Source organism: Gymnogyps californianus, chromosome 2 (genome assembly GCF_018139145.2).
Source record: "Gymnogyps californianus isolate 813 chromosome 2, ASM1813914v2, whole genome shotgun sequence".
Lineage (NCBI taxonomy): Eukaryota > Metazoa > Chordata > Aves > Accipitriformes > Cathartidae > Gymnogyps > Gymnogyps californianus.
In genome coordinates, this window is record NC_059472.1 from 119,396,848 (window position 1) to 119,459,388 (window position 62,541).

A 62,541-nucleotide genomic window follows, 5' to 3' on the forward strand; every position below is an offset into this window, starting at 1 on the left:
GGGAGGATGGCTCCTGCAAACTGAACAAAGCATCATGTTGTGTGTACTCAAGAGGTTAACATGAAGGGCAGATTGCATTGATATTTCCTTGTGTAGTTCTTTCTGTGAGCAACTCAGAATATCTTAAGAATATTGTTGAACTCCCAATTTACTTACATCTCAGTTGTCAAGTCTTACTTTTCCAAGGTTCTGTGAAATGCCCCAAAGCTGTGAGGAAGTACTATGACACCTGAGCAGCTGATGATGCAACTTTCATATGCCATCAACAGAAACTGTGTTTTGCTTTTATGTATCTTCCTACCTCTTCTAAAACACAGTGCCCCTTTAGAACACCTGCATGGGTATGAGGATGTAGGGGAAGAGGAGGACAGCCTTTGCAGCCTTACTTCTGTGATATGATGGGGAGCACATACAGTTTTCACAGGCATGAGCAGGGTACAGTCTTCATAGTGCCCCAATAAATCTGTTCCTGCTTCTGGGTGGGTCACCAGCAGGACTGGTCTTCAGATCAACAGCATAGGTCTATTCCTCTTCAGCAAAGGATGTAGACAGCATTATCAGGCTTACCTGCTAAAAAACCACCTCATCCCCAAAGAACAGCAAATCAAAAACATTTGGCTTGATCATTTTCCAAAATAAAGAACAGTTTCTCATCACCAAAAGCCCCAAAGATTTCATTCAGATTATCTGAAACATTTGATTGGGCTATAACTCAGTTTTATCAATGTACAGGTTAGCTGTCTAGTCTGAACTTGTTGTCTAGGCTCGCTCTATTGCTAGAGAGAGCCTCCTCCATCTGGTGATTTATTCTAGCCTAAGGTGGAGTAACTTAAGACAGAGGCCATTACCCTCTGCAAATACCTACCTCTATCCTTTGACTATAGAGGGAGCCCTTAGACTAGCTAGCCGACTACCAGCTAAGGGTGTGAGAGATGATTCCTACAGTCTACAACATTCGGTTTGAAGGAGTCTGGAATGAATTACCTACTAACAGACCTTGCAAAGTCCTCCTGTGTGCTCCTCCTTGTGCTCAACCGAAGTTGCCACATGCCCATCCCTGTAAGCTTGAGGACAGTCAGCAAAATGTCTGCTGAGGGCTACTGTGGATGAGGATGCTCAAGAGGAGTCTACTGCGCAGGACTCAGTAATACGTTTATTGAACTCCTTTTTCAACACAAAACATCTCCTTCATCCAATTTCACCATAAAAAGGCAGGCTGAAGCACACCAGAGGAATGGGAAAACAACTCCATCAGTATGCACCTTGCCTCCTCGTGCTGTCCTGCTTTGCCTGAAATTCTTAAACATGCTTTGACACAGGGACTGAAGTCAGCATTTCTCCTTCCATATGGGAGGCCTAGAATATGAGATGAACTGCAAGGCTATCACTTAATCTTTGCTATGGTCTTAGTGGCATACAGCTGAGTCCCAGTCATTTCTATTTAGGTAATCTGCTTGGTAATTTTACCAGTATTTTTGCCAACAGTGAACTGCCTCCAGCTCTCCCTTTCCCTCCACAGAAGAAGAGACTTCCTCAAGAAATTAGGAAAACTATGTCAGTGCCCTGAGTGTATCCCCACGTCTTGACTTCAGTATCCACATAACATTCTAAATTTAAGGCAACAGTATTATTTTCAGAAAAAGCTAGTTCTCTCTTACATTCAGCGGTTGATGGAGTAATATAAGCACATCATGGCTTGGTTCCCTTGCTTCAATTCTGTCAGTGGTAGTGTTGTGACAGCTTGTAGAAAGCCCCAGCTGAAGTAAGACAGTTTTGTTGCAGAAAATTTTCATTCTTTTTTGATTCTTCTCTTTGGTACAACCAAGTAGTACTTCCCTGTTTATAGAATTTCAATCGATTAGCATGGTGAAGTTTATGTACCCTTTTCTTCCCTTCTTGCTCTTTCTAATTTTATAGATGGAGAACCTAAATAGCTCTCTAATTTTATAAGGCAAGCAATCTTCACCTGGCAATGTCTCTGACTTTGGGAGGCTTTTCTCCCACTGCTTCCTCTGCTTCCATCTCCTAGGCAGTTCTTTGGATTAGTTAATGTTTATAAAGCTCACTAAACCCTTACAGGAAAGGTGCTAAGAGTAAAGCCATAGAAAGTAAGTCTGAGAAAGCTCTCCAGGGATCATCTAGTCCTTTCCCAATCATTTCTCACAGGCCATGCTTTCTAGACCGATGAACACTTCATTCCTTTCCCCTGGATTTCCTCAGAGTCCCAACATCCCTGAAAAAGGGATTTTCAGGTGGCTCTGTCCTTTCTAACAGGCCCTATCCTCTATAATATAATAATAATTTCGCTACAATTCAAAATGTAGTCCCAGGTCCCTAAAATTAAGTGTCCAATATGAGATATTCCTTCTCTTTTGAATCTTTCTTTTTTCCTGTATTTTAATCTCAATCAAACTTTCTGAAGTAGCTTCCAATTATTTGCATTACCATTTCGGAAAGAAACTGTCCCTGATTTTCAAAGGTCAGAGCAATTGGAGCTCAGGCAGCCCAAAAACACTGTCCACTTGTCTTCAATCCAAGCACCCAGACTGGAGACATAAAGAATTAAAATTCTTTCAAAACAATGTGTGCAAAACTGTGCTTTCTTTCTCAAATTAGAAGCGAGTCGTGAGTCATGAGTCACTCATTCCCCATCACAAGGATCCACCAAACCCATTACGCCAAACTCAAGACCATTGCTTACCTCACAGATTATGAAACTAGCATGCAGGTCTTCCAAGGATGACTTCTTCTGTGATCTTTCCTAGGACTGGTCTGTGTAAGAGAGAAAATGAAAATAAGAATTTATCCATTCCTGAGAGACTTCAAATTTTAGCAGCTCTATCAATATAGGGATGCTTGCAGGTTTGTATACATTATTTTCTCCCACATTTGCTTAGAAAGTACTGTCTGCATAGGCTGCTTGCTACGCAACTAGGTCATTGTCCTCCCTTGCGTGGGAGCGATTCAATCCCAAAGTGCCGCATTTGCTAAGTTTCCAAAACTTTTGCCATCACTTACAGGTTGGCTCTGCTAGTTTCAGCCGTAACTGCTTTTTGCTTGGGCAAACTGATAGAGCAAGCAAAAAGAAGGAGCTTGGTGACTCTAGAAAGTCCCTGAAAAAGGCAGAAGGAAGCCCCAGTGTCACAAGACAGGGAGAGAAGAGAGCAAGGATTACTTCTGGTACACCCAGACAAATTACACCCACCCGTAGTCCCTGAGCAATGGACTCCAAAGGAGTCCCACTCTCGAGAGCCAAGACAAGACCCTTCTCCAGGCAACTGCCCCTCTTTCTCATAGGGCAGCAAAACCAAAGTGCCTTAGGCAGGATTTTTGATCCTGCAAGCCAAGCATTTCTTTACTAGGCATAGTAGTTCACAAAAGATTAAACTTGCAAACAAAACTGCTGAACTAGCAGCCTGTAAATTGAGTAGGAAGAGATGTCCTGAGTGGTAAAAACCATGACTTCTCAAATTCAGATAGCAACTCAGAGGGAGATGGTATGGGGAGAAAATGTGGGTTGTGTCTCCCTCTTATCCACTGTGTCCCTGTAGGGAAGGCCCTTTCTGCTCAGGCTTGAAGGTTTTCAGTGGTTTGCGGTCTATATTTACAGCAAAATCTACACAGCCTCTTCCCCATCAACAGGAAGTATTTATGTTCTTTCAGCCATCACAGAGACCCCTCTTCCTAATGCCTTGCTTAGGTGCTCCTTCTGAAACAGCTCTGAGAGTCTCTTTTATACTCTCTGGAACACATTTGGTCAGGTTATGTATCACTGGTTTTATTGAAACTCCACATAGATTTTCTAGGAAATGACAAATTCCAGCTATAATTGTAGCACAAGCCACAGATTTTCAGGAATACTGCAGGAAACCACCCAGCAGTCTTAAGAGAAAATGATCAACAGCTGCTGCCAAAAAACTGTAATTTTGAAAAATGTAGCCTTGCTATAACTTGCTATAAAATTGTAAAAAGACTCCTCAGGGAGCAGATAAGTGGCCACATTATTAATCAGTCCTGGTTTATAATGATCACTTACATAGGCATCAATTATCGCTCCAACATCTGGAGGCTGTTGCAGCTGCAGTGCCTCTGGCATTGGTGAAGTGAATGTTTTAAAAAAATGAGTGCATGACACCAGCCTGTACACTCAACTATACCTCCTGCCTTTGAAGCAAAAATATATTTTAACCACTTTCTGTTATTTTAATATCTTTCTATTGCTTTCAATCCTGCAATGTCACCACATCAAAAAGGGAATGAGCTGCAGGTTCCAGTTGCCTCATACAACAGCCTCTTAGAGGTGCAAGATCATTACAAATGGCTTTGCAAGAATTACAATAGATGTTCAAGGAGGGGGTCTACACCACACAGTGCAGTGTGGTGTAGGCTGCACGAGCTGGTCACATAGCTGGAAGGAATGTAGCTCTACTAGCACAGTGCTCTGCCTGACCTAATTAGCTCTGAAACGTCTGGACCTTGACTTGTCTCTCTTCACAATGCTCACCTAAGGCAACTGTGATGCTGTCTAACATGACACTGCTTTGCATAGTATAAACATATCCTAATTTTGCTTACAGATTCTTTTTCACTAGTGATCATGAAAGGGAGAACCATGTAGAAATTATGTGGAAGTCAGTCAGTGACAATGAATATGAAGAATACCTTGGTGGGGTTTTTTCAACAGTCATTTTGGAGACCTGAATTTAATTTTAAAAGCACATATTCTGTATGCCAGGTATTTCACACCACTTTCTGTTGAGCTGCAGAAGTGTCTAGAGCAGCTAGAAATACTTATTGTCCTGAGAACAGGATTTTATTGAATTTAACCACCCAGTCTTAACCCTGTAGAGATGCAGTAGTTCAGATACTGACTGCTCCAGTTCCAGCTGGAGCAGAACAAGTAGACGCCCATAAAGTCTTCATCCCTTAGTTCTGAACTCAGCTTGGAAACTTAGTGTTCTCAGAAAAGAAGAACCATACCCTTGATTCTTGTAATAATGTTTTGCAATAGATCACACAGGAAGTGCTGTTTCCTATTTTCAGATATAGGGCTTAACTATGTGTTTGTTCACAAAGAAGAAGACACGGTCAGACAAAACAAGCTTGATGATAAATCAGTGAGTAGCTAATTTTTTTCCTTTTTTTACATGTAAATGTGTACATATAGATATAGATTCACTCAGTGGGGAAGTGTATGTGCCTAATGACAGTGGCAGTAGAGCTACCATTCAAGCAGAGACACTATCTTTAAGAACAACTGGGTCTTGTAACTAGCTTACAACTCAGGATAAGGCTAAATGTGAGAATAGAGAATTGAACTGGACAAATGGTGTAGAAAATTATAATCTTTCTTGTACTAGAAACTTACTGGGTCTTGGTTTCGAAGCTGTTCCAGGAGGTCAGTAGCTTGAAAATGTATTCTGCTAAGGATATAAACTGATCAGACATGAAATCCTGCATGCTTAATGTAACCTCTCCAAATCTAAACCACAGCTTGCTTTATCAGATACAGATGGCAGATTTTCTTCATCACTATCCTATCGTATGGTTTCTTTGCATTATTCAAGCATTTAATATGTTACAGGTGTTGTTTCACTATCATTTTATGAAGGGATATATTATTTGGGATTGGTTCCTCTTTTTAATGTGATGTCTCTGAGCCACCACATTAGAAAGCCTGCACTCCATATCTCAACTAGAGATATCAGTTTTATGGCCAGTCATGATCTGGCTTGCAATTTTTGTTAATGAGGTTTTACATGAATAAAATTCATCAGTACTACACTGGAATTGTACTATTCTCACACACAAGCAGAGGTGAGCTCCTCTGCTTGGATAAATGAGACTTGCCACTTGGATATTAGCAAAAAAGCTACAATAGCTTAAGAATATAATTTTTTTTTGGTAGTATATCAAATATGCAGCTATAGCAACATTTGCTTTCATCAGAGAATTACACTGTCATTTGCCAGGAACAGTTGACAGTGCCAGAGCAGTGGGCTTGAACTTCTCTGTGTGGAGACCCTTATAGCAATAACATGACAGGGACATGATCCTATGACATATGTTGGCAATCTCCACTCCAGACTATTATCCTCCTTTTTTATACTTGAGTTCATCCCCAGAATGGTTGTGACTACAACTGTTGTTTGAATTACTTGGAATTCAATGTTTTATCTGAAGCAGTTTAAGCAGAGACACTGAAAAAAAAAAATGAACAGAGATACTAGCACAGGACTTAGCCTACACAAGAGAAGAGCCCTCTTATACATATAGTCATGATTTGGAGGAAGACATTTAATAGCTGTCTCAAGTTTCTCTTTCTCAGAGTGCTTATTTTCAGTGCTTATGCTGCTCTTTTACTGTACATTTGTTTAGGTAAGAACACCTCCTACTTCTTTTGTCTTGCGACCACACAGACTGACTCTATTTAACTGCAGAAAAGCTCAGAGTTTTTGCACGACTGTCTGTCTGGTTTTGGTGGGGAATGGAAACAACTGGATCCTGAGGGTTCACGGAGAATTAAGCTTGTTTTTTCCAGCCCAGAACATATTTTCCCTTGAAAGTTCTGCAGGGGTGAAAAAACTCATCAGTTAAGAGGCAAGCAATTCTGAGGAGATGTTTCTAATGCTCAGCTGTTATAAAAGAGGAAGAGGTTTCCAAAGAGAGGTTTAATTTTGGAAGGGACTGTCTTTCCCCAGTCATATCCTGGAAAGAAATCCTGTGGTCACTACCACATGAAAAGATGTGTTTGAGGGAAACTATCAGCTCAGAGTCTTACATAGCGCATTTAGTTTACACTTCCATCTTTTCCTTCAGCTTTCTTGGTAACTCAAGAAAAGTATGTACTTTTATGCTTGCTCCCCAAGATGTCTTTGGTGTCTGTGCACAGTCTTCTCTGTAGTTTTGCCTGTCCACAGACTCCTTCTAGGAAGTCAAAGGCAAAGTTAAAGAGATAGAGCTGTTAGCAGGAAACATTGGGCACCTCTCGTGCAACACCTGCTATCAGGATATGGGATATTATTTTTTCTTCATTTAAGTTTCAGTTTTACTCTGTCCTACATTGTTCTTCTCTCTCTTCATAAAGTGCCCCAGATGCTGCTGACACATACTTTTAAGCTGACTACAAGTCACTATGCAATTTCTTTTTCTGTATGACAAATACTGCCATTTGTGAATGTCGAGGTTTAACCCTTGCTGGCAACTAAGCACCACGCAGCTGCTCGCTCACTCCCCCCACCCAGTGGGATGGGGAGGAGAATCGGGAAAAAAAACCCTTGTGGGCTGAGATAAAGACAGTTTAATAGGACAGAAAGGAAGGAAAATAATGATAATTACAATAATAATAATATGACAATAATACTACTAAAAGAATTAGAATATACAAAACAAGTGATGCACAATGCAATTGCTCACCACTCGCTGACCGATGCCCAGTTAGTTCCCGAGCAGCGATCTGCCCCTTGCGGCCAACTCCCTCCAGTTTATATACTGGGAATGACGTCATATGGTATGGAATATTCCTTTGGCCAGTTTGGATCAGCTGTCCTGGCTGTGTCCCCTCCCAACTTCTTGTGCCCCTCCAGCCTTCTTGCTAGCTGGGCACGAGAAGCTGCAAAATCCTTGACTTAGTATAAACGCTACTTAGCAACAACTAAAAACACCCGTGTGTTATCAACATTATTCTCATACTAAATCCAGAACACAGCACTATACCAGCTACTAGGAAGAAAATTAACTCTATCCCAGCCAAAACCAGAACAGTGAAAAAGAGGAGAGTGAGGGCAGGGGGAGTAGCGCTGTATTACCCGTTCATACATTTCAAAATAGAAACCTTGTCTTAGATCGTAAAAAGGGAAAGGGAACTTTGGACATCATTCAGTTTTGAGATAAGCGGCTCCATTAATGCACAGATGCTCTTCTAACTTGTAGTTATCAAATGTTCTGATTTCAGTGAGGAAATTTTGTCCAAATCCCCTTTAGGGCACAGCAGACTCATTGAGCTGTGACAACTGTCATCCATGAGTAAGTCGGTGTAGCAACTCAGGAGCCTCTTTGCTTGAATTACTCTAACATGGAAATGTCTGATAGTCATACCAGCACCTAGACACTTCTATAGCTAAAGGTGACACACTATAGATAACAGCTAATACTAAAGAGCTAGCAAGGCTTCTCTCAAAGCAGCCGAAATACAGAAATCTGAAAAGACATGATTGAGAGCTACATCCTCATTACAAGAATCTCTGATGTTGCCGTAAGCGCAGCTTTGTTAAAACTTAAAGAAATGAAATTACATTTATTTTGGGTGACATTACAATTATTAAGAAAATAAAATTTTCTCCCATCCAAGCTGTAACCCCATTTTTTCTGCAAGAACCCCTTCCCAGGGTGCAGGTATTTGGCCCAGGGCTTGGTCACACTTCACTGTACCCAACTTCTTGCAGACTCAGAACATAACCAGTCCTCTGAGGGGAAACGAGAGTAGCTTCTTATTGGACTGCTCATATATTTAGACGCTTTTGCCTGATAAGCACACAGGATAAATTAGAAGGGAAGGAGGGCACCAAAGAGAAAGTTCTCCTTCTACATTTCTACCTTAGGTTTGACTCAGTTGCCTGCTTTTGCAGAAATGGTCCAGAATTTCTGTTAGCAACCAAAACTACCCTGTGCATGCAGAAACTGTGGGTGTGTGGGCAGGACAGTGGGCACTGATGGCTGCATGTGGTCCATAAAGTAAACGAGAAACCCCTGCAAATGAAAATCATTAAGACTTCCTGAATATTCATTTGTAATTTTGGAAGGAAAATAAGAGGGACATAAGCCAAATAATCACAAGTCCCCAAATCAGAATCTCTCAGAAGAGCCCGTCTATACTTACAGCACAAGAGCAGAGATAAACCTGGAGATTTCTTTGCTAACACACCCATTTCTGAAGGCTCATGCCTAGATAATTTTAGAGCCAAAACCAGACTTCTTGTCAAGGGCTACAGCTTCTGCAGAAGATGTTCCTTTCTGCATGAAGATGAAAATTGGAAAAATGGTTAAAGATAAATGAAAAAAAAAAAAATCAAATGCAAGCAGTAGTTTCCAATAGAATTTGTTAGCCAGATCAGTTTTGTAGAGCTCTTTGTGATTAACATTGCTTGTGTGCAAAGGATAAGGAATTTTTTAGAGAGCATTTCAGAAAATATTTTTAATATTTTGTGCTTGTTGTGAAGAGGAGGATCTGACTTCTATCCCATGCAAATGCTCAGAGATTTCCCATCAGGTCATAGCCAGTAAACAAAATAACCACAGTACATGCTGTCTTTCTAGGCAGCATCAGCATGAATTGTACAGGGCAGGAGCTCAATTTTGGTAATGGGAAGGCGTACTAGGTCTGGCTAGGTTGGACTCAATTTTCTTCACAGCACCCCTTATGCTGCTGTCTTTTAGATTTGTGACCACAGCTGGGACGGGTGACCCAAACTGACTGAAAGGATATTCTGTGCCATATAACGTCATGCTCAGCAATAAAACTGGGGGGGGGGAGTTTTTCCAAAGTAGGCGTTGCTCAGAGACTGGCTGGCTATCCATCTGCTTGGTGGGAGGTGGCAAGCGTTTGTCCTTGTATCATCTCGTGTTTTTTTCTGTTTCCTTCAACTGTCTTTGTCTCAACCCACAAGTTTTTCTTGCTTTTGCCCTTCTGATTCTCTCCTCCATCCCACTGTGGGGGGAGTGAGTGAGTGACTAGACGGGGGCTTAGCTGCCAGCTGGGGTCAACCCATCACAGGAGATAAGACTTAGGTAACAAAGGAGAAAAATCTGTAGGGAATCAGTTACCTTTAGTTCTGTTACTCCCACAATTATTTTCTGTTGTTTTTAAATCTCAAAATAAGTTCCAAACTAGATTAAAAAAAAAATTACTTTCTTTGTATACAAATACAAAGATTCAACAAGGGTAAGTGCGCCAGGGGAGGTTTAGATTAGATATTAGGAAAAAATTCTTCACCGAAAGGGTTATCAAGCACTGGAACAGGCTGCCCAGGGAAGTGGTTGAGTCACCATCCCTGGAGGTATTTAAAAGACCTGTAGCCATGGCGCATAGGGACATGGTTTAGTGGTGGACTTGGTAGTGTCAGGATTATGGTTGGACTCAATGATCTTAAGGGTCTTTTCCAACCTAAATGATTCTATGATTCTACAATTCTACGATTCTATATATATATGAGTGTATATATATGTACATATATGTATGTATACTTGTGCATATATACACACATAAAATTGTTTTAACACTGTGTAACCAATAAAATGTGTTGAAGAAGATTATTTGTATTATATATATATATCCACTGAGATAAAAAAATCAGGTCCTCTGGATCCTGAATGGTCTGTAATTACGTATCAGCAAATACTCCTTTCCTCAAACAGCTGAGTAGGCTGACACAAGCGTAAGACACTTCAGAAATTTCACATGCTACAGCTCAGAATGGCCCACCATGTAGTTAAATTGAGTTTCTACTAAAAAGCAGAGCAGGGGCCTGTGCCTCTGTGTCACTCCAGCCACGGGCTGAGTTTCTTCAGTTACATTTAGTCTTGCAGAACTCAAGTGCAGAGAATGAAGTGGTGGTTTTGAGAATGTGGTCTCTGCAAAAGACATCTGCAATCACACAGGGTAGACCTCGCCATTGAAAAAAGTGCACGGCGGGGCTGTAAGCAGGAAAGAAGCAAACATTGCTGCACTATGTGAGTGGTCAGGGATCACAGAGCAAGCTGGGGCAGACGCACTACTGCTGCGTTGGCAGCAGTCTGTTGCCTTTGTCAAGAGAACATCAAACTGCCTTTGCCAAGGCATCAAATTGCCAGCAAAATGCAGATTTCAAAACCATCAACCTGCTATGAACAGCCACCAACCTGCCATGAAGTGCCTGACAAAAGCAGTCATGATGACCCAGGAAGAAAGAGCAGCCCTTTTACCAGACAGCAAATAGCTCTACTTGAGTGGCTACCAAACGCATCGATTTCACGTCCCCACTAAGTGACCAGGAAGCACATTTGGTCCCTCTAACACCCATCTTCACAAAATCCTCTTCCCGGCTTCTCACGGGACACGCAGCAATTCTTCCATTTTCTCCACGGGTCTGTGAGAAGACAGTTCTCCTCAACTTTTCAGAGCCAAATTACACACAGCTATGCTTCTGCATCTGGCTCACGGTCCCACCAGGGACTTGGGAAAGGGGGAGGGTTTGGCGACAGGAAGGGCTGACATCAAAGTCACAAGCCTTTATCTGCTCCCACTATAACAGAACTTGCCTGAGGGCTTTCACAGCTCTCCTGCACACTTGCCTCCCAGGCCGTGACTCCTTCTTGCAAGGGAAGCCCAGGCCCTCCAACAGTCCCCAAACCAAAACTGAAGGGACAGAGAGTTTGGGCAACCCTTGCACTTCCTCAATTACTATGTCACCTCGCTGGAGACACTGACTGACAAAGCACGAAGGACGATACCAAACAACCGCTACGCATGAAGAACTGTTAGTGCACACTCATAGCCATGGCCATACCTGCCTTTCACCTTTGTGCCCCCTCCAAGACACTTAGCCAATTTAAACTTTGGAGCTCCTCAATCATGGCTGCTAAACAGCTACTGAAACAAGGAATCAAAACTTCTTGCATCCCTGAGCACTGGGAAGGTCTTTCAATTGACAGGAGGATCTGTCAACAACAGATACTGGTGTTACGGGCCACACTGAGAGCAACTGTCATCTTTTCTGCCATTTGCTAAGGTCTTTGCCCATCTTTTCTTTCTACAGGACTGCGCACCGTTTTCGTTCCAGAGCTACCTAAGACCAGCACACTTCCATGGCCTACGCCTGACCCAGACTCTGTAAAGGACACAACGTTTGCCATTTTAACCCAGACCAACACTGCCGACTCGCTGCTCCGCAACACGCAGGACAACAGGTCCACCAGGTAGGTATGTTTAGTACTGTGCAAAGGTCATTTCTACACCTCCAGTGACCTGGTTCCCACAGGCATTAAGGCTCCCAGGAAGTCACGAACCACCTGAACAAGCGGCAGTCAGTTATGTTTCACCCAAGTCACAGCGCCTTTGCAGGCACCGGTTTACACCTTGCCAGTGCCTGGTCCTCCTTGGGTGAGGGCTACAGTACGGGCTGGCATGATGAGAAGGTAGCCAGGTCCCAAGGAGAAGCACGGCTATGCTCTGCGTGCCAGCTGCTGTGCTTTCCTGTTGGGGCCTTGCTGGCTCACTCCACCCCATTGGAAAGCCACTGCTGAGCACAACAGCCCTGAACTATCCACTGCTTGGATTAAATTCATCATTCCTCTGCTTCTGGTTGGGTCAGGCAGCTGACAGGCTCTCCTGAGGAGGAAAAATGCACCAGACAGCGTACACATAGCACATGACACGCAGCACACTTCCAACATGTAGCAATGTGACTTCATAGGTATATAGATGGGTTTCCTGGGAGCTCTGCAATTTCATTCTCTTCCACACCTTGACGTAGTAATGCTTATGCGCTCAACAGCAAAAAGCATTCCAGATGACGACATCGGTGTTTCATTCCCCTCACTGCCAGGCTTGGAGTTTCTTCTAGTTTAACATCCTTTGCTTCCTTTCCAGACCGACACACCATGGAAAACCATACCATAGACTCAGCCGACTGGCCACTGACAACAGAATTCGACTACAGCGATTCAGCCCCATGCATGGGAACTGAGGAAAAGCACTTTGCAGCAAAACTTTTGCCACCGCTTTATTCTTTGGTGGTGATATTTGGCCTCATAGGCAACATGCTTGTTGTCCTTATTCTGGTTAAATACAAGAGATTGAAGAGTATGACTGACATCTACCTGCTCAATTTGGCAATTTCAGATTTGCTGTTTGTATTTTCTCTCCCTTTTTGGGCTTATTATGCTGTTCACGACTGGATTTTTGGGGAGGCACTGTGTAGAATTCTCTCAGGTGTCTACCTCCTTGGCTTCTACAGTGGCATCTTTTTCATAATCCTGTTGACCCTAGACAGGTATCTGGCCATAGTGCATGCAGTGTTTGCTTTGAAAGCTAGGACAGTTACCTACGGCATCCTCACCAGCACTGTCACTTGGGCTGTTGCTATGCTTGCTTCTGTTCCTGGGATAGTATTTCACAAAACTCAAAAGGAAAATTCACGTTATACTTGCAGTGCTCATTATTCAAGCGATGCCGCAATAAATTGGAAGTACTTCTATACTTTAAAGATGAACATTCTGGGACTTATTGTTCCAATGCTTATTATGATTTTCAGTTACTCACAAATTCTAAAAACATTATTGAGATGTAAGAATGAGAAAAAACAGAAGGCAGTCAGACTTATTTTTGTGATCATGATTTTTTACTTCATCTTCTGGACACCGTTCCATATTTCTTCTTTTTTGCATACATTTCAAAGTTCACTTTTCGTCCCAAATTGTGAAATCAAAGGTCAACTGGAGAAAGCAATCCAAGTGACAGAAACAATATCAATGATCCACTGTTGTATCAATCCTGTGATCTATGCATTTGTTGGAGAAAAATTTAGGAAATATCTTTATGCCTTTTTCCGAAAGCATGTTGCAGCCCACCTCTGCAAGAAATGTCCAACTCTTTATCATGAAAAATTAGAAAGAATTAGTTCCACATTCACACCATCCACTGCAGAGCATGACATCTCTACTGGACTGTAAAAATACATCAAAACATTAGTTAGTAAATGTTGCATCACTCGCTTTGCCTTAAGGACTGCCTGACATTTTTTAAGATCTTTATGTCAACCACTACTGAAAACTATATGACCCTCAATTCTTGTGGTTAACTGTTCCCTGGGGTTACAGCATTTTCCATTCTTAAACTAAGAGAATCGGTGAGTTCTCCAGGAAACATTAACACCATAGCTGATCACATCAAGATTTGAATGGGGCCCAGAATAGTATGATTCTGTTTCTTCACTCAAACTCTATCCAATGAACAAATGCTAGTGAGATTTACCTGCGGGGAATACAATATTGAAGAGACTAAGGAGTAATAAGTCATCTCACAAGAGCCATTTACTGTTATGTGAACATTGTAAGATAAACATTGGGAGGAAGCTTTGAGGATTGATGTACCTGTTTAGTATTCAACATTAATGGAGGACCTTTTGGAAGTGACTGTATTCTTTCTGCAACATGGTCAGGCATTTGATAGGGGGAGGTTTTTAGTTTTTTTCATTTTTCCGCCCTACCCCTTATTTACCCTACATGAATAAAAGATGTTTCCATAAAAATAAATGTGAGGATGAATATGAGATATATCAAGATAATATCTCTCCTCTGATGGGAGAGTTGACTGACCTTTATCTTACTGGGGCCATTTAACCCAAGGATTTATCTGTTAGCTAATAGTGTAGTCATTTTTAAACATAATTCTTTTGACTGTAGGCTAAGTTATAATATTTTGATTTTAGTTCTTTAATTTTATGCCTGCCATATCACTGTTCAGTTGCTAACATTTTCCAAAGTGGGCTTTTAATCAGCAACATTGTGATTTTTGTGGGTGCAATTTTGCAAGTAACTGCGCACACCAAGTCTACTGGCTGCACAACAAGACAACGATGCACCCCCAAAAAACGTGAGCTTGTTTCTGACATATCATATCCCTCCAAGTAAAACAGCACTTAACCAATAAAAGCACATCACCAAAGATCTGCAAGGCCAGAATGAAAATAACCTTGATATTTGCTATGCAAGATTGTGTATGAAAAAAGTATCAGGACTCTCTGAAGGATTTTGGAGACCATGAGCACAGCACTGAGTGGAGGCCTCCCTAGTTCTGGACAGGTAAATAATGTGTGTAGAGGAAGACTTTACACGGCAGATGCAGTAAGCGTGTCAGGCTAGGCTCCTGCATGAGAAAAACCTGCTCTTCACATACACAGTAAGTCTGATATTTGGGATACACTTCTAGGCAGACAGTAGCCTTGGAACTGCAAAAGCCGCCAACTGGAAAGGAGGCATACCTGCTCTGCCTTCCCAGGAGAAGAGCGCCCATAGCCAACTGGTGCCTCAATTAGAACTGCATGCTAATTGAAGACTCGAGACCATTAGTCTACTGGTGTCCTATGGCCATACATTTATGCCACTATTAGGAGTTTCCCTGTAAAAGAAACTGGTATTCTAGGGACATGGTGTTAGCAAAGAAGAGGAGAGAGGGGCATAGTAGAGAACTTCTTGCTTCAAACTGTAAGGAAGGGCAGGTGAGCGCTCCTTATGCAAGTGAACTGTCCTGCTTTTTTTCCCATTACTTCAAAGGGCACCGCTCATGCATGTAAGGCCTTGCTCATGGAAATCTGGAGGGACGGGTTGAACCAACCGCCAGGCAACATAAGGACACAAGAGGGGATTCCACACTACTTAACATTAGGCACATGATTCAGATGCCTAAATTAAAATCAAATCTCTTCAAGGTACCTCAGTGGTCAGTAGAGAAAAAGAGATGCCTGAGTCAGAAGCAGACATATGATTTAAATGGCCTCTGGGGAAGATTACCTGTACAACTGTAGAAGGAACCTCAAAATGCCAGCCTCTTAATTTAGGTATCAGATGCCTTAATGTAGGTGGTGCAAATACTCTCCCCCCCTCTAGCCTTATAACATCAAGGCACTAATTCTATTAGTTGCTAGCTTTTATCCTATCAGCTATTATAATCTGGCCACTACCTTGTGAGGTTAATAGCCACAGATAGACTAAAGAAAAGACCAAAAACTATCCTCACAGTCAACTTTCTTGCTTGGAAATAATATTTTTCCTTTCTTTTGTACTTTTTTACTGCACTAAAGTGAAAGCACCTTTTTAATATTAAAGCATATATTAGTTCAGTGTGATACAAATCCTGCTGTAATTGGGATATTTCTACTGCTGTGTTTTATTTTAAATTCTTGTCTTGTTGGAATTACGTTTCTTCCTGTTTTCATGTTAATGCAGTGAAATTAATAAAATCTGTGTCTGAAAAACAATGTATACCCTGCAGCCCATGTTCTCCTTACAAGCAAAAGGGCATCAGCTCTGCTCTCAGAATGGAGGTGGCAAAAAGATGCAACCATGGACTTAAATACTCGCAATACCACACTCCAGTAAAAGAAACCAAACTGACCAAGCAGAGAACTGTCTGCCCAGTCCAGAAGGTACTGTAGCTGGCACAGCTTTTATCCACCCGCAAGCTTGAGAAGAGTGCATTATAATAGCTTTGGGAAAAGTCTGGGGCCACAGATTTCAGATGGGTGAAATTTGGAGAAACAGGGCTGTGTATGTTATAAATAGGGGAAGAGGAGGAATAAAGGAGGGCAATAAAATATGGCACTCTGTTGATATTGGGATGAAGACAGGATTCTCCATAGACTTTCTGCAGCTAATTTCAGATCTCCTTGCACTGTACAGAGTGACCCCAGCCAAGTGCTGTGCCTGATCTCCCATTTTATGTGTAAGAAACTTCAAGCATTCAAAGTTCAATACAGAAATATGCTTCTGCTTCACCATGTCATTCTCCCTGTTCCACTGTCCCAATTCCTTTTTTCAGCCTACAATCCACACCTCCTCCTCTCCCCTGCACACTCTTTTCATCTGTCCACCATGGGATAAGCTAAATTCTATACCCACTGCCTTTGTTTTCTGATTTTCATTTTCTATTTTGTGCTGGCAGGAACACAAACAAACTAAACCTAAAGATTATCTTATTGTTATGTGCCCAGGCAGTATAATCCTTGGTCCTTCATTGTAGCTTTGCACTGAGACAAGCAAGGCTCTAGATTTGTGGCAGATTTTGAGTCTTAATCAGTCGGATGTGGCTGCAGCATGGTGTAGCTACAGGCCAGGTAGCTCCAAATTAGGCTAGCAGGACTTCAGGAAGTCTGGTCACAGCGGGATGGAGCTACCCATGGGGAAGGTTTAACAAGATCCCCAATCCCTACGAAAAAGAACACAAGTCACGTCGGCAGAGAAGCGGAGGAAATTTTACATACAGGAGACAAATACTCCATAACTCAAGCTCTGCAGGGAAAAGCACTGAGATGAAGATACAGTGTGTATGTAAGAGCTAGAGAAGCAGGCAGATAAACAGAAACTGTGCGATGAACTAGAGGTGTGTTAAGAAAATGGCAAGGCACACCAGGATTGTAATTACAGCAGAGAAGAAACTAACACAAGGAAGAACCACTGCAGTGCTTGGGAGGCATCTGAGCTGCTCTGGTGAGATATTGAGGAAATGAAAGCAAACATTTGAGAGAGTGTACAAATAGCACCAGAACACCAAAAAGATTCAAGACAGGACCTCTGTGAACACTACAAGTAAATTGTTGCTTTACAACAAATGTTGAACAGCTAAGTGAAAATTGTTACAAGTTCAAAACTTTTGGCACTGAACTTCTGAAGAGATAAGGCGTTCACTGGGCTTTCAGCATGTTTATGAAAAGAATGCCCATGTGCCGTGGACAAATATCTTATGCACAGCCCTGAAACCAATAAAACAGTTTAGTTTATGCACAGAACAGGACGGAGTCCGACCTTCTTGTTAGGAGATGCTACTGCCACATGTTCAGAAGCATGTGGGGAGGAATGCCCCACACAGCAAAAGATAACTCTGCCAACTCTCAGGCAGACTTCCTAAGGGGCAAGAGGAAACGTAGCAAAAGTGCATATATGGTTTTGGTGAGTGCTGAGCAGTACTCGCAACCAACCACCAGATTTATAATCACTGCCATTGGTTTGTCTGTGCTAAGTATATAATGGACAAACATAGAAATAGTGAAACTTCTGGTAACCAGTGCATAGGGATGTTCCTGTCATAAGACTTTCTTGTTTGTTAACCCAACTGTGACCTTATGTGTATGTATTTTAGATAAGATAAAGGTAAATGGAGTATAAAGGAAGAGGAGTAGATGAAAATGGATAAATAGGAAAAAGTAGTGGCAAAAAATGAGAGAATGACTTTAGTAGCTTTAACAGAGGCTAATAAAGTAATAGCCAGAGTAATGGGAAGATCAGAGATAAATACTTTAAGCAGAACATTAAAAGATTTAGGTGAGTAAGAGAGACTTTCAGTTATGAAGCTCCAAAATAAGTATCACTCCTTCCAGTGAAAATTACAAATGGGAGAAATACAAAGAACATAAGGACAAATTTACATGGTTTCTTGTTCCACTTAACAAAAAACAAAGAAATGAAGTGCCAGGAGAATGACATGATGCTGACCAGGTTAAATGGAACAACAGACAGATACTGCTCATTTTGAAGTTTAGTTTTGCTGCTGTTTTAAACCGCTGATGCCTACTGGCCTTCTCCTAGTGGCTACTGTGGTTACTGTGGCCCTAGAAGCATTACACTTTTGTATAGTAACAAAAAAAATTAAGTTAGCAGAGGAAACAAAACCAAACCAGTAAATCCTGGCGCATTTAGAATATCAATAGCAATCAGGCTAAAACAAAGAAGGATGTTTGTCTAGAAATAAGGGGTGAAGGCATTGCTTTGTACCCTTATTCTGGCGACACTTGCCTATTAGGAGCTGTACTTCATTCAGAAAATGGAATGGTAGGGAAAAGAAATGTTGTATAAGTTTGTGTAACTGCCAAGCCGTTTTGTAATTCCTGTGACAGTGAGAGCAATCTTGGTTTGAGTGTTTTAAGTCTGAAATGACTGATCCTGGGAAGGTGGGGCCACAACACTGGAGGAGGGCAGCATTATCAGATACACAGACCAGTGCGCAAAACTGCACAAATCTTCAAGTGACAATCAGCTTTGCAGAACTGTCTACAAGGTTGTGCCAGTAAGACACTAACCATACGACACTAACAACACAACCTATCCCGATACCAGACTTTTTGAATGGAATGGAAACCAAGTGGATGGAAGTGAAGGAGCCATACGGACATAACTTGCAGGGACGCTATCATGAGGTATGGACAATTACAGACTACATCTAGTCTTTGGCACGCAAAAGTACTTTCTGGTTCCTGGGTCCTGGCACATACCTCGTCATTGTACAGACTCTTCCCATCCTTTCTCTGACCTAGTTTTCATTGAGAAGAAATTTGGTGTGTGATTTTCCCAGCCTGCCTGATCTAAGGTCCAGGATTTATATGTACACTGAGGCGTATTTCTGATTCACAGTTGAGATAGCCCCGAAAAGCACCTCTAGACCTAGAATTTATGTACTATAAATGTACCTGAAAACAGCAAAGTGTGAGAATTAAAGGCCTATGTAAAAACGAGATTCTGAGAGCTGAAAATTTGTGAAATGCATAGCTATGGCCCAAAAGTAAAATCTCTTGTACTATGATAACCCCTTATATATAAAACAGGGCAGCATACATCAGAAGCCTGGATAAAAATGGTAGAAGGAAGCAACGCTCTCTTCCTCCTCACTGCATGAGGAAACACAGCTAGTTCAGTAAGAGCAGCTTGGGGAAAGCCAAAACAAAAATAATACCATGACAATGGAATTAATATGTGCTGCAATGAATGATTATGTACGTGCAAGATTTACAAGAGAGAAACAAACAGAAAACAGAAGAAGAATAGGGGGAAAAACCCCCTTGATCTTACTGCCAGTAAACAACCATGTGAAGAAGTAGTGTTAATCCAGATTAGAAATGCTTGTGTCTTCCAGAGTTTGTTTTTTGTAACCCAGCTTCCTCGAACCTGTGAAATGTGTAAAATGTTTTGTTGTTTTTTTTTTTTTAATAGTCTCCATGACAGAAATCTTAGGGTGTGGTACGTAACGTTTTTTCCCCCATTTTCCTCAACAGCATATACCTCACAGATGTAAGATTGGGCGTGATTGTATAGTGGCAGCAAACGATTAGTCACAAGAACTTGAAAGCCTGAAAGAAAAGGCTGATAAGAAAAAAAACCCCTAAGCTACAAAGTAGTTTTAGCTGGATGTCTTTATTTCAACCTCTTCAAAACAAAGACAAAGTGTATGTTAATACTAACCTAATTTGGACATGGATTTTGTGAATATAACAAGTAACAAAATGAGATATAATTGGGGAAACTAATGGAAAAAGAAATGCATCCAGTCTGTGCTCACATGTTTTCATTAGACCTCTTCTCCAGATGAAAAGGATGATCTGCTTTGCTGTAGTTACAGACTTTGATAAGAGTGTCGTGCACTATCATATTGTGTATCTTTAAGAAAGGCATCTGCCATTCTGTTCTAGGCCTTTTTTTTCCCCAGTCTTTCTTCTTCAGGTGGTGCAAGTTTGTAATAAATTGAATGGAAACTGTTAGTTGCATTTTCAAACTTCTGTACCCGTAATTCTGCTTGATGTCGTATGTCACAGTGGTATGTGAGCATCTGGTATGTGTCCTAGTAGACATTTCAGTACTTGTGTAGACTTCACAGAAATGATGACATCTCCTTGTGGGAGTGCCATATCACTTAGATACTGGATACTTCAGTGTGATGGCCTGATTACTATGAAGATGAATCATATAATCAGTCACTAGAAGAGATTGGTGAATGCAGTTTGACTTGACAGCGTACATGGCTGCATACTTGCTGAGTACATCAACTTGAGCCCCACAGGTAAGGAACGAAACCCACTATCATTCCAGGCATATCTTTATGGAGAGAATGAGTGTCACACTACTAAACATAACTCCTACTCATCTCTGGAAGTAAAACCATAATAGGTAAAATTCCAAGTTATATCAACCCACTGTATTATTGCTTTTATTATTGAACAATAGCTTAAATTTCTTGGTAAAATTATGAGGTTCACCTGTAGGTAAAGATTCTTAAAATCTGCTGTAGCTCATAGCAAGCAGCAGTGCATTTTTTCAAAGAGATGCTGGGCAAGGGATTGAGAAAGCTGAAAAAATCTGACTTGTAACAATGGATGTGATACTTGCATTTTCCATACCTCAGTGTTGACACACACACTAGATGTCTGAAGGCAGCAGGGAGGAGGGGGCAATGCAGCAGCAAGACAGCCAGTCCCAGGCTGGTGTGATGGAGCTTCAGACTGGATGGGAGTCGAGTCCTGTGGGGGCCCATCAAGAGTGACTGAGGGGAGTCAGGGAGCAGAGAGGGAGACAAAAGAAAGATCTTGTCCTAACAGCATTGATGAACAACACACCACCAGCACCCCAGCGCCCAGCAAACAGCAGGGCAAACAGGCCTAGACTCGCCTACAGCCACGTGCAAGACCTGATCAAATCTGACTTCCCAGCAGCTCTGCTTATCTGCAGCTGGTGTAGGTGTAGAGCTGATTGAACGTATCGTGTAGGTGCTGATAATAAAGTTAGAGTCCAGGTGCCTGCTGCCAGAGTGTGTCCCTGTATTTGGGTTGCCAAGTGTCATAGCTATTCACACTCTCTGTGGGGAGTCTCTCATCCAGTTGTAAGACCCAGCTGGTGAGCAGACCAAACCCATTCCCCTTAGTCAGCTGCTATAACAGTGAGTGGCAGAGGCCCTCTGTTGGCGTCCAACACCCTCTGCGATCTTATGTGCTAACCAGTAAATTAAATACCCAGCTACGCTTGCTGATCAGACTGAGCTATGAGAATGAAAAGCTATAAGCAACAAAATCAAACAGGTTAATAAAGCCAATGAATCTGTGGGAACAAGGGACTATTTCTGAAGATCAGCCTACCACAGGTCTTAGTTTTAAGTTGCTGTTGTTAGTTCAAATGTTTGAGACCAGTTTTGTGAGAGCGTATTTCAGAATCAAAAGCTTGATGAAAAACGGGCAAGTCCAACAACAGGTTTCAGACTGTTTCCCCTGTTCATATAGTGTGAGATGATGAAAGGTTTTAGAGTCTCCAGTAGGTTCAATAACATGTAACAAACAGTGAACAATGAAGCAGGCTTCAGAAAGAAATCCTTAAAATGTCTGTTAATTTCAATACGTAGACTGTTTAGGAATTACACATTGAAAAATTAATTTGATACAATACCTTGTTTGATAATTATAAGAATTCATGATAAAAGTGCAGGTTTTTGTCAGCAAAGTTTGGTAGCAATTAGGAGCTTGATTTAGGTGTACTGGAAACATTTTTAGAAGCAGCTCTTTCCACTGACTGTATAGGGGGTCTAATATAGTCCATCAAGTAAGGTAGTGTGAAAATACCCTTAGAATACTCTACAGTGGCCATTAATTTTGATGCTGAGACTCCAGCCATTAAAGAGCTCATTGGAAGAGCTGATTAGGGAAGGAAGAGAAAAAACTATTGATTCTATGGAATAAAGACCTTGATTAGTCCCTCATGCAAAGAAGGTTGACAATGAAAACAGGCTGAACTTTTACCTTTTTACTGTCTCCTCCCAGATCTGAGATGTAATTCAGAAGCTGTGATTCCCTTGACTTCCATTAAGGAATGGCAGCATCCAAAGCAAGACATCTCTATTGGGCTTTTGGCATTTTAAAATCTTTTAAGGGTACTAAGTACTGAGTGCAAGAAAGACATCCCTTTAGTGCCTTCACTAGGTTGATAGGATGAGATACTCCAGAACCCTCCAAAGAGATGTCAAGGGGAGGCAGGGAGTTGCACTTTATTAGGTATCTTCTCAGGGTTTCTCTCTCAGGGGTTGTCAGGCATCTGATAAAGCACGGTCTCTTTCTTGCTTCCTCTGTACCTTTCCTACCTCCTGTGTGGTTTCTTTGATGTTTAAGAAGGATCTAAAAAGCTGCTCACAGTGCAGCTTCAGTTTAACTCTAAAAGTCACAGGAATCAGCCACATGGAAATAAGTTGATAAGAATCAGATTCTATCAGGCTTTTCTGAAGCTTAATTCCAAAAAGTAAGTAACAGTGGTTTCAAAAGAAGGTCAGACTCACTATATAGACTAAGTCATAGTCTTATGAGAGGGATTAAAAGAAAAAACACACTCCAAAAGACCAGGTTAGAGAAAAATAGAATCAATCAAATCTCCTAAAATATAAGGACTGCAACTCAGAGCAAGCCAACAGCAAGTGCAGGTAATTCTGAATAAAAGTGTAAGCTTTATTCGAAAGCTCCACTTTTTGTTCAGGGACAAAAACCATAAAAGAAATTTAATGACTGAGAAAGGTAAAGGGATGAACTTCATGTAAACTGTTCTTGATTCAAAGAGGTTAGCTAAAGGAAAAAGATAAAACAACGATATAAAAACCTTTTTCTAAAACTGCAGCTGTGGGTTGTGAAACCTTGAATTCAGCTCCTAGGAGGATCCTCCACAATTTCAACATCTCTGCACATCTCACAGAGTTAGAAAAGTAACATCTGATGACCCATTTTTAGAAAAAAGAGAACTGCTCCTTGATTTTTTTTAAATGAAAACAGATTTGTTTGCTAGAAGTTTTCAAACTGATACATCCTTCTTCATGCAGGAAGAGGTGGTTTTGATGTTCTTCTCGTGACTGATAAATCGGTTTAGCGCTACTCTTGATGCAATAATCCAAGCCATCACTTGCACCATAAGATATATGGTAAGTCATCTTTGCTTCTTTTTTTTTTTTTTTTTTTTTTTTTAACATTTAGTAGTTGCTTAGGTAGTCTAATGCCTGAGGTGAAAAATACTTGTGGAATCTTGCCAGTTTATTCATCTTTAAAAATTACCCTGGGGAAATGCACAGGATATGTTAAATGGAATACACTAGTTTTAAAGGACAGAACCACTAGAATACTTGAGCAGAGGATCCAGATAAGCAAAGAAATAAATCTCTAGAGATTGATCTGAGTAAGAAATATAATGGAGTATGCCTCTCTGATTTTCTTCTCTGAAGATGATATATAATGATGGAAATCTGGATTTTAAAACTGTTACTGCAAAGACAAAACAGCTTGTTCGAGTGAAGAGCACTTATTCTTCTCACAGGATGACTACAGAAGATCTCATGTTGTATTTTAAACGCTCTGCCTCATGGACCCTGTTTACATGCAGCATAGCTTAGCATTTTACCTCCACTTACTACACCTTTGTAATTGTTACCATTTTATAGCACTGTGCAAATGAACTGAAACTCACTTTAATAAAATCTTTGCCTCTTCAAAAAGAGAGCTCTGACCTGAAACTCAGCATGAAACAGTGACATGAGTTTGCTCAGCTTTTCTATGGAGAGCTTTTCTCTTGAAAACTGCATGACTGCTAGTCTCAACCAGAGCAACAGAATTTGTATAGCAGATTGCAGATTTCTAGAAATATTGCATTTCTCTAAACTGTATTCAAAATAATATAGACCTGTTTTTGAAATATCCTTTCTTCAGACATCTTCCAAGATTATCTTTGGGTTTTTTTCCTAATGATCAGGAAACATAAGCCCAGTCAGATATCTCTAATGAGGTAAACAACCCAGGTCGATTAACCCAGTGAAGCATTCTAGCCAGTGGCCAACACTGTTTCCTAAAACGGTGAGATTATAGGATAAAGCACAAACCCACTTACAATTCCTTTTTCTGGTTTCCAAATTAGTATCTGTAGTTTCCATTGTCAGCATGTACTGGATACTGTACACAATTCAGAGTAGTAAGTACTTTTGCAGAGAGAGCTTCTGAAGCAAATCTAGGCTAGAGGAATGGGGCTCAGTTAGCGGAAGGAACTGCTCAGAGGGAGACCACAATTTAAGCATGCAAAAAGGGTTGAAAGGAAGACGCTAAGATGCAGGGAACATGTGGTTGTCATTCCAAGAAGGCAGAGGAAAAGGAGGGAAGGCATTGAGATAGCAGTTAACAGGAAGAAGGGGCTGTTATGAAAAGAATTACCGCAATGATATCGAGACAGCATTTTGCCATAATATTTGTATGAATCCTATCAATCACATACTCATAAAATCCCACTCTGGGTTTATGCCCCAGGTGTTTTTCATACCCACGTTTATGGATGACCATCATGCAGGTGCAAAATGATCAAGACAGGATGTGCTGAGTCTGATACTGTGTTGCAGCCAGTCCCTCATCCCATAATCCCATTATACAGCATGGCTGAGTGACACATCGGAAATGGGGATATTTAGCTATATGCAGTACCAGGGACTTGTACTGTCAGGGCATGCAACATAGATCTAGCAGATCTAGCTGAAGGGAATATTAAATATTTGCACAGTGCCCAAGTCTTGTCATGTTTTGAAATAAAGAAGTTAATATTTTGGACCAAAGAGTGTTTTATAAAGGTGCTTTTTTTCCTAAAAGAGTTGCTGAAAATACTTAAGAAATATAGACCCTTAGATACTTTAAAATCAACTTACTTACCGTCAATACACCTGAGCCACAGCCACTTCCTTTACCAACAAAACCATTATCTCAGTATTGTAATAACTATGTAGTTAGTACAGCTGTGGAAAAAACCTGTTTCACAGAGCTTGCCAGAGCTTCCTGAAAGCTGGTCTTTGAGGAGTTTGACAGCACTTATTTTCTCCCCAAGAAATTGTATATAGGCAAAGCTGGAGACGCAAACCATTAAAACTTGCCAATTTTCACTTATTCCTTGTTCTCCACAAGAAAACTTCATGCCACACTTAACATGCCAAAGTAATGTCTGAACACGGTTGTTCTCATTCTTGATATTGTTAGGAACAGAGTTGACAGCCAGACTCAGGAAGAACTTGGGGAAGGGGTGGGAAAAAGTTTGCAAAAGCAGCACCTCTTTTTGTTTACAAGGTGCAGATTTTGCTCCATTAAAGCTTCCTCCTTTTAGAGCAGATTCATATCTGCACTGTGCAGCGTAAGAATCTCCATCAGGAGCTGGCAGCTCAGGAGAGACTCAGATCCTCATTTTTAAGGTCACAGGAAAGTGGTCAAAGACCTAGCAATCAGTCCCTTGCCCAAGACCTCAGCTTAGGTTCAGCTAAGTTAACCACTTCGACACAAATTAAGATAAAGACATTAGCATTTTAAGCGACCTGCGGTTACAGCAGAAAATAGTCCTTTCACCTGAACAGTTTTGTCTAGAGAGACACAAAGAGACGCTTTAGGGATTTCACAGGCTGTAAATCAGAATGGATCACTATGAGCTTCTACTAAAAAGCAGAGCAGGGGCCTGTGCCTCTGTGTCACTCCAGCCACAGGCTGAGTTTCTTCAGTTACATTTAGTCTTGCAGAACTCAAGCGCAGAGAATGAAGTGGTGGTTTTGAGAATGTGGTCTCTGCAAAAGACATCTGCAATCACACAGGGTAGACCTCGCCATTGAAAAAAGTGCACGGCGGGGCTGTAAGCAGGAAAGAAGCAAACATTGCTGCACTATGTGAGTGGTCAGGGATCACAGAGCAAGTTGGGGCAGACGCACTACTGCTGCGTTGGCAGCAGTCTGTTGCCTTTGTCAAGAGAACATCAAACTGCCTTTGCCAAGGCATCAAATTGCCAGCAAAATGCAGATTTCAAAACCATCAACCTGCTATGAACAGCCACCAATCTGCCATGAAGTGCCTGACAAAAGCAGTCATGATGACCCAGGAAGAAAGAGCAGCCCTTTTACCAGACAGCAAATAGCTCTACTTGAGTGGCTACCAAACGCATCGATTTCACGTCCCCACTAAGTGACCAGGAAGCACATTTGGTCCCTCTAACACCCATCTTCACAAAATCCTCTTCCCGGCTTCTCATGGGACACGCAGCAATTCTTCCATTTTCTCCACGGGTCTGTGAGAAGACAGTTCTCCTCAACTTTTCAGAGCCAAATTACACACAGCTATGCTTCTGCATCTGGCTCACGGTCCCACCAGGGACTTGGGAAAGGGGAGGGTTTGGCGACAGGAAGGGCTGACATCAAAGTCACAAGCCTTTATCTGCTCCCACTATAACAGAACTTGCCTGAGGGCTTTCACAGCTCTCCTGCACACTTGCCTCCCAGGCCGTGACTCCTTCTTGCAAGGGAAGCCCAGGCCCTCCAACAGTCCCCAAACCAAAACTGAAGGGACAGAGAGTTTGGGCAACCCTTGCACTTCCTCAATTACTATGTCACCTCGCTGGAGACACTGACTGACAAAGCATGAAGGACGATACCAAACAACCGCTACGCATGAAGAACTGTTAGTGCACACTCATAGCCATGGCCATACCTGCCTTTCACCTTTGTGCCCCCTCCAAGACACTTAGCCAATTTAAACTTTGGAGCTCCTCAATCATGGCTGCTAAACAGCTACTGAAACAAGGAATCAAAACTTCTTGCATCCCCGAGCACTGGGGAAGTCTTTCAATTGACAGGAAGATCTGTCAACAACAGATACTAGCGTTACAGGCCACGCTGATAGCAACTGTCATGAGATAATTTTCTTCATAGTAGCTAGTATGGTATAGTATGGTATAGTATAGTATGTTTTGGATTTGTGCTGGAAACAGTGTTGATAATACAGGGATGTTTTAGTTACTGCTGAGCAGTGCTTACACAGAGTCAAGGCTTTTTCTGCTTCTCACACCACCCCACCAGCAAGGAGGCTGGGGGTGCACAAGAAGTTGGGAGGGCACGCAGCCGGGACAGCTGACCCCAACTGACCAAAGGGATATTCCATACCATATGATATCATGCTCAGCATATAAAGCTGGGGGAAGAATAAGGAAGGGGGGTCGTTCGCAGTGATGGCATTTGTCTTCCCAAGTAACCGTTATGCGTGATGGAGCCCTACTTCCCTGGAGGTGGCTGAACACCTGCCTGCCCACGGGAAGTGGTGAACGAATTCCTTGTTTTGCTTTGCTTGCATGCGTGGCTTTTGCTTTACCTATTAAGCTGTTTTTATCTCAGCCCATGAGTTTTCTCATTTTTACTCTTCCTATTCTCTCCCCCATTCCACTGGGGGAGGAGTAAGCGAGCGGCTGTGTGGTGCTTAGTTGCCGGCTGGGGTTAAACCATGACAACGTAGTAATGCTTATGTGCTCAACAGCAAAAAGCATTCCAGATGACGACATCGGTGTGTTTCATTCCCCTCACTGCCAGGCTTGGAGTTTCTTCTAGTTTAACATCCTTTGCTTCCTTTCCAGACCAACACACCATGGAAAACCATACCATAGACTCAGCCGACTGGCCACTGACAACAGAATTCGACTACAGCGATTCAGCCCCATGCACGGGAACTGAGGAAAAGCACTTTGCAGCAAAACTTTTGCCACCGCTTTATTCTTTGGTGGTGATATTTGGCCTCATAGGCAACATGCTTGTTGTCCTTATTCTGGTTAAATACAAGAGATTGAAGAGTATGACTGACATCTACCTGCTCAATTTGGCAATTTCAGATTTGCTGTTTATATTTTCTCTCCCTTTTTGGGCTTATTATGCTGTTCACGACTGGATTTTTGGGGAGGCGCTGTGTAGAATTCTCTCAGGTGTCTACCTCCTTGGCTTCTACAGCGGCATCTTTTTCATAATCCTGTTGACCCTAGACAGGTATCTGGCCATAGTGCATGCAGTGTTTGCTTTGAAAGCTAGGACAGTTACCTACGGCATCCTCACCAGCACTGTCACTTGGGCTGTTGCTATGCTTGCTTCTGTTCCTGGGATAGTATTTCACAAAACTCAAAAGGAAAATTCACGTTATACTTGCAGTGCTCATTATCCATCAGAGCAGAGAAATGTTTGGAAGCAATTCCTGACCTTAAAAATGAACATCCTGGGACTTGTTATTCCAATGTTAATTATGATCTGCAGCTACACACAAATTATAAAGACATTACTGCAATGTAGGAATGAGAAGAAACATAAAGCAGTCAGGCTTATTTTTATCATCATGATTGTCTACTTTTTTTTCTGGGCACCATACAACATTTGCATTCTTTTGCGTGATTTTCAAGGTGCATTTTCCATCACTACTTGTGAAGGCAGCAGTCAACTGCACAAAGCAACCCAAGTGACAGAAACAATCTCAATGATCCACTGTTGTATCAACCCTGTAATTTATGCCTTCGCTGGAGAAAAATTCAGGAAGTATCTTCATAGCTTTTTCCGAAAGCAGATTGCATTCTACTTCTCTAAATACTGCCCTGTTTTCTATGTTGACACAGCTGAACGGGCTAGCTCCACCTACACACAATCTACTGGAGAACAAGAAGTTTCTGCTGCGTTGTAGGTTGTGTCTAGCGAAAAAGTGGAATTGACTTTTGTGAAATCAAGTCTGTGATGAAAGCCTGCAGATTCTGTCCTGGATATTGGCTCTAAGGCAGCTGCAAAAGATCACAGAATATATATTTACCAAAGCTTGTATTTGCTCATACATTTGGGTATTTGTACATAAATGAAAAGTATGTATCAAATTAGCTACCTAGATATGCTAATGTGGGATTCTGTAGGGAAAAAAAGTGTTCTCTTTTTTTGTGAATGTAAAAGCATAGTTTTGTACCATAGGGCCCAAAACCACACAAAGGCTGAAGGCCTAAGCTAGCAGGCTCATAAACTGATTTTTTGAAGTGAACTAGAGGTTAGAAATTGACACCAGTGCTTTGGAAACATCCCTTGACTGTACCTTACACAAGATATTTCACTCATTTAAACTCAGTCTCAGTCACATCTTTTACTAGCCTGGTTGTGTATCTCTGTAAATAATGCTAAATTACTCAGGTCTGTGATACAGAATCTTTACAAGTGCTATGGGAAAATTTTATACATTTAGAAGAGACTGATATTTCAAGGTATATTTTCCTTTGCATATCGTTGAGTACCAACCTCTTATATCTTTCTCATAATAGTTTTAACTACTAGGTGCTGATATCTAAGTGACTTGAGAGTTTGATATTTCAGAAGGCTCTCTTTTAATCAACTGCTGGTTTATATGTTATTCGTACTGAAAAGCTAATATAATGACTTATCATTGATCACAAAATCAATGTGTTTACAATATTTTAAAAATAAAGTATTGCACATGGAGCTTTAACCAGGTTAGATCAAATGTGGACAACAAGTCAACATGGTTTTAGCTTTTTAGTGCAGTGATTTTGCTTGCCATTTTTCTAGCCTACATAAGAGAAAAACTTTAAAATATGAAATGAATGCAGTCGTAATGGCTGCAAAACCATAATAGGATTAGAGGTGTGAAAATGATTTCTGAACAGGGTTGACCCAGATGTTTTTAGAGATAACCATATGCTATAGACATTTAAGTTATCAAAACATATGAATAAGTAAAAATATTCACTGTTCTACAGATTCAAGGGCATAGAGCATCTCTTTTTTGTTTTAAAAGCAGGTATCATTTGGGGGCTACGACAATGGTTTTTTCTGCCATTTAGGTTTTACAGAGAGCAAAAGCTTCCATAATTAGTAAGACTGATGGTCAAATATGACAGGGCTTCCCCTTAAAGTTCAGATCCTGCAAAGCACTTGAACACATAGAAAAGATGAAATAAATATGGGGATACTCACGTGCTTAAGATCATACCATAATCACGCTATTAATTGATTTAGGCCAAGTTGTCCTTTCTAGCATTTATTATATTTCCCCTAAGACATATGGTTTTGGACAACTCCGGAGACAGGAAATTAAAAGTGAATATTTTGATTGCTGTTCTTATTTAGCAGGGCAATTTCTGTTTCCCAACTCCTCTAGATAGCCTTTTAAATAATATTTTGAAAGAAGCAAATGTTTCAAACAGTCCCAGAGAGAGATTTTACATTGCCAAGTGCTTGTGAAAGCAGGAAGTGAAATAGGGAAATCTTTGCTTATCAAACCACTTGTTTTAAGTTATTCAGTTTTGTCATATTAAGCACCACTTTTGGACTACATCCACATGGGAACTATAACAAAAGTATGCTACACCTTCTAATTTACAAGATTTTCAGCTGCATACTCTTTTTCAGGACCTTGTGCATCAGTTACTTTCTGGACTTTGTATGTGCTTTTAAAATGGGTCTACTTATATCAGTATAAGCAGAAATGAGGGAATTTCAGCATAAAATGACAAATATATGCATTTATTTTTTAAAGACGTAGGAAGCTACATGCAGTAACTTCTAGATAGGCTGGCTTTTTTTTCCCCTTCTAGAATACCTTTATGAAAATATTTTTATATTTTATTCTGCTCTTGACAAGAGCATTTGGCCCCTAAGACACCTTGCCTTCAAGAAGTTACTTTCCCTGGAGGGCTTTGATGCCAGGCAGGGTATGTATCTTGACCAGCCCTGCAGGAGCAAAGTACAACAACCAAATGTGCACGAGCACACTGACAAGCTTTCTGAGAGGCATGTCAAAAACAGCCCCGACCCTTTGCAGTGTTCTCTTCTACAGCACGGATCTTTCCAAGTGACAAGCAGCTTCCGAAGGGAAGAGGTGGAACTTGGAGGTTGGTGGCCCAGTGGATCAGCAGCTTATCAAGAGTTTCTATCACTTCACCAAGAAGGGACCACACTTCAGCAAATGAGAACAAGCCAGATTTCAGCTACTGTAGTGAACTGTGATCCACATTCAAGGCGATAATAGAAAACACAGTATTTGGTAGCACTGCTGGTGCATTCAATTAAGGACTCTGCCAATAGATTGTAATAATATTTTGTATTATAGAATCCATTACAGCTGGTTAACTTTTGTGTGTTAGACTTCTTGATCCTTTCTCCCTCGCCCCCCCTTTTTTTAGAATAGCCCAGAAGAATGAGACAGGAAGAAAAATTCCTCTTCACAACAGGTTGCTATGATGCTGAAAGAACAGGCAGGACAAATTCAGGGTTTTAAAGGTGGACTAAGAACCAGCATCATCAAATAACACAGGACCATCAAGATAACTCCAGTGTTCTCAACTGCTTGTCACTAATAATCTAATAATAAATATGCTATTTTGGTTGTCATTACATTTGGTTTTGTTTATTTTTACAGATGGGAAAAGCACTATCTCACACAATTCACTCTGATCCTAGAAAAGTAAGTGTTTTTAAAATGAATAAGCACACGAAAGTATTTTTAGTGTTTAGGATCTGCCCTAGTGACCAGAGAGCTAACATCTAACAATTACAGTAGACTTGTGCACACACTTCCCTTCAGTTCTTAAGATTATGGTGCCATCATGTGGCCACACTGTAAGGTTTCACGCTACCGAACATTCACTACTCCGGTAATGCTTTTGGTGCTTTCCTCTAAGAGGATCTTCTATGAAAATGACTACCCCCACTACGGACAGCATCAATATTATGCAAACAGCAGCAAGCTTTAGAAAACCCTCATGGCCACTACGAATGGAGGGCCATTGGATGAGCGGGCATGGTCACCTTTTAGTGATTCAGGCAGATGCAACAGCGTGATACGAGAGAAGTGAGGCTTATTTTAGTTCCTGCACAAGTTTTGCACGCACTCATGCTGTCCAGATTCCAGCCATCTGCTCTGGAAGGAGAACATCTAACATTCTTGTTCATAGCTTCGAAGTTACAAGAATAAAAATACATTTCCCTACCCTATTTCCTTTGGAAAGACAAGAAGGATTGAAACTTGGATGGAAATGGGATACTCACACTTCCAACCTCTCCCAAACACCTGGCAGCCAGCAGAAGTCGGCAGCACCAGTACCCTAAGCCCATTCCAAGTGAGCCCTCTTGATGGACTTAAGGGTTTTTTGGAGAGTAGGTGCCAGATGAGGGGGATGTGCCGGGACTAGGGAAGCAGCCTTTTTTTGCCACCTCCTATGGCAGCAACAATTCCCAGACCGGAGAGAAATCTCCTGCAGCTTACTGCTCACTAAGGCCCGCCTGGCCACCCTGCTGTCTTCAACTGCACACTGGCCCACCACTGCCACACTAGGGGCGTGAAGCTGAGGGGACTGCACTGATAAGTAACCAGGTGCGATACACCGCAGGGATACACCAGCGGGAGGAGGCAGCGGCGGGTCGGTGAGGAGGTGACTGGACACACCCGCCCGTGACACCACAGAGCACCACAGAGCACCACAGAGCACCACAGAGCACCACAGAGCACCACAGAGCACCACAGGCCGCCGCGCGCCCTCCCCGCCCTCCGGGGCCGCGAGCGCGAGCACAACGATCTCCACCGGCGACCGCCTTCCCTCGCTCAGCACCCCCTACCACGGGCAGACCGCGAGAGCGCACGCGCAGTCGCATAACGACGTAGAACCAGCCCCCCGCCCACAGCTCCGGCGGCGCGTGCGCTTTCCTGGCTCTCCCACGTCCCGCCCTCTGGAGACACCGCCCCCGCCATCTCCGCCCTTCCCTGCGCCTGCGCAGTGCGAGGCTCGCTGCTTTCCCGCCTGCTGTGGAGGCGCTGGGCCGTGGGTGAGGCGCCGCGGCCGGGGCTGGGGCCGGGGCCGGGCGGGCGGGTGCGTGGTTAAACCGGCAGCGCCGAGCACCCGCTGCGGAGCAGGGGCCAGTGGGTGTGCGGGACTCCTAAGGTGGGCGCGTCGGGTGGCAACAGGGCCCCGGCGTGAGGAGGGGGCCCTGAGGGGAAGGGGCCCTCCAGTGGGTCCGGCCTCCCCGGCCTTCCCCCGCCCCTCTCCGGTAGAAGTCGGCGCCGAGGCTGTGCGGCGTGGGGCAGGCCCGTGGGCCGACAGGGACAGGGACGAGAGGGGTTCCGCAGCTCCTGGAGGTGGGCGGTGCGCCCCGTCACTACGCGGTTCCGGGCTGCGGCGAAAATGTCAGGACGCTTACTGGGTTTTGCTTCTCAGTTAAAGGATGAAAGGTAGTAAGGAGCCATTTTTTGTGAAATTCGTAAAGTCTTCTGGGAACTCGGAGTATTTTTTTAAAGCTCTTGAGGTAAGTAGGGTTGATCACCTTTCTCAGTGAGCTTGGTGAATTATCTAATTAAATGATTTCTGTGGTTGACTTAGATGTACCTTATAAGTATACATCTGGAAATAAAGCTATTTCAGTAATAGAGGTGTTTAGTGCTTAATAAAGTTTGATGAACAAGAACAATTTTGTTGAAGAAATTACTTCTTGAACAAGAAATAATTCTAATTTCAAAACCTATTGACATTTAGTGAAGTGACATGTAGCTTGGAAGGGCTGGATGGTGGTCACTCATCTAAGCACTAAGCAAACTTAGGAAGGACACTGTGGATTGTTTTCCACCTTGAGAGGTTAGTGGTAGCTAAAGGCCCTGTGTAGCAGGATCAGGTACTGAAGTTTGTATGATGAATGTTTAAGTCTGAGTATTGTGAAGACTTGGGGGAATGAGGGGGACACCCATGAGGTATTTTAGCTCTTTCTTCTGCCAGTATACTGTTGCATGGTAGCTTTGTTGTGAGCTGTTTCAAGTAGATGTACTTGTGTAGTTTCCACAGGATTGGCTATTTGTGATTTGTTAATTAAATAAATATATGCACTGTTTACCTGCAGTCTATAAAAGAATTTCAGTCAGAAGAACATCTCCAGATCCTTGAAGAAAAAACAGCACTCAATATAAAAGAAAATGATAAATCGCTTTACATTTGTGATCCTTTTAGAGGCATTGTTTTCAGTCATCTCAAAAAGGTATGCTACCCATCAACTTACTTCTAGCTATATTCTTTCTTTTCTAGAAGCACTCATGTCCATACTTACACTCTGTTTGTTCTCTCTTTTTGCACTGAATACAGCAGTATGAAGTATTCACAATAAATATTTAAAACTTCACTGCATCCTGTGTTTAGGGGAGAAGATGACTAGCAAAGCATAGGATTATTTTGAAGTGCGTGGAAAAATAAATAGTATGATCAGTTCTGATTCTGCTGGCGTCGCTAAGCTGGCTCTCACACTTTTTTACCTCCTGAGTAACGTGATTTTGTTTGACCTGCAAGGAGTTGTCCAGCAGACAAAGATAGGCTAGCTGGAATTCTCTAGCATGTTAGCTATAGCATCTGCTGCTTTTACTGAGGCCAGAAAACCTACAAGGATTGTACTGAAAATCTGCAGCTGAAAGTAAAAACAAAACTGTCACCTACCTGGAGATACTAGAGGAGGAGGAGGACAGACTGAGGGCCCTGCCTTCCTCAGGTTTCAGGGACAAGGAAAGCCTTCCTTATACCAATGTACCTTCTGCTAATTTTCTTTGGGTTTTTTTTCTGTTATTTTATTGCAGCTTGGTTGTAGAATTGTTGGACCACAGGTAGTCCTGTACTGTATGCAGTCCCAGCGATGTGTCCCAAGAGCTGAGTATCCTGTGTACAATATGACCATGGCCGATGTAACAGTATCCTGTACCAGCCTTGAAAAAGATGTTAGGGTAATGCATTGTACACAGTGGATTGTTTAGCTGATTATCGTTGACATTTGCTTCAAATGGCTCATTACAAAGGCAGCAGTCATACTATATATAAGTCTACCTGTGCCTGTGTCTAGATATATCTAGTCTTTTTATATTTTGTAGACTCTGTATAGTTTATGTAGACAGTTGTATAGAGAGAGAGTCCTGTAAGTATATGTAGTATATAAATGTGTATGTAGTGGTGTATCTATGCATACACGTGTATATATTACATAAGCATATACATATATAATCATGTAAGATTTGGGCTGTATTAATATGGGAGTAAATGTATGTTTTGGGGATTTTCGTTAACTGATTAGACAGATCGCTTTTCTTGCTATTTTGTCTGTGACTATAATGCTACAGACAACATGCTCTATTTCTGATTACTGAAAACTACATGGTAAAGACTTAGTACCCAGTCAACTATGGTTTAAATAGTTTATCTTAGAAGTTTACTTTTTATTTATTTCAATATTTCTTTCTAATTTATACTACCTAAAACGTCAACCATCCGTAACATTTTACTCATACAGTGTGATTGTAGTATTTTTATTAAGGGTACATACTATGTTCAGCTTATCATAAATGCAAATAAAATGGAAAGCATATTTGATGTTTTTTATAGCTTCCATATGTATCCATTTTGTATTTTTTAACAGTTTTTTAGGAGAAACCATGGACAATTGAAATCCATGATTTTGTGTTTTTAAGGTGAACTTGAGTGTGGTGTAGGTTCTTTCTTTTTTCTGGATAATTTTCTATAATATTTTTTCCCCACTCAGGAAGAAGTTCATAAATACGTGCAGATAATGGGTGGACGTGTGTACAGAGACCTCAATGTGTCAGTAACTCATCTTATAGCTGGAGAAGTTGGCAGCAAGAAATACTTAGTAGCTGCTTCTCTGAAAAAACCTATTTTGCTTCCCTCTTGGGTTAAGACACTGTGGGATAAGTCTCAGCAAAGGTATAAAAAACCAAAACAAAACTGGTTTTGTTTTGGGGACTCCTAATTATTATGGTGATAGAAACTACTTTCTTTTTCTGTTTGATTTTACTTGGAAGAAAAAAATATTTTATTTCTTTTTTCTTTCCTTCATTCCTTTAGCATAATGAGATACACTGATGTTAACATGGAAGACTACGCTTGTCCTGTGTTCCTTGGCTGTACAATTTGCGTAACTGGCTTAAGTAGTTCAGACAGGAAAGAAGTTCAGCGCCTCACTGCTGAACACGGTGGGCAATATACGGGGCAGCTCAAGATGAATGAATGTACTCACCTCATAGTTCAAGAGCCAAAAGGTAGAACTTACAGAGTAAATGTTATTTTCACTTCTTGAGTTAAAGTAGTGTAAATATGCATAAGCATAAGAGTTTGAACTGTCTCTGTGTCTGCTTCAGTGTTGCTCTTACTACTTCTGTTTAGGGAATCACTGTTGATGGGAAGAGTAACAGAGGGCACCCTTACTTTGCTCTAAAGGCATGAGAAAGAGAACAAAAGAGGAAAAAAACACAGACCCAGATGGTATTTAAGGGAAGAAAAAGGGAGAATCCTAGAGGGGATGGAAGAATAAAGAAAAACTAAGTTTTTTGGGAGAGGTGGATAGGACTTAATTCATATGCTGATTGAAATTGAATTGTGGACTAATGTTTTTTAACTGATCTATTCTTTGTGCCTTCTGAACTCCCTATTAAGATAAAATGAAAGCTCCCTTTCTTTCCTCTTGGGAAGATGAAAGGATTGTAGTTTTATTGTGAGAAGAATGGGAAGGGTTTTCTTTTTTCCCCAATTTCCTTCCCTTTCCCTATGGGGAAATATCCTGGGACTTCTTAAACGTTTTTTTTCCCCCCCTGTGCTTGAAAGCTTTAAAGCCTTTTTTTTTTTTTTTCCCCTCCCTTTACTCCTTTACTGCCCTGTCATACTGTACCCATGAGCTAGCCATCAATGAGATTTTTTTGCTCTAACTTTATTTAGAGAATAAATAAGCAGCTTATCAGAAAAGTCCAGGATAACACAACGTGCACATTGAAATCAGTTATTTGAATTTTTAAATTTTCGTAATGTCCAGCCATCTTTCAGCGATCACTGTTTGAAGCATTAGCCTTTTAGTGACTTGTAATTTTTATTTTGTTTACATTTGAAAGGTCAGAAGTATGAATGTGCCAAAAAGTGGAATGTGCACTGTGTGTCTGTGCAGTGGTTTTCTGACAGCATTGAGAAAGGCTTCTGTCAGGATGAGAAAATGTATAAAATAGAGGCTGGATCAAAACTGAGTAATACACCCAGTACGTCAACACCTACGAATCATGCCAGCAAGCCTGATAGTAAGTAAGACCTTTTAAAATATGTTGAAGTACAGTACAGTAGGAAACATTTGTAGTAAGGAGGAAGAACTGTTTCAAATTAGTAGGGTGCCGCTTGCTTTTGCAATGCTGGTTTGAAAGTTTGGGTTCTGATTCTGCTTATGCTTAAAACACAACAGATTACTTTTATGTACATTGAATATTCCAACATGTGTAGACTTAAAACATGTGAATAATTGTTTAAAAAGTAAACTTGAATTAGGCATATGATTGTCTGCTTACGAATCAGTGGTGTTTATCTCTAAGTCCTAAAAAAGCACGACTGTTCATACATTTGTAGTTTCAAACAAGTGTCTGTTATGAATTTAATCTTACAGCAGTCTTAAGGGGAAAACAAATGCTGCTTTTTTTTTTTATTATTATTATTATTTTCTATTTTTTTTCTTCATATATTTGTTTTTACTTGCTCCATGCTATTATCAGAAGGAAAGTTAAAAGCATTTTGTAAACAAACATGGTAGCATGAAAGACACAGCCAGCTTTAAATGTGTCTTTCCAAGCACCTGTAACTGACTACTACTTCAGGAAATGACTGAACAGGAGCACTGGGTTAGCACTACCAACAGAGCACTGGGAATTCAAGTTAGTTATTTAACCAAGGTTATACCTACCTAGTATTTTTTATTCTTCAGACTTTACATTTCCTTCTAGCACAACAAAATCATATTTGGCAGTTTTGTGTTTTGTTTAGTGAAGCAGTGGAGAGAGACGAGCCAAAACTAATACATCTTTTTAAATTTTATTTAAAGATCATACCCTTTCGGACGTCAGCCACATTTCCAATATCAATTTGAGTGGTGTTAATGAAACTGCATGTAGTTCTGCTATGAGCAGCAGACTGGATCCTCTTCCTGATGAGCTGGAAAACTTGGATATAAGTTCTTTTCAGCCCTCTGAAGATTTGTTAGATGGGTGTCGAGTATGTTGAACAGTGTATACTTTGAAATGTTCAGTCTTAACCCTGTGGAAGCAACTAGGTTAAAGCACTGGCAATTGCTGCTTGAGTAAATTGTTCTTTCCATGGTCATTAGCAAATGCCAGATTTATTTTGTGTCCACATGCTGTAGCTTGCGTGTGTGTCTATGTGTGTGTGGGTGTGTGTCTAATTGTATGTAATACGTAGTATAAATATAAAATTATATATTTATAGACATATATTTAAACACTATAGTGAATGGGTTCTAGAATTGGTGTGTGGTTTTGGGTGGGGTTATGGTTTTTTTTTTTTGGTTGTATGACTTTGGCTGGGGGTTCATTCCATTAGTAAATATTGAAGTTTTCCTAGATTAATTTGCAAAGATAAATTAATCAAATTCTAAATGCTTAACTTTTTTGCTGCTTCTCAGAAGCTGCACCACTAGTTTCTGTGTTCTGCAGCAGTCAAAACAAATTATACCAAAATATCCTACTTTATTTTTTTCTTCTTTTTTACTTTTTTTTTTCTTTTTTTAAAAGCCTTTTTTGTTGTTCTGTTCTGTTTGTAGGTCTATCTGTGTGGCTTCAGTGGCAGGAAGTTGGACAAGTTGAGAAGGCTTATTAATTGCGGTGGTGGTGTTCGATTTAATCAACTTAATGAAGACGTTACCCATGTCATTTTGGGGGAAAATAATGATGAGCTGAAACACTTCTTGGACAAGACAGCTCACAGGTTATGATAACTGTATTGCTTAAGATCTACTTCTGCCTTGTTTTCTTTCTCCCACCACCTTGTAAGCAGGAAAACATGTATTGATTTGAAAATCCTAAATAGTTCTTGACTTAAATGAGAAGACTTACAGCTAGTATTCATAAGTACATCCTCCTGTGCTCTTGAATACTGTAGTTCTTTGGGTAGCCATGAGTCACCTCAGTGAACAGAAAAACAAGTATTCTTATTGGTGAAAAGAGATGTTAACATGTATTTGTTAATATATTGAGGAGGAAGGATTTGGCAACCCAGCAGTGGCAGATATAGTTTACATTATTGAAAATAAGTATGAAATTCTCTGCTCTCAGACTGAAAGAATTAAAAAAAATCTTGAGGTTTGTAAAGTGCCCAAAGCTTGTTTAGTATTGGAGTTACAAACTTCAGGTGTGTGTATATACTAGTATTTGCAGAGCGGGAAAGAAGAATCTCAGTTCTGAAACCTACTGTAACTTGTTTGTATAACACTTTATTTTATAGGCCTCATGTAGTGACAGCAAAATGGTTGCTGGAGTCATTTAGTAAAGGTTATCTACATCCAGTGGAGCAATATATCCCTCTAAACTACCAGCTGTTAGAGAACCCAATTTTGGAGCAACCTGGAATGAAGTCAATGCTTCCTAAAAATAAGTGTCTCTTGAAGAAAGAAGCTGTGAACGTTATAAAGCATCAGAAAGCTGCTGAAGATGACTTCCTCTCTCAATATGTAAATAATGATTCTACATTAGGTAAGTTCTAGGTTCAGCATACCACAGAAAGTTTAACTGCGCATAATTAGCATTTGAGTTTTGCAGCGTTTGCTTATTAAAAAGTTAGCCACATCTAGTATGTTAACTTCTGTATTGTGTTTTAGAAATCAAATTTAAACAGGCCTATATAGAGCCATTTTTAACTAAAACCTGACTGAAAACAGCAGAATACTGTCATTTCTTCATGAAACTCTATTGAGTTGTCTTTGATGTTCTTGTCAAGCAATTACTGTGGTTGATTGGCTTGTGGTTTTTTTCCTTTCAGAAAAAGTTGAAAAACTAACATCCAGAACCTTCAATGATGTTACTCACTTGACTGTTCAAGGAGAGAATCAATCTTCTGTCTGTAATGGTTCTTTGGGAGAGTCTTCTGCACTGGCTGAAGGAGGCTTATTTGTCAGAAAGAGATTTCTTCTTTTAGGTTTTGATGAAGAGGACGAGTCCTGCATTGCAGATATTATAAAGGAGAATGCTGGGAAAATTCTGCCGCTGCAAAGCAGAACCATTGCAGACTATGCTGTGGTACCTTTATTGGGGTGCACAGTGAAGCCGACTGTTGGTGATGTTGTCACAAATACATGGCTGGTAAGGGAGTTACACTTTCAGTTCTGCGAGTAAACAGGTATCTATATTAGAAATACATCTTGTCAGAAGGCAGAGTTATCAGTGGCTTAAATGTAAGTAAGATACTGAGAGATTAGCCTCGTTTCATTTGAAATGTACTAAATGAAAGCATGCTTTAAAGCCTCTGCATCTGTAAGGTGTCTTTTGTCTGTTTCACTTCATTTTCTACAGGTTTGTTAAATAGGACTTCATTGTCATGACTCAAAGGCTTTTTATATGAGAGTCTGACAGCATTCTCTCTAATGAATTGTAGAAGGAGCTAGTTGACTAATAATGATTTCATTTGATATCTTTGTGCTTCCTTTTTCTTGTTTCATGCTTTTTACAGCTTTTTAACTTGTGGCAGAAGAGCAAGTCAGCTTTATAGCTCAAAGTCAAAAAATATTAACCATATTTGCCAAGAGTGGGCACATGATGTAGACTAACTGCTGTTAGTTTTTTCAGTATTAGGTAACTTTCTGTGAAGTAAATCTATACAGACCCTCAGATCATGCCTTGAACTACTTCAAGGGAGCCTCCAGCATTGAAACAGTACTAACTGAAAAGTGCTGAATAATGCCTCAGTATGTCAAACCTGACAAAATTAAAACGATCTAGAAAAGAATTTGTCTAATTCAATAGGAAATAATGTGTTTCAGATGTAACGATGGAAGCAGGATTGCTTGTTGTTGAGTCCATAAACGCTATTGTACAGTTGCTGAAGTATTGATGGCTTTGTTGCTATTTGGCTTGATTTGCATTTTTCTCTCTTTCACCTTCTTTAAGATAACATGTGTGGAACAGCAGCTCCTTTTAGATCCCCAGTCCAATCCACTTTTCACACCAGTTCCAGTGACGGAAGGAGTTACCCCTCTGGAAGATTGTGTTCTTTCTTTTAGCCAGTTCACTGGTGCAGAGAGAGACTCCCTGGTTTATCTGGCAGGACTGCTAGGAGCCAGGTATGTCTCCTGTCACCGTTTCTTCTTGTTCTTAGACAGCCAGTGTGATGAAATCCATTATGCATTTCATTTCTTCTTTTACAGGAGTAACAAATATTAGAGTTAAAGCTCTTTTGGATTCTATTCCTTTACAAAACCTAGTGCTGAAGCAATGAGATGTTATTGTATAGTTCTTTTATTTTCCTCTCCTTTAGAGAAATTTAGTAAGTATTCACACAGCCTGATTTCTACCAGAATACGCTCAGTCTCCTATTTCCCAATGATTGAGTCTCAGTAACTTTTTGCTCTGCTCTAGAACAGAGCAAAAAAAGTCAGTTTTTCAGATGTCAGGCCTTCTGAGTTGCTCTTCAGTTGTCCAGGAGCGGACCATTGTTCCTCTTCTTCAGTACTATCTGGTTCAGCCTCATAACGAGTGATAGTGCACCATTTCTTAGGAGCTGGGATGGTGAATTATTTGCTTCCAATTCATCAGGATCTTTGAAAAACATTATGAAAAACATGTTTAGTCATGAAGTGGCAAAATTGTATAGCTTAGAGTATCATTTGATCTGATTTGTACTCTATTTGAACTAAATTCTTTGCCAGTGAGTTCTCAGTCCTGCCGTCTTCTTGGAAGATTGGGTCCTAGATGATAAGAGAAAAACTGTAATATAAGGAAAATTATTGGTCATTTGGAAATTATGCTTGTTGGCTCTGGAAAGGAATCCAGCCTGTCCCATTAATCTTGCAGAAGAATGTTAGGCCCAGTGTATGATTTGGAAATGGGATATGTGAGGACTTCTGGAGTATCAGAAATGTTATGTTTTCAGTACTGGTAGAAGCAACACATTACTGTTTAACTTTTTTTTTTTTTTTTTTTTTTTTTTTGCTTGTAGGTGTGGGTTAGGCTGTAAAGTGCAAAGTGGATGGCCTTAGATAATTCTACTGGTTCTTTTTCTATTGCTTGAATGCATTTTAGAACAGTATAAACGTGCCCTAGATTGATTTTGTTTATGACTAAATGAATGTTTTATTGATCTAATTTTAGAGTCCAAGAATTCTTTGTGCGGAAAGCCAATGCAAAAAAGGGAATGTTTGCCAGTACCCATCTTGTGGTGAGAGAACCGGATGGTTCCAAGTATGAAGCTGCGAAGAAGTGGAATTTGCCGGCAGTCACTGTAGCTTGGCTTTTGCAGTCTGCAAGGACAGGAAAGAGAGCAGATGAAAGCAAGTTCTTGGTTGAAAATGCAGAGGCTGAAGGTTGGTTATTAGCAAGTTAGGGAATATGATTGTGTCATTATACTGTTCATTCACGATAAAGAAGGCAGATATGATGATTTTTTTTTTTTCCCTAACACCTTTGAAGTATTAGAGCTAAAGGATATTTTTCCAAGTATTTTTTCCGTATATTTTTTTTTTCCTGCTGTTGAGTTATGATTATAGAAATGATACTGTGTGTTTGCTGCAAGTCTCTTGGAGCTAGTGGAGTCTTGTGGTTTTCAGTTGGGAATCGAGCTCAGTGTCTCAGCTTTGTCCTTTTTGACACATATGCTGCTCTAGATTGCGTGGGAATTGATGATAGATCCAGCTTAGAACTTCATACCTGTTAGTCTGCAATGACACGATGCCCCTCTGTTCAGTCCTTCATGCCTACTTCATCTTCTGATGCTTCTGCTCCTTTTCCAGTTATTTCACACCTTTTATTTGGCAATATTTCTTCCATATTAAGATGCAGACTACAGTGATTTAATACTGAATGTTAGCAGACCTGTTTTGCCAGTGCCCTTGTGAATTAATTATATGGGTCACTAAGTCAAAGGACAAAAGGTATGTTGTTGGCATAGGCACATCTTATCTGTATATTACATTTTTAAGGAAAAAAAGTGGAGGGTCGGGGGAAATGAGCAGTAAAATGTAAAAGCAATTCTTATACTAATCTTTTTGAGCTATAAAGATGATGAGTAAGGGATCCAAAGGCGTAAGGGATTGGAAGTGTACATAGTGACATAAAGAGGTGTGATTCAGAGTCATGAATATGAAAGAAATTTTGCGTTGCATGGAAAGTAAGGAGCCAGGGAGGAGGAGTTATCTGTAATGTTGAAAGGGAAGGATTTGTTGTGTATTACATCTTTTTCTTGGATTTGTATTTTGATAGTTGTTGTACGACATATGTGAGCTATACAGGTATGTGTGGAACTGCAAACAGTGTGAGTGGACCAGAGGTTGCTCGCTTTTTTTCAGACACTTAGGGTCAAGCTCAGTACCAGTGTAATTTAAACTAAGTAGTTAACTGGAAGAGATAGTTAAGATACTGGCTTTTAAAATATCACCATCAGTTTAGAGCATTTATTGGGGGGGATATGAATTATTCTTTTAGGGAAAGAAAGGTCAGATGAACTTTAAGTTGTTGTTTAAATGAAAGTGTATGTGAGATCTGTGTTCGAAAGAAAAATCAGATTGCTTGCTTATGTTTTCTTTGTTTCTCTTAAAGATAAGGAGAGTTCCATTACTCAGCTTAGCAAGACAGCAGCAACTGTTAAATCTCCTGATTCAGAACAACCTACTTACCTCCTTGAAGCTGGAAAAAAAACAGCTGTGACCCCTCTTGATATCAACAGGTTCCAGAGTAAAGCTTTCCAAGCTGTAATCTCTCATCATATTGGGAAGACAACCCCTCTTGCACAAGGGGGACTGCCACAGAAAGAACCGTCTTTACATCTTGATACACCGTCAAAATTTCTTTCCAAAGACAAGTTATTCAAGCCCTCCTTTGATGTGAAGGTGATCATCTTTGCAAATTTTTTAGTCTGTAGAGCCAGTAGGGTTAAAGATGCACATAAACTTAAAAACAGCACAGAAACCTATGCTTACCCCTTTTTATGCTGTTAACATACAGACTTTCCATTTTGAATAAAGCCAGGAAAACTGGCTCCATTTATTTATGTATATTTCTAGTCAATGACCTGTGGAATAAATTTATTGACTAGTAGATGCTATAATGTCCTTAAAAAAGCTCCTTTGTGCTTATTGCATCATATGCTCATGTGTTCTACACCTCACATAGTACACAATCTGTGTTCTTTACATCTAAAGACTGAAAAATGTAACAAGAAGACTTATAATTGCTCCAGATATTTGGAAACAAGTGTTTGCTTGTTTTGTGATGAAATGCTACTTTAATGACATGTTTTAATCTAATAGCTTTATAGCAATTACAAAACTGTTATTGCAAATTGAAAAATGCATTGGGGTTTGGGGTTCATTGTGTCATTCTGCGGGCCACAAAAGGCTAGAAAAACTACTAGTCTTAAAACAGAACAAAGAAATCCCTGATACTTAGGGAGTATCTGTGCTGGAATAGCTCTTCAATGACTCAACATGTGCTTTGGAAGGCTTCAGGTTTGTTTTTTGTTTTTGAGGCCTTAACTGAAAGATGAATGCACTGAATTCCTGCAAAGTTGTTAGGTTTTTTGGGGGTTGTTTGTGAGTTGGCTGTTTTGTTGTGTTTTTTTTTTTAACCCCTCTGCCAGCAATAGAACAAAACATGTATTACAAAACCAGAAGAATCCAGTGTTCTCTTTAGTTAGTTCTGCTTCCTGAAGAGAAGGCTCCAGGGAGACCTTGTAGCGGCCTTCCAGTACTTAAAGGGGGCCTACAGGAAAGATGGGGAGGGACTCTTTATCAGGGAGTGTAGTGATAGGATGAGGGGTAATGGTTTTAAACTGAAAGAGGGTAGATTTAGATTAGATATTAGGAAGAAGTTCTTTACTGTGAGGGTGGTGAGGCACTGGAACAGGTTGCCCAGAGAGGTTGTGGATGCCCCATCCCTGGAAGGGGATGGCCAGGTTGGGCTGGCCAGCTCAAAGCCAGACAGGGCTTTGAGCAACCTACTCTAGTGGAAGGTGTCCCTGCCCGTGGCAGAGGGGGTGGAACTAGATGATCTTTAAGGTCCCTTCCAACCCAAACCATTCTGTGAGTGAGTGAGTCTGTGATTCAACTGGTACTCTGCTTTTTGAAATCTAATAGTTCACCACTGATTATTTTTTAAAAGCAAGATATTCTAGACCAAAATTTCTCTTTTAAAAAAGGGCAGTAGGAAACTTGGTGTTTTAAAGGTGCAGATAGAATCACATATGCAACTCTTGTGGGGGGAGGCATTAGTAAGTTAAAGTAATTGGCTGGGGTTAGGAATACCTGGGTTTGGCGACTGGCTTTTCCATTGAGGGCAGTTTCCATTGATGGCAGTGAAAAGAGAGATTAATAATCTATCTTCTTCCTGTTTTGCTTATGCAGACTCTAAGATTGGGATTGTTTTGTACTGCTTTTGTGTAATGGTACTACAGTTGCACTTGCTAGCTGCTACTGTAGTACACCGTCCTGGTTTAGGAGTATGAAATCTTACTACAGACTATATTTATGAAACTTGCACTTGAGTGAGAATTTTGTAATGTGTTCGTGAAAGTCAGTCAGCTGCTTCTTTTTTGGTAGGATGCTCTGGCAGCTTTGGAAACTCCAGGAGGTCCTGATCAAAAAACCAGGAAACTGAGCACGCCTCTCTCTGAAGTCATCAGCAGAAACTTGAAATTGGCACTGGCAAACAGCACGAGGCATACAGTAGCTCTTACTGCCAGCCCTCAGTTGAGCACTGCACAGCCAGAAGTGGTAGGAAATTTTGGTTTTGAATTTCTGGAGCATAGGCTTAATTAAGAAAATGCCGTATCTTTTGTGATTTAAGTTACAAAGGAGTTTGTGAATTGTGCTTTGTGATCTATTTGAGTAGAAATCCATATGATTATGCATTCTTCAATGACAGTTAAAGGAAGGTAAGATAGAAGAGTTTCCTCCTGGAAGGCAAAGAATTTAAAAACCTTTTTCTACTGTCTGTACTACTATCTTGAATATTAAGCAGTTGCTAAGTAACATGGCATATAAATATGTACCAATTTAGACTACGTAATATTGGGATGAGAGGATTTCATCACATGTAAGAAATTCCCAGGCTCCAGATGAGCAGGATTAAATATTTTGTCTTGGACTAAAGTTAGGAGTTCTTTTTTAATACATATGTCTTCTTTTCCTATCTTCCTCTGTAAGGTGCTGCTCTTCTGCTTACTAGGAGGCACAAGATGTCATCAGTTGGTTACCCCCTTATAAAGACACATTATGTTATACTTTCTTGTAGTCATCTTGCCTCTTCAGTCTAATCTACCCTAGAAGATCAGACTGAGAGAAAACAGAAAAAGATGTAGGAGGAAAGGGAACATTTATGTATTGCTTGCCATGTTAGTACACTATTTACAGTAGAGGAGGGGCAAGGAAGCTAATGGCCTTCAGCAAGGGAAGGCTGTCACTTCTTGTTTTGTAGCTCTGTATTCTTACTTTTTTTCACTCCAGTACAGTGAAATACTTCTGTGGCACCAGGTTTGATAATTCCCTAATTTCAGTGTTCAGGAAGTGCTCAGTCTGCGATGGAAGGAGCGGGATATGTGCCAGGGAGACTGGCTGAAAGTGAATCTTTTGTCTTTGGATTCCTAGTGCATGGAATGATAATAGTGCTGGGTTTTGACCATGGAGTTTGGGAGCAGCAAAAATAGAGAAAATGTGTTTATCTTAGTTTTGTTGTTATTGCATATTTTACTACATGCTACCTAAATATTAAAGTGTTTTTGTTATTGATACAGAAACCTTCCAAACATTACTCTCCTGTTTTTATCTCTGCTGCTTGAACAGGAAGAAGAGCCCAAGCCTCTAGCCGATGTTGTTATATATGTTAGTAAAAAACTTAGTAAGAAGCAAAGTGAACTGAATGCAGTAGCAGCTTCTCTTGGGGCAGACTACAGGTATCAACTGATAGAAACAGCTTCTAAGCTTCTGCACTGATGTGACTTCTAATACACGAGTCTTCGCATTCTAATATGCTTTATCTATGTGACCTTTTGCTGTAGCTAAACATTAGATTTCACCATGTTAAACAATTTGTATTGCAAAATAAGGCCATCCGCTTGTAATGTGAAATAATGCCACCTTTCCCTGCCACATCCCCAGTCTCTTGTGTTCTTGACAAGTCTGTCTTGGAAAGACTGTTTGCCCTGAAGTCTTCCCGAATTGCGGATTTTTTTTTTTTCCTCTTCTTTTTTGAAGAAAAGTATGCAACGTTTAACTTTTGGGTAGTTTAAAATTTGCTTTATATTTTAGATTTTGAATCTGATCTGAACGTGTGTGTGTTTCTCCCTGGCTCAAAACTAATTATTTTACAGATTGTAAGCATGGCTAAGTTAGTGTGCTTAGAAAAGCTTAGGAAAAATAGGTTGTCACGAAGAGAAACTACAAACTAACGTTTGTGATTTAAGACAGAATTCTGCTCCCACTAAATCTGATTTATATATTTTGTGAATGACTTCTATAATAAATGTTATCATTCACGGTGTGGATGAGGAAGTTGCCCTTATGTTTGGTAGTAGCTTAGAAATACTGAAGATACTTGCATTAGATCGCAAATACTAGTTTTTATTGGTTTAAATGTTAGAATCCCGCATTTTGTTTATTTTGAGCTTTGAGGATCAGTATTTCACTTGCAGCTCAATATGTCAACAAAAGAAAAAGCTCTCTCATCCTGGGTCACACATTCTTTTCAGAAACTGATTTGAAACTCCACTTAAATAAAAACAAAACAAAAAACCTAAAGCAAACCCCCTCCTCTTCCATATGTTTATCAGATTTAGTTTTGTTTACTTCAGGAATGCTTTCAAAAGACATTGAAGTTGTTCTATCCTGAAACTGAATGCTGTCTTTTTTGATGAAGAAAGCAGGCTCATTGCTTATTTAGGCATAACAAAATAGGCAAAACAATATTTTAACATGAACAAGGGATAGGACAATTTCTGAGCTGGATTTCTGATACTTTTTGATAGAAATAATATCTTCAAGTTGTATTTCATTTTCTTTTCTAGATGGTGCTTTGACGAAACAGTAACACACTTCATCTATAAGGGAGGACAAAATGACAACAATAAGGAGTACAAATCTGTTAAAGAACGGGGTATACATATTGTTTCAGAACACTGGCTTTTAGAGGTATGGAGCTTCCTTTGTTTCCTTACTAAAACTGAAGGGAAATGGAGCCTTAAAACCAGTTATAAGGCAGTGGATTTTCTGTTTGCGTTTATACTGGACATGTATAGGAACTGATGTTTTGCATCATGCTTTGAATTTATAAATTGAGCAATCAGTTTTCACTGACATACTTTTACCTTGTTCTCCATGAGGAGAAAAGAAATTCTCTTCCATTGAACGTTTCTGCTACATGTTTCCCAGAATGAGAGCTACATTTTTCTCTTGTGTAAAGTACTTCTTTCAGTGGTGCTTTTATTGTATTTTTCCTATGTTTAGATGTGAAATTTCTTTTATCTCAGTCAGTTTCTCATATTTCTTACGTTAACTGATTTTATTACAGAGTGCCCAAGAATATAAACGGCTTCCTGAATCTCTCTTTCCTCACACTTATAATCCCAAAATGAGCCTGGACATCAGTGCAGTTCAAGATGTCAAGCTCTCCTCCTCTAGTAAACTGTCAACTGGAAAACCAGCAGAGGAAAATGAGGTATAATGTGTGATATGAATTCATGTTCTGTGAAGCAATTTGGATTCAGTTAACTTAATTGTTATATTAACATATTAATAAAAAACGTTGATGCTTATTCAGCAATGCCCTGAATCAGGTTTAGCTAGTAATTAATAGTAGTTATTGCAGATGTTCCTTAAGGTTTTTCTGCATTTGTAATATTCCTCTTCTAGGGCGATGGAGGGAAACACAGGCATTTCAGGATTAGAAGTGCTTTCCAAATTTGAAATGATGTAGGTCCAGTCTTTGCCTTCTTTTTGTAGGTAATGAGATCCAAGGTGTGAACTTGCCTTAGTAGGCATTTACACTGCAGAATAGGTGGTGTCACTGATGCTGCTGTTCACTGTTTTACTGTCATTGCAGTAGCAGAAAGGTTAGATTTACTCTAAGGCAAGATTAATAATCTTCAGAATTTATAGAAGCATTGAACATGGGTAAAAAGCAAAAAATTTTGGTGTTTGAGAATTCTACTTGTCTTCATTGTTTTTAGATTATTCCAGTGGATGAAGATGATGCTGAAGATGATGTAACGACTGACCAAATAAAGGAAACGGACACTACAGGGGAAGAACAAATTCTAACAAGTGAATCCAAAGGAGGTAAATGTAAATCACTGTTTTCAAAATAGTTGTGGAACATCAAACTATCCATATAAGCCTTTTACAGTTTCAGGTGTTGAATGTTAAGATCTGGAAGCTTTAGGTACCATATTTATATACCAGTCAAGTACAGCTGGCCCTTATTGTTGCTGGGTGAGAGGAAAGGGTTTTGCTCTCTATTTTAAAGACTTTGACAACCCATAAGAAAATCATGATCATCTGTTGCAAATTACTTAATTGCTGTTTCTTTGTTTTTAAAACACTGAAGTTCATCTTTAACATGACAAATACTGTTTTACAGTATACCTTTTTTGTTATGTAAATAAATGTGTTATGGGAGAATTGTGGATATAAGTTAGATCATGAGAGCAAATTCAGAAGTGAGCCAAACTGAGATTTCTCCTTGTGTCTAGGAATAGGTGGCTTGGGGCATACGTAGTTTTCCTAGATATTTTTTCCCCACATATCTTTTCCTCTCCTTAATGTATTGTCTTTGTCCCAGTGCAGGGGTGGCAGGGGGAAGTTGACTGGAATTTCACTTACTTTTCTCTTGTTACAATGTAACAGTCGTGATCTTATGAGTTTTTTTTCCTCCTCTTAAGTTTTAACCCAAGCACTAGAAATGAGGGAGAACTTCCAAAGGCAGCTGCAGGAGATCATGTCTGCCACATCGCTAGTGAAACCACAAGGGCAAAGAGGATCCCTTTCAAGGAACAGTTTTGATGGTTCTCCAACCACTCCTGATAGCACACGGTCTGTGCGAAATGGCCGCAGTAGGGTCTTGGAAGCTCTAAGGTATTGATTTGTGTTTCAAAGTATCTTACTTTGTCCTCCCTGTGCATTCTTAGACATTCATTGAAACATGAATAGGTCTCCAGGGTTTTTTTCAGATGTATTGTCTTTCTCTGCTGATGTACTTAAGTTGCTTCTCTTGCAATTCACAGTCTTTAACTGGACATACGAGATAAAGTCAGAATGTTATCTTAATCCACAATGGGTATCTTTTTGTTTTTCAAAAAATCACAGAATAGTATGATCTCTTTTTAGTTTTGAATTGAATTATGCCAACTGATTTCTTTCTCTTCAGGTTAGTTAGTGTTCTTATAGATTTTGAAGAAAGCAGTGCTGCAGTATTTCAGTACATAGGTCATATACAAGTAGTAGGTATTCCTGCAAAGCACCTCTGTGAATGTTTCTCTTTTTCTTTTCTCTCTAAACAGAGAATAGGATTTGAACTCTTAACAATGCTGAGCTACAGTGAGAAAGTAATGGAAACCTTGCAAAATTATTCCTTTAGCTTGGTGTTTATGTGCAGATTAATAGGTTCAGTAAAGAGTAGAGTACACTGATTTTTGGAATAATTTATCAATATGACACATAATAAAAACATCTCCTACTAATATTTTGGTTGCCTTTTTTCAGCCATGCTGACACTTAGGCTCACAAAGCCAGGCTGCTGGAGTTGGTTTTATACTGAAATTTTCCCCTTTCCCAGCCATGCTTTCTAATAATGAGGTCACTTGGATGCTACAGTTGATATGATAATTAACACATTGCCTTCTAGTATGTAGTCTTCTGTAAAACAAATGAATATTTAAGGTATCTGTGCTTTTTTCCTTAGGCAATCCCGTCAGGCACTCGCAGATATAAACACAGAGCCATCCCAGAGTGAGCAGATCATCTGGGACGATCCTACTGCAAGAGAAGAGAGAGCAAGACTTGTCAGCAACTTTCAGTGGCCTAATAGTCCTTCCCAGTACACTGAGCAAGGTCAGAATAATGCCAGCAAGAACATGAATGAGTCTGCCTTCAAAGGATCTTTAGCTGATGCAGAGATTGCTGGTATAGGTAAAATCGGAAATACAATATCCTTGTTCTTTGCTACAGCATCCATTTGATCTTTGGGACTTTTAAAATACAGTAGTGTTTGAATTCTGCTTTTTAAAAAAAAAAAAAAAAGAAAAAAAAAGTGAGCGTTGTTGGCATTTCTTGAATGCCAGAAATACAATTTTACATCTTTGAGCTCCGTTATGTGTTGCCGTTTTTTAGAGAAGCTTTCGTATCCATTTGCCATTTGTGGTCAAACACCAAGGCAGTGCTTGTCTAAAAATAGTCTGCATCAACTTTAGGAATTCTTCCAACTTTTTTTTGGAACTACAGCTGGTTTCCAGGTAACAATTCAGATAGGTGTAGTGGAATTCAAATGGGAATACCAGTAGTAAAATCTTCTTAATTGTAGTGGAAATGTTCATAGGTGAAGAATGGAGATGTAGGAAGAAGATAACCCATGAGCCTCTGTCGTGGTTTAATGCCAGCTGGCAACTAAGCACCACACAGCCGCTCACTCACTCCCCCACGCAGCAGGATGGGGGAGAGAATCAGAAGAGTAAAAGTGAGAAAACACAGGGGTTGAGATAAAGACAGTTTAATAGGTAGAGCAAAAGTCGCGCACACAAGCAAAGCAAACCAAGGAATTCATTCCCGACTTCCCATGGGCAGGCAGGTGTTCAGCCTTCTCCAGAAAAGCAGGGCTTCCTTGCACGTAACGGTTACTTGGGAAGACAAATGCTGTCACTCTGAACGTCCCCCCTTCCTCCTTCTTCCTCCAGCTTTTTATTGCTGAGCGTGACGTCATATGGTATGGACTAGCTCCTTGGTCAGCTGGGGTCAGCCGTCCCAGCTGTGTCCCCTCCCAGCTTCTTGCGCACCCCCAGCCTCCTCATTGGTGAGGTGGCGTGAGAAGCAGGAAAGGCCTTGACTCTGTGTAAGCACTGCTCAGCAGTAACTAAAACATCCCTGTGTTATCAACACTGTTTCCAGCCCAAATCCAAAACATAGCCCCATACTAGCTACTATGAAGAAAATTAGCTCTATCCCAGCCAAAACCAGCACAGCCCGAAAAACAGATGTGTCAGAGCTGCTGATGGACATGCTTAGGTCGGGATTCAGTGAAGATGATGTATTTATCTTCCCTGTTCTTTTTGAAGTCTTTAGTCTACTGCTAGGACTAAGGAAGCAACATACTTACGTTTTTACATCTGGTTTTGCTTTCTTCCATTCCTGCCTCCCAAGAGATAGCGGAATCCTTTACTTCTCTCTCCCCACTGCCTCCTTCCTGCCCCCAACTCCCTCCCTCGGTCTACTCATAGAGTTTCTGCTTGCAGCAACAGTCTTCCTGAAAACTAACCCTGTCCTAGAGGAGGTTGAAGAAAATTAGCTAAATGCGTTCAATTGATTTTTGGTTCAACCAAATCAGTGCGGTTTAGACGAAGAAATTAGGCCATTTAGGGTTTTTTCTGAGGCAAGGCATCCAGGGACATGAGTCTGCAATATTACAATTGGTGGTTTGTGGTATAAGGAAGAGCATCTTTATGAAAGGTAATGGCGAAATGTAACCGTACGTGTTACATAGCTACTTTTTTTTCTTTTTTAATTTTTTATTTTATTTTTTACTTTATCCGTAATTATGTACACAAAGACAAGTCATGCAACAATGCTTTACTTTCACAGCTGTTCCTGAGGCTGGGGATGGAGATTTGATTGAAGGTCTAAAGAATCCTGTATGTAGAGATCCTGAAACACCGATTAAAGATCACTTGATCCCCACTCCGCAGGCCCCCAGCATTGCTTTCCCATTGGCTAACCCTCCTGTGGCACCACAGCCCAAAGAAAAGGTTTGTCATATGAAGAAATATTTATGATGATTTGTGTTCTGCGAGATGTAGTGACACTTAAGAAGTTTTGAACTTGACAGTAAATATAAAATAGGTGAATATCTGCATTTAAAATCTTGAAGTGTATTACTTTTGTGCAGTTCTATTTCTCTTTCCCCCTTTCTTTGAGATTTTGAACAAATAATGTTTGCCCAAATAAATAAAGCTTGTTTGTTCAGACAAATAAGGCTTTTTGTCCTGTTAGTTCCTGCTGGAATGCTGAGGTAGGCTTTGGAGTGGAGAGTTACTATGTGTATTACTTGGAACTCCTCCAGCCATGTTAGGAGGATGGAAAAAAGGTAAGGCCTTTGTTTCCTTGGTTGTATCTTGAATTTCTGTTTAGGTGCAAATGGAAAATTATTTTTCTGCCAAAAACCTGGTTTAAAATTCTACTATTTTATAGTAAACTTGGAAGGGGCTAGGAAAATGAGCTTAGTCTTTGGCCACAATGTATCACTTGATGCTCAAACTCAGGAGCTATGTGTCTTCAGAGGCATAACGTGTCATGTTAGTAGTCAAGCTGTGGTGGAAATGCATAAGGCCCTCAAAGTTATAGAAAGTCTGAATGAATGAGGCAGTGTGATAGATGGATGATGATTTCTTCATGTGTTCAACTTGGCATTCAGTGGATATGAATGAAGGATTAGTTTTTATGACAGATTGGTTCAGTTGTGCTCTGAAGAAAGGGGGAACCAAGAGGATGTTAAGCAGGAGCCTAACGTTGATTTGATAAGATCCAAGCTTTTTGTCAAGTGATTGACAGGTTTGGTTCTGCTTTTCCTGGCTAAAAGAAAACTTAATATAAAAATAACCCAGAATGTTTGGCAGAGAAATAGTCAGCTGTCAACCTAATCTTTCTGTCATATTTTCAAAATCTGTTACTGTATTTCCAGGCTGTTACAGAAGATGAGAAGGCTGATGAAGAACCAGAAAAACACCGTAAATTTCAGCTGTCTTCTCTTAATCCTCAAGAAAGATTTGATTACTGCCATCTGATTGAGGAATTAGGTACTAGATATTTGTGAAATGCAAAGAATAGTATGTGTCTGTATGTGTCTGGTCAGCTGTGTCTTGTTGGGGAAAAGAAAGGGCTTCTGTTAGTGACTCATCAGATTTGAGGTCTCAAATTTACAGCTTTCTGTGCTTGTGAGCAATTCTTTGACTATATTATTATTGTTATTATGTGAATGATCAGCTTTGCCATAAAACAGCAATGGTTTTGTCTTCTGGCAGTTTTCTTTTAGCTCTTTCCACAACAGCCTTATTCTTTACTGTTGGGAGTGCCCAGGATCTGCTGTCCTCTGGTGTCTCTCTCATTCCTGTCTGTGTTACAGTGGCATTTTATTTTTATCAGAGCCACTCTTTCCTGGCTGCTTCTCCTTCCTTGCCAGTTTTTGCCCATGTCACTTCAATGATAATACTTTCAGTGTAAATTTGAGTTAAGTATATTTTTATCTGAATTCAAATAATTCTCACTTTGAATTGATCCTTTCTGTGGTACAGCATGACCCTTAAATAATTTGAATCAAATCCATTCGTCAATTCAAGGTGGAATAGTACTTGAGAAACAGTGCTTTGATCCAAGTTGCACACACATTGTTGTGGGACATCCTCTTCGAAATGAAAAATTCTTGGCTTCGATGGCAGCTGGAAAGTGGGTGCTTCATCGTTCCTACCTGGAGGCATGTAGAGGAGCTGGCTGCTTTGTTCAGGCATGTAACCTTATTGAGAAATGAGTATGTTGTACCTTTTCGCATTTCTTTTTATTTTGCACTGCTAGGAAAGGACTTAGCCTCTCAAAACCAATTAGCAGTTTACAGTGCCTGAGCCTTGGGAGTTTTAGAGGATCCAAAGTATGAGAAACTTTTGGCAAGCCTTTCTCTGAAAACTAGTTCTGGACCAAATTCCTGGTACAGGATAAATGAAATACCTGTACTTTTTATAGTTGCTTCTGAAAACTGAAGCTTGAGTACCTTTTGGTAAATTCTCACCGGTATCGGCTAAATTTACGTGGATCTTGTTACACCAGGAGTTAAATCTTGATCCTTTCAATAAATGAACATATAGTAGTTTTAAATAATCCAACTCTATAACCATGTACATAAACATTTTTGAACACTGTCTCTTCCAACTCCTCACCTCCCTGTTATTTCACAGTTCTCCTGGGTCTAGCAGTTCTTTTACATTGACCAGGCTAACTTTAAAATAATGCCTGTAGACTGGTTCATATCTTAATGTATCAAAACCAACTTCCATTGTTTTGGAAGACACTGCAGAAATGTAGAGTCGATGGCGTCCAGAGTAGTGAGTTGCTTTGCCCTGCTGTTGAATTCCGTTGTAAATAACTGCAAGAGGAATCTGGTTGTGTACATGTTGATGTCACAGACAACATGAGTTGATTTAGATACATATGTGCAATTAAGAGCCAGATCTCTAATTTTACCTAGAGCTGTTTTGGCCAGATAAAATCAATATATAAAGCTAGAGTGAGTTGGGATTTGTTCTGGTTTTGTTTGTTTGTTTTTTCTTTTTGGTGTGGTTTTTTAAAATCTGTTTTTCTGCTGGTAAAGTTGGCAGGACTGCCTCGTAATTCAAGCTTATGATTGTTCTAGGAAGAAGATTACGAGTGGGGAAGTAATTCCATACTTAATGTTTTGCCTGGAATCAATGTAAACCAGAAGAAACTAGCACTTGCAGCCATGAGGTGGAGGAAAAAAATTCATAAAGGGAGGCAAGAAACTGGTATTGTTGAGGTATGGTATTGTTGAGGTATTTAGATACTCATGCAATGTAAGTTGTACAGTGTGAGTGGACAGGACAGGGATTGTCACCAGGAAACTCAGAAACTTAACTAGCAGGGAAAGGAGATCTGCCTTGTTATAAAGAACAAAATGGATATATTCTGGATATATTCTAGTTAAGTAATTTTGTTTTTAAAAAACTTCTAGTGCTGGTATATTAGAAGTCTTAGTCTCCTCCTGAACCATTGTTCATGCTGGAATGTGGCTACTTATGTATGTAAGCATCCCTCAGCCAGGAAGATGTTGTTTACGCTTCAGAGCTCTGATTGGGGAGCTAACCTAACTCGGCTTTACTAGGAAACCACAACTGGTACTCGAAGTAACAGAAATCCTGTGCTGTGCCATATCGGTGAACACAACTCTCTGGACAGCATTTCTGTAGCTCTAGCAGCAAGCGTACTGTTGTGCTTCAAACAGGGCACAAATTTACACCTTTCCTAAAGCACCTTCTGTGATTTTTACGGTGCAAGTTCCGTAGTCTTTCAGTGAGACTTTTGAAAGTGGGACTTGGGCTCCCCAAAGCCTTTTAACTCTTCTCTCAAATCAGGCATTGCAGTTGAGTATTCATTGAAAGGTAGAAATACTGCTGATGTTTCAGTTGCATCAGGATAAATCTTGACTTGCATGTATTTTACAATAACTTTTTTAAAATGAATGCTTGTAACAAATCCTCTGTACCCCTTGCCTACTTGGAAAGTACAGTGAGTGCTTGTAGGAGGCAATCAGTTGGCCCTAGGTGCTGTTACTGTAACTGAGTAGATAATGTCGTGCATGGGGTGGGGGGGGAACTGTTGTTTCCAAGTGACTGTTTTTCTTAAGATGTGTTTCTGTAAATGAGTGTCTGGTATTCTGGAAAAAATACTCATTGCCAAGGGTCTTTTCATAGATTGGTTTGCCCATCTTGCTATGCAGGTGAAAGGGCTTGGTGGCAAGCTGCCTGACTGTACAGTGTTGGCCCAGTAGTTGTGTGTTCTGTGGGTTTTTTCCTGCCATTTACACTTAAAGACAAAACTAGGTGATAGCAAATCTTCATCTGATGGATATTCCCGAAAGAGGCAAATTATAGATCCATTAAGTCTTTGTGCTTTTTTAGTACCTACATACTTTAGACTAAATTGAGTCTTCTATTTAGGGAGCTTTCAGTGGCTGGAAAGTGATCCTGAATGTTGATCAAAGCAAGGAAGCGGGATTCAGGCGCCTTCTTCAGTCAGGAGGAGCAAAAGTATGTATTATTTTTTTTGAAACAAACAACCAACATTCATTTCTATTTTTTTCTTTCTGTTAAACTCCTCTGGGCATTTTTCATGTGAGTAAAAGGTCTGAACTAACAAAATTGCTTACACAGGATAGCTGAGACATGGTCAAAGGGTGGGAGGAAAAAGCTATGTCATCTTCATTTTGCAAGTGGTCAGGCAGAGCAGCTTGTCTGAGGTCACGCAAGTCAGTAGTGCTGGTGGGAACTGAGGATAGAATTTCTGTGTCCTGCTCTGATGAGAAGGATCACCCTTGAAAGATACGTGATGGTACAGAATGCAGCTGCAAATGGTATTTTATTTCCCATTGGTTTGCTAGTTAATTTGATGACTGAAATTATAGGTCGTGAACTGCATTTGTCTTGGGGAAGAAACACTAAAATAAACTCGGTTTTGTCTGTTGTGTTTTAATCTGTAGGTGTTTTCTGGTCATTCTGTGATTCTCTTCAAAGAAGCGACTCATCTCTTTGCTGACTTCAGTAAGCTGAAGCCGGACGACGCCAGGGTTAATGTAGCAGAGGCGGCAGCCCAAGGAGTGAACTGCCTGAAACCGGAGTACATCGCTGACTACCTCATCCAGGTGTGTGTGCCCGAGGGCGCTCTCGGGGGTGTTCTTCACCTGCCCCACAGGCGGATGGGGGCCTCCAGCAACCCCAGCCAGTTGCAGCCTCTGAAGGAGACTGCTGCTCTACTGGTCACGTGCCTCCTTTGCCAGGAATTGTGGCCACAAATGCCTATGCTGAGTATTTCGATCCGTGGCCTCAAATTTTAACTGCTATAACGTGACTTGTTCTAGTGCTGGCAATGGGATCCGTTGCAGGGTAGGGAGCTTGCAAAACGTATTCAAAATGTAGGTGTGCAATGTTCATTTTGTTATTTTCAATTTTAGAAAACTAAGGAGCTGTTTCTTTCTTCTCAGAAGCTTCTTGAGCTAAACAAAGACTTGAGCTAAAACACTTCTTCCCCCCCCCCCCCCTCTGTTGAAGGATCCACCTCCCCCAATGGAGTCTTACTGCCTGCCGGAAGCTGAATCTTACCTTCAGAATAACACAGAACTTGGAACTGGATTATCCCAGAAAAGAAGAGCGCTGGGAGAAATGAGCAGAGTCAAGCGATCCAGAATACACTGAGCAAATTCCGTGCTTTTAATTTGTACATTTTTAAATTCATATTTATATTTTTTCATTCTCACCACAAAATTAAAAGCTTTGAGTTTCACTTCTAATTCGTCCTGAGATTAAAATAACTTTACAGTAATACTCATAGGAAAGATTGCTTTGGTTACCAGTAGCATCTAAAAATATGGCAAGAACTCATCCAAAAAATACTTTGTCTCCAAAATGTCCTAACTGTCCCACTAATGATTTTGTTTAGGGACACCATTGTATTATAATAGTTAAGAAATACTTTGAGATGCTTATCACATCTTTTATCTGTGTGTTGTAGGGAAAATACCAGCTGATAAGAATTCTGTTGCATTTCCCATGCAGTAATGGACTTCAGTTTTACATGAATTTTTCCTCTTTTGGTATTTTCTGTTGGAGGGGAAAAGGGAAACTGGACAAAAAGAACTGGCTTGTAAATTTTTGTACTGATAGAGGGTGTAATAAATTATTTCTGTACAACAGAGGTGCTGTTGAGGTACTACTGTTCTGAGTGCTAATGAATCTGTTCAGCAAACATAGAACCAACTCTGTCTGACAAGAGGTGAAGTTTGTCTGACCGTGCTCCCTGTTTGAGTCTGCGACAGGAACCAGAGGCAGAACAGAGATGTTAGTTTCCAGCAGCTGGAAATGTTCTTAGTCAGACAACCACAGTATTTGACAAACTGTTTGACCTTTTAGTAACTGTGGGGTGTGGGTCTCTGTTTACCGAACTGACTGTGAGTTGCACTGTGTTAGTCTGGGTAAAAGCATGTGTGCTCATGAAATCTGAAGAGCTGTATCTAAGCAGCTAGAATTGCTGCAGCCTGTTTGAACAGAAAAGCACAACATCCAGTTGGACAGGACCAGTGGAGTTGTCTGCGGAAATATATGTAACATCTTTAAAGTCTATTTAATTTACCTCTTTATTGTTTTGAAGGGGGAGGGGGTATATTGTACTTTTATTTTCCAGCTGCCCAATACTCTTTTATAGAAAGTCTTTGCATTGGTATCAGTTGCTGATACAAGACAGGAGGAGCCACAAGCATCTAAGCCCTCTGCAGTCTGGAGAATCTCGCTCTAGGCTGAGGAGAACTAACCCCTTGCTGCTGGGGGAAGGGACAAGGGACCTGAGCTGTGGGAGTCTCCAGGTGAGAGAGAATAGCAAGGCAGCTTGCCTTTATGTGCAAGGCTGTACTTTGTGCTTCTGCTTCCTACTTCAGTGCAGTGGACATTTTGTCAGTGAGCTCTGCAACACGCTGTCGGGATGACCTGAAGGAATTGTCAGGAAGGACTGAAAGATGCCAATTAATGTGAGGGATTTGATTCTTTTTAAAAAGTGAAATCTGTGCCCCTATCAGTGGGGGCTTAGGCTGGGGCAAGATTGCCATGTTGAGTTGCAGCAACTACAGTCTTATCACCTGCTTTGCTCTTCTTGATCTTAACAGCTTGATGCTTTTTGCTATTTGTGGATGTCAAACATCTCCGACTTGCTCCAAGTCCACATACTGAAAATAATGCTGCTGTTAATGCCTTAAATCACATTTTGAATTTACTTTGTATTTCACTGGCAATTCTCTGTTCTACCTCCAAAATGCTGCTTTGCACTGCAGGCATTTTAAGTAGGTATGGATAGTAGTAGGTGAGACCTCAGGGTCCTGTGACTTTTTATTATATTTTTTCTTTCTTCTTCCCAGTCCTCAGAAGAAGCTGCTGTGGAAGGGCAGTGCTGCTATTCTCACTTTACAGATAAGAAACCACTCCCTGACCCACTTAGCTTGAGCTTTAAAGAAGTCTTGCACACAGTTCCTGCAGCTGCTGTGAATCCTGGGGGCAGGGCAGAAGGGGAGCAGCTAAAATCAGACACATACCAACCCCCAGTGGAACCAGTAATGTGGAATCTGAGGGCTACCTGTTCTCCAGCCATCTGCTCAGCTTGCGCATATGTGTATGCCACAAACAGGCCACAGCGTGCACTGCCCGGGTGGACATCGGCTGTAAGCCAGGGCGAAGGCAGGCACTCAGCAGCTACTGTGAAGGAAGGAGGACAGCGATGGAGCGCTGCGGGGGACAGAGGCAGAAAGCAGCTGTTACAGCCAGGGCCAGCCCCTCTTCTGCGCTGAGCCTAGAACAACGCCCTGACAACCAGCACGCTGCTGCCCCTCACGCTGACTGCTGTCATTGATTGCTCAGAGTCACTGAAGAGAGGGGTGAACACAACAAAAGCGAGACAAACTTCGAGGTATAAATTCACTTGGTGCTGTTAAGATAAATTTATTTTCTTCAGCTTTCTTCACAGGAAACATCACAAAAGTGCTTTACAGCGTTTGATACCATTACTCTAACATGGGACAAAAGGACAACAACAGGTGTGTGCACTGCACAGTTAGAAGTTGTCATATGCAGAAGCCATGATAGGTAAACCAGGGTAAAAAAATCTACTGACAAAAAAATATATATATAGTTCAGATTTTGAACTTAAATTATGACTATAAACATATAATTATATAAATATACAGGCACCATTAGGTTCCCATGTTAACTGGGGGGGCCACACAGGGATTCTCAGAAATAGATCATACTGTACTCTACTTTGCTGAAAGTGTTTCTGCTGTGCTCAGTGGGCTCCCAGCCAACCATTTTCCCAGCCAGACAGTATCATTCTTTCTTTTGCACTACAGTAAGCACTCAAATGGCTTTATCTTCATTTCTTCAGGTTAAATCTGGTGGTGAGACATTCTGGTACACTGTTGAAAGCAAATTCAGTTTTGTATTTTTTCACTTACAGCGATGTCCTCTTACTATTCTTCACTCAGTCATCTCTTCATTAAAAAAATAAAAATGCTTTAGGCTACACCCTGCTGTCCAGATAAGACAGTTTTGTTTGAGCTAGCATATTACCAGTCATGCAACCCTACTCCTTTTCATAGCCAAACTGTGTTGTACTGTGACCAGTGCTACTGCCTTCATTTTGCTGTATTCTGTGGGAATTAGGCTCCCATGTAGCCTTTGAGGGTCTAGGTTTAAATTCTTCAAGATCACATTTACTTGCTAAGCAATTTTGCAACAGTGATGCTAGAGCCCTGACTGAAGAAATACAGCATGATCAAGACTCAGGAGTTCTTGCTTATAGAGCTGCTTTCTAAATAAGTGGTGAATAATTCAGGCACCTGACTAGAAATCCTTGGCATGGTAATAATGTAGGTGAACAAAAGAAGAAGGGAATACTCTAGGGTAAAGAGAGGTCAAATCAAGAGATTTTTGCTGGGCTTCGAGTTGCAGAAAAAAACAATTAGCAGAGCCCATTTTCTAGAAAACAGTCATGCCAGTTTACAAAGCCAGTTTGCCTTTTACCTAATTCCCAGATTAAAGACACAGGCACAGTCAGAAAACTAGTCAGTCCTGAAGGTTACTGGGTGGTTAGTAAATAACACAGTAAGGATTTACAGTGGCAAGACAGGGCTTTGGTGAGTGCAGCAGCAGAAATGCGTCTTTTAAATGTGTGGGAGAAGGTACAAAGTACTACATTCTGACAACTATCAGATACTGCCACATCTGCTCTATCCCCCGCTGCCCCTCAAAATTAACAAAACCCCTCAGCTCCAATTTGCCAACTTTATAAACCTCCAGCAGCCACAATTGTTTTTGACAGAATACGAGTAACTGCTGTAATAGAACACCTAACAGATGATACAATTTATTTGGATGCAAAATCCAAGGTACATTCTTCTCAACCATGTATCATTATTAGTACTGGAAAGCAGCTGTTCTATACGATACAGTATTCTGACGTTGAGGCAATGCAGCTCTTAAGTGGTAGGCTATAAATCCTAACAGGCTTGAGTCTTCCGTTATGACACCTCCTTTGTATCTATAAACATAGCATTACTGGTAAATGCAGTCAGCACTTAAAGACTTAACCTTATTTACAGATGCGCAATCTTTAAGGTACAAGATGATAAT

The 62,541-nt window shown here is 40.6% G+C and overlaps 3 protein-coding genes across 4 annotated transcripts; all 3 read left to right on the forward strand.

Annotated features, from left to right (window-relative positions):
• Positions 1 to 11,888: 11,888 nt before the first annotated feature.
• Positions 11,889 to 13,707, forward strand: LOC127013047 (C-C chemokine receptor type 2-like). Its single transcript, XM_050891608.1, has 2 exons — positions 11,889 to 11,952; positions 12,626 to 13,707. Exon 2 carries the CDS (start codon positions 12,637 to 12,639, stop codon positions 13,705 to 13,707), a length of 1,071 nt encoding a protein of 356 aa, XP_050747565.1. The 5' UTR covers positions 11,889 to 11,952; positions 12,626 to 12,636.
• Positions 13,708 to 27,914: 14,207 nt separating this feature from the next.
• On the forward strand, positions 27,915 to 29,024 carry LOC127013464 (C-C chemokine receptor type 5-like). Its single transcript, XM_050892350.1, has one exon. It carries the CDS (start codon positions 27,954 to 27,956, stop codon positions 29,022 to 29,024), a length of 1,071 nt encoding a protein of 356 aa, XP_050748307.1. The 5' UTR covers positions 27,915 to 27,953.
• Positions 29,025 to 33,339: 4,315 nt separating this feature from the next.
• Positions 33,340 to 59,066, forward strand: TOPBP1 (DNA topoisomerase II binding protein 1). 2 transcript variants are annotated; one of them, XM_050892037.1, is made up of 27 exons: positions 33,340 to 33,637; positions 34,223 to 34,357; positions 34,944 to 35,087; positions 35,897 to 36,078; positions 36,220 to 36,413; positions 37,257 to 37,436; positions 38,225 to 38,394; positions 38,960 to 39,123; positions 39,640 to 39,887; positions 40,180 to 40,493; positions 41,298 to 41,470; positions 42,498 to 42,724; positions 43,977 to 44,230; positions 45,938 to 46,111; positions 47,180 to 47,289; positions 48,400 to 48,523; positions 48,903 to 49,049; positions 49,561 to 49,669; positions 50,272 to 50,464; positions 51,291 to 51,517; positions 53,180 to 53,343; positions 54,276 to 54,390; positions 54,931 to 55,094; positions 55,995 to 56,135; positions 57,316 to 57,405; positions 57,855 to 58,016; positions 58,423 to 59,066. In XM_050892037.1, exons 1-27 carry the CDS (start codon positions 33,557 to 33,559, stop codon positions 58,564 to 58,566), a joined length of 4,530 nt encoding a protein of 1,509 aa, XP_050747994.1. In that variant the 5' UTR covers positions 33,340 to 33,556; the 3' UTR covers positions 58,567 to 59,066. The 2 variants fall into 2 exon arrangements, with proteins under 2 accessions (XP_050747994.1, XP_050747993.1); XM_050892036.1 differs by having other exon boundaries at positions 42,498 to 42,709; positions 43,941 to 44,230.
• The last annotated feature ends 3,475 nt before the right edge of the window (positions 59,067 to 62,541 follow it).

Bases quoted from the DNA above. Each gene is read 5' to 3' on its own strand.
- LOC127013464 (XM_050892350.1), top strand. From the start codon at position 27,954: ATGGAAAACCATACCATAGACTCAGCCGACTGGCCACTGACAACAGAA.
- TOPBP1 (XM_050892036.1), top strand. From the start codon at position 33,557: ATGAAAGGTAGTAAGGAGCCATTTTTTGTGAAATTCGTAAAGTCTTCT. The intron at 39,888-40,179 runs GTAAGTTCTAGG...TTTCAGAAAAAG, and splicing joins AAATAATGATTCTACATTAG to TTGAAAAACTAACATCCAGA. The intron at 46,112-47,179 runs GTAGGAAATTTT...CTGCTTGAACAG, and splicing joins GCACTGCACAGCCAGAAGTG to GAAGAAGAGCCCAAGCCTCT.
- LOC127013047 (XM_050891608.1), top strand. From the start codon at position 12,637: ATGGAAAACCATACCATAGACTCAGCCGACTGGCCACTGACAACAGAA.